Below are 71434 nucleotides of genomic sequence, written 5' to 3' on the forward strand. Positions count from 1 at the left end.
TTCTTGGCCCCTCTGCTGGGATTGCTAACAATGGAATCAATTAATGCCAATGGAAGTATTTTTTTGGATTAGCAGATCCTGCTAGTGGCTGATGGGCATTATGCCTCTTTGCTATGTGATGCAGTGTATTTGCATAGCATTCCATCAATTACAAAACCTACAACCAGAATGTGCTGCGTAGAAATTGCCACACTTGTAGTCCATCTAGTCCAGTACCCTGTCTCCAACAATGGTCAGTACCAGATGGTTTAGAGAAAGGTACAAGCCCCCATGATGCTAAACTATGCAGTAATATGCCCGCAGGAAAAGGTTCTTTCTAACCCCAGGCAGAAGTGGTTATCTTTATGCCCCAAAACATGGAGGGTTTATATCCTTTACAGATTTTTATTCTAGAAACAACTCTGTCCTCCTTGTGAATGCACTGAAGGACACTTACACCTTGGCTCCCAGTTACAGTAAATTCCACAACATTAACAATGGCCCCTTTCCCAAAAGGATGAAGTTATATTAAAGGCAAGACATGTGGACTAGAGAGGTGGTCCCCAAGTTTTCCAGATTAAGACCTTTGCTGTGTAAGCCAGTGTGTGCAACATCCCACGCTAATCAACAAGAAAGCTCTACAATCACAGGTCTGGGCCTTGAAGCATGCCAATTTTTAAGGCAAGTTGGAGCACATACAAGCGAATGAGAGACCACATCACTGTGACCCAGCACAATACAGTTATCAATACAGTTGGAAAGGAAGCTTTGATGAACAGACTGGTGGTCTAGTTTGCTTGTAGCTTTTACAAATCTCTGTCATTCCTGAAATGCTAGCTCATAGCTTCTCAGCAGGCACACTCCTTGGTGACTTGCAATAGCTCTCTATGAATACTGCAGCAGTAGTGCATTCGAACAGTGGTCTCCAAACTTTTTTGATCGCGCACCCCTATCAGTAAAAAATTTTGGAGCATGCACCCCCTGCCATGCCGCCCCAAGCAAAAAAAAAAAAAAAAAAAGGCCACCCGAACTGCCAAAGCGGCGCTGCTCTGGCGGTGCTCCTCCTGCTGCGCACCCCAAAGGATGCTCTTGCGCACCCCACTTTGGAGACCACTGCATTAGAAGACTAGTTTCACACACCATGGAAGAGACATCACTGTCACAAAGCAGTACTCCAACCAAGTCACCAGCCCATTTCACTCAGAGGGAATCTTTTAAATTAGATTGTTGACTTCTTGGGGCAGGGACTGTCTTCCTCTGCGTGAGAGAGCTTCAGGTATCATTACTTACCCTGCTTGGGCCATTGACTTTCGTCTTTTTCTTGGGGCTCTCTTCAAATGTCCTGCATGTTCTCTCCGATGCTGGGAAGAAACAAGATCTGTTTTATAGCACACCGTATTGCTCCTACGTCACGAACCAGCAGCTCTATCAGAAATAAGTTTACAAAAGGCCCACTTAAAAATAGACCTGTCAAAGGAATTGATTCATTAACCTTGTTGTACCAAAATTCAGTTCTTTTATCTGTTGAATAGGATCCTATGGTTATTAATTTATTGAGATTAAATACATTTAAGTGACAACTGTAGTTTAATGTATTCAGTCCTGTAGCTGGCACTCCATATATCCACACTTGTAAGGGGTTAGGATCTAATAGGTCTTTTCCATCTACAGTTACAATAATAATAAATTCTAGTAGTCAAGCAATCGTCTCCCTGCAGATTACAAGAGGATATAATACTGAAGCTGGAGCATGGAAATCTTGGACTTTGGCCATCAAGGGTCTATACATTGGGCCACGAAGACCGAAAGCTACTTTAGGAAATACATGGAACCAACATACAAAAATGCCACTTCACTGGGTACAGGAATATCAGTTAGTGAAAGAGAACAGTGAGGGAGCATGTGAGATGAATAGCCTCGACTTTCCTACCATTTAACCTAAGTGACTCAAGATCTCAATCTCATGCAACATCGAAATTCACCCCATGAGACAATAAGAGGACAGTCTCCCTGAGGAATCTTAGGCTGCCATAGACTGTCAGGTGGGAGAGCAGAGCAAAAGAATTCATACAGATCTCTTCCAAACGTTTTGCTTGCCAAGTCAGGCCTTGATCTTGAGGATCAGATGGATTTTTGTAAAACGCATGGCGACATTTGAGTAGCTCAGAGTGCATGCTACTGCCAGCCATATGTTACTTGAGATTTGTATGGGTACAAGTCTTCACATGCACTTCCCCTCTGACCAATTCTTAAGACAAGGAGGAGAAAAAGGGGGCATCATTTTTTACACTTGGTTCTTCCGCACAAGATCCTGCTGTCACTCTATTGCATAAAAATAATTTTGTATTTACACAGTGTCTTTCATCCAAGGAACTCAAAGCGCCTTACAGATTTGGAGGGGCGAGGAGAATTGAAACAGAGGTGAAGTGACTTGCCCAGAAGTCACATATTTAGGCTGTGGCAGAGTTGAGAATAGCCCTTACACCCCCCTGGATTCCTAGTTCCCTGCTTCAGAAACTAGACAATGCGGTTTCCTTTTGCTAATCTGCATAGACAATAGCTCCTTTGGATACATTTTTAAGTCCATAGTCTCCTGCACAATTGCTGAGCCCCACATTGCATTGCTCACCTTGAGACTTCTCTTGTGATAGGTCCACCTGATATTCATTCTCTGGTGTCTTTAACTGCTTGCTGATGGGCTGAGACTGAAAACCAATCCCTGTGAAAAACAGCCAAAAAGGTCTACAGAATACACTTATCAGGCATCCTAAGAAGTAGAGCACTAGTATCACTGAAACACAAGACACTAGAGAAAACTTAGCTGCATTCATTTCAGCACTGACATTCAAATAAAGAGATTAAAATGTAGAAAGACTATTTCAATGCAACATTGGGAAGGAGTTTAATTAACCCATAGAGCCAGTTTAAACTAACAACTTGGCCATATTGCACATGATACTATACATTAAGGCAAGGAGACAGAGTTGCAGATACGAGGGAACAAAATAACTTACTGCAATGTCATGGCTGAGTTGTCACATGCACAGAGTTGGTGAATGCAAAAGGCTTTGAATTTGGATATAAGCTCCATAGAGACAGTCAAGAACTTGCCATTATGGCTTTTAAAATATTTTACCTCCTCAGTTTATAAACCTTCAAAGGTATTCTTACTCTGAAATCTGTTTTCTTTTTAATTATGTTCCCTTACAACAATGCCATGTACTAGTTTGTTACTGACAGGTTTCAGAGTAGCAGCCGTGTTAGTCTGTATCCGCAAAAAGAACAGGAGTACTTGTGGCACCTTAGAGTTTGTTACTGTAAGACACTCAAGTGCTGCACACCCTGGTTAACAATATGGCCTGTCACAATACAGAAAGATTTCTTTTCTTGTCTCTTTTTTAATCCCAAAACGATGGGAAATTTGCTGTTGTGCAGAGCTTTAATACAAAACCAGGTGAAACTCAGTTGTGTCTTGGATCTGTTTGTGCCCAGAATGCTGAACTCATAGGCACAAAGCTGTGAAAAGGAAATCTGCAAAGTGTCACATGAACATCTGTGAAGCAAGTCTCCATAGTTTTGTGCAACTCTGAAAAATCCAGTAGTTTATACTCACATAACCTAATGCAGGGAAAAGGGAAAAAAGCGGTCACTGTTTACCATGGGTAGGTTCCAGATTCTTACTAGGAGAACTGGCAGGAAGACTCGTCTCTTGTTCTACTTCTTCTCCTGCCATTTTCGTCTCTGTTTTTTGTGTCCCGATGTTTGCTGCTTTGATTTTCTGCTCCTCATCTTCATCCTCTTCTTCCTCCTCCACTTCAGGCCCATCATCTTTCATTTTTAACAAGCTTTCAGGGATATCTGGACGCCTGACAGGCAACTTCTGTGGTGTAAAAGCAAACTGATGTAGCAGTGCTTAGGTAATCTGGTGATGAGTGCTATAAAAAACCCTAAGATATACAGACAGGTTGATACAGAATGGCCACAGACAGACAAGACAGGACAAAGCAGCATGCATGTTCCACTCAAAGGAAGAACTAGGAAAGTACCACCAAACGGAGGACGAGCTATTTTGTCCTAAGGAAAGGTGCAGGTGAAAATTAAGAGTGAAAAGAGATACAGTCATTGTCCCCAGGAGAGCAGGTCATAGTTTTTTGATAGTCATATTGGGAATTAAACCAATAATGCATTTGAATTTAACTAAAAAGCCAAGAAGAATAGAAAAGAAAGTGAAGGGGAAGCCAATGACCTAAGGAAACAAAAGCAAGGAATACCTTAAAACTGTTCTCTTTATCATACTTACCCCTAGGTTTCCAGTTTTCAGTTTGAATTTTCTTCCTCCCTTCATTGCACCAAAGAGAGGCAATGTTAGCTTTTTAGGCTTGCTCTCTAGTTCCAGACCATGACTCCCAGTCCTAACAAAATTAGATACAAAGAAAAGCGATTAGCACATACAAAGCCTACAGTAAATACCTAGGCATCAATCTCTTCTATTTAAGAACAGAAACATTTGCGGAACAAAGGTGATGTTATGGAACAAGAACTCAAACCTTTGCTGTGTGATCCTTCTACATGAAAGGTTATTAAGAAACACCACTGTGCACGCGCACAAATACACAAAGCAGGTGTTGATCTTATGCTTTAACTCCATTGTTGCTGCATCTCTCTGTAGCATTCCTCTAACATGGCAATGGGTCAATGGCACACTGACACGCCAAAGTGACATCTCAGACATAGCATAAGAGATGGTACCCACTGTATATTTTGCTCTTTCTACATTTTGGTAGCATTCCACTCACCAGGACAATTTCATATGGACAATATACAGTGATTATTGATGTTGACTCACTGGGGCTTCAGCTCTGGCAGTTCCGCAGGTTTAACAATCTTTATTAACCCTTTCAGTCTCTGCTGTTCTTTCCTCAATTCAAAGGTCCGCAAATGAAGCTTCTTCCTCATTACGCTGTCTAAGGAGCAGCCTGATTTTATTTCAGTCATGAATTCATCCAAGGAATCCTGAGAAGCCGGCTGGGGTTGGGCTGGGCAAGATGATTGCAAAATGCACATGGTAGAAGGGGGAAAAAAGGAAAATGATGAGTCTCATACCCACCAAATTTAACCTTAAAAGATTGCGAAGTGTGTGATGGGGCCATATAAGTACCTAAGACAGATAACTAGCTAATACACCACCCTCTGTGCAAAACCCTCACTATTCAGCTAAATAATGGGCCAAATTCGTCCCTGGGGAAGAATTCAATGGAGTTCCCTAAAGGATTAATTTGATTTAATACATTTTAGTCTGTGTAAACCCATTTCTGAATTTGTGAATGTTAACTCAAGTAATCACCCCCTTGAAGTCTGTAAGTATTTCCTATCTTACCTAAAAATTACTTCATCTGTGACTCCTGTTCAGACAACCTTACATACTGTTGTTACTTTGCCAATGTTTTCTAATTGGGAAGGCTGATTTATATTTGGGAAAATAAAGATATGGGGTTTTTTCCTTGGATTTTGACAATGCTATAGAATTTGCATCCTCTGAGTTATGTCAGAGGCAGACAATGAAGAGAACTAATTCTGTGTTGTCAGAATTTCTGAGCCCTTTGTTGTCCAGTAAGAACTTCTGCCTTTTTTTTTTAAACTATTATACGCTATGCTAAAATTCACGCAAATTTAAATCTTTGTAACTGTATGATTAAGTGTGCATGTAGATATGTACGTGTGTCTGTACACAATTATGTAATTTGCAAATTTTTAAATCCCAACCCTAATTATAAGCCAGCCCTAAGTATTTTAAATTCCAGCCCTAATTAACTCAGCCTTAATTATAAATCAGAATTGGTTGAATGTAATTAAAGATGATTTCTTTTTTTGGCTTTGTTTAATTTTTTTGTGATGAGTATATTTTTGAAAGTGATTGTAAGGAACTATTAAGCATTTTTTCTAGTTATGCAAACATTTATAAAAGGCCTCCGTTTATAAACTGGATATTTCTGATATAGAACAAAATACAGTTTCACGTTTAAACACACACACAAAAGCTGTAGCAGCATGTAACAGTAATTACTCAAAGATCACTTAGTTAATAGGATGCAAGGAATTATTATTACTTGGTATGCTATGTGCCCTAATGTCCCTTAGGAAGATGATATATCAGTATTAATAAAATTGTATTGTAAGTAGTCCAGCCAAAGGAGCTCTCATTAAGTCTATTTCTCTCATATATAATTAATAACTTTACACTGAGTGTGAATCAGGAAAAAGCTACCCACAAACTGACTGTTTGAACCTTTTAAAAGATAGAGATACCGTATGTCAATATTCTTCCTTATGATCACTATGCCTACAAAATAATCTTGAATTAAAGGTGTGTATATAGATACACACACAGAGAAAGCACTTTTACTACTAGACTTACACACATTCTGCAGTATATGATGGATTATCCATTCTTACAGAGATGTTTAGCATACCATCAGATTAAGTATCTGAACTTTAAAGTTAGCCAGCAAATAGGTATGCTCTAGACTCAAAAAGATCCTGACCTGGGAAAAACCTTGAAGAAGTCCATGGGAATTAGGTGCTCAGCACCTCACAGGATTGGGCCTGAAGTTGGGCACAATGGACCAGCCCAGAAAATGGATACATATAACCCTGCCCCAAAGTAGAATGGATTAGTTGTCTCTGCCTAAAGTGCTGCCACCATTTCAACATAGAGACTCAGTAATGTGTAAGTGGATTTGGCAGTTTCAGCATTGGGTGGCAATTACAGAGGGCAGCCATGTCCCAGGTAAATACAGCTTTGGACAAACCAGTCTCTCCTCTGGTGAGCAGATCCACAGTAGGATCTATTACCTCAGCATCACAAAGAGAATCTCTACCCCACTGCTGCTTGAGGGACTAGATTTTCCAAGCTCAGGCTACTGAATGCAGTTCACAGTCTTTTTCTTAGGATGTGATATCTGCAATAGCACAGAAAATTGCTGGGGAGACTAAAATTAGTCATCACTAGGAGCAGGATTAATCATGGATATTGTATTTTATGTTATAGGGACAAAAGCTCTAAGGTCATTTACTTCACTATTAGCTTGTCCATGAAGAACATTATTGCTAACAAAAAATAAAACTGAAAATCTCTGTGTATTTGATTTTCATTCAGCTGCACCGAAGTATGAGAGAGTTATCAAGCTTCCTCATCAGTAGTTAGTTCAAAATGAGTTTAGGAAGCAATCTGTAAATCTTTATTGATGTCTCTCTGACAACCACTTAATCTCTACAAGTGCTGGGTAAGAAATGCAGTAATTCAGCCTGTCACTCACTCGTCCATCCTTCTGGAGTGCTGCTCTTAGAGGCCAGGCATGTAATCACTTAGAGAAAGCCAAAGCTTGATAAGGTTTCACAACCTTACGTGCTGTAATAGTATTGACAGACTACCAATACAATGATAAAAAAAAAATCACCTATCATTAGTGTACATGCTCTAAGAAGCTGTAGGCCAGCACCTATGGTTAATGTGAGCTACCAATTTAAATTACAAAGAAAAAAAACAAGCAGCCAATATAAGGATTAAAATAGACTGGCAAGTGATATAAGATTAGTTATAGTCTATCCTGGCCCAATGTGGGGAAGGCATTGTTAAACTGAAGTACCAAAGTAGCCCCACTACTGTTTCAAAGTAAGGTCCGATACCTGGCAGTCTGACAGGTCTAGCAATAAATGCTGGCATTCCCAGTTTTCCAGGGCTATAAAGGATTCATATCCACCTCAGTGAGTCATGACATGCCAGAATTAACAGTACTAAATGCTTTCAGGTTCAGACAGATTTTCCAAGCAATGGTCCTGGACAAATGACCAGAAACAAAATTGTTGATCCAAACTAGCACTGGTATTGGGTTGGTTTACCGAAAGGAAATAGCTGACCATATCACGCAGACATAGAAGTACAGCTACCATAAGTTGAAATATATTACCACCTGGAAGACGCTACAATTTTCAGAGAAATCTTACTCACACAGGGACGCCCCATTCTTTGTTTATGCAAACTATTTCTGGTAGAAAATGTATAAACACACACCTAAGTACATTTCCCCCAGATATCACCTGGCCACACAACACAGCCTACAAGTACATTTTGTCTCAACTTTTTCTGGTGGACTTTTTACGTGCCCAATATTTGTTTTGTTTAAAGAGACAGTCAATTTGAATTTTTTGAAATTCAGCTTACAATTTAAAGGCTGTTCACTAAAGATATTTATTTTTAAATTCCTTTTTGATAAAAAAGAGGGGAGGAGAGTTTGCATTTCCTTGCTGCATTATCAGGGTCTTTGAATGGGCCCAAGAGCAATGCCACCAAATGTCCTTGGGAATGCACCTGCCTGCTGCCTCTTCACTTTAAGTTGTTGCTAACAATAAATACCTGCTTGCAGAGCCTGTGGAAGAGTATAATCTTCTCCCTCCCAGCTACAACATCTCATGAGAGCGATGCAACTGACCATTAGAAAGCAATGTGACTGACTACTCAACAAGTGCTGTCAAATGCATAAAGTAAATCTGAAAAAAAGACAAAAATATGCTTTCCCCTCTGATCTTTCATTCTAGTAACCATAGCAGTTACTATAACAAAAGGAGGTATAAAATTTGCAGATGGAAGTAGGATTTTTGAGTGACAGCATCCTTTTAACTACCTCTCTGAAATTCAAGAGCACATTATTGGCAGACAAATTTAACGTATTTACATACACCTATATTCAGGGGTCATTCCACAAGGAACCCTGAAGACAGAACCTTTTGTTTCTAAATATGTTTGCACGGGATGAGGGGATTGGTGAAAGCTCTCTAGGATCCCCTAACCTATTCCCCACAGAGTCTCAAAAGCTTTACCTGATAGTGCTCCTCTCTTTGAGGAAGGTTAGATCTGACTCAAGTTATGGAATATGACCATCTCACCTGACAGTAGCTTTCCCCTATACAATACACACCCAACCCAGAAGAGGCTCCCCACCCACTCCAGAAGAGCAAGTCTGGAACCCAAACTCTGACCTCACGTGGCAGCAAGTTGCAAATTCACCAAACAGACACAGGGTCCTAAACTTCAAGTATTTTCACTGTGTACTTTTCAGTTTTTCTTTCCTTTAAACTTTTACATCTGCAGTGACAAAGATGACCTGAATAGAGATCATCTACAATTGCAGAAGCCTTTGGTCTTTTGTTTCCTGCAAAAGGATTTGGAGGTTGTGGAAGAATTATCTTCAGACAGGGTTGGTCTCACAAACGTGGTTAACATCGATGAGCACTAGTTTACCTTGTTAAACTCACCTAGCTAGTACACCCTCCACCCCTTACCTTAGATGTTATGTACTGTTAAGATACTCATTAATAACAAATGCAGGGAAACTACACCAATATTGTATACTGTCGGATCCTGTGTACTGGATTAGGTACTCTCTTTGGGACTGGTGTGAAACAATAGCCAGCAAAATGACCTGCAGGTCTGCCTGCTTCTAGGCTCCACTCCTCCATTTTCATTTAGCAGCTATATGTTAAGACATGTATACGAACTCTGCCCTCTCCGGCACAGCGCTCTCTAAAGCTCTTCAATCAGGGATACTTGGTGCCTTACCTTTCCCTGAAACCTTCAGCTTCTCCGTTATCTCAGAAAGTTCTTTTTCAGCTGCATTTAACTTTGCAACCTACAAAGAGCCACATAATTAAAAAACATTTTCATTTTAAAGATGTTTTTAAAATAAGTTATTTTTAAAACCAATATTCTACCACATTATCCTGTCTTTACACTGCTGATCTTTGGAGGTTACTGGCTCAAAGGACTGACTCTGCTCCTAAACAATTTCTCATCTCATTTTCCTCCTGAAGCATCAAGATGTGCACATGCCTGGGTAACCATGTTATATTATTGTCACCCTTGTCTTTCCTTCTCACCCTCCTTGTCTGAGTATGACCCTAACTTGTCAAATCACGTTCAATCCAGTTTGTATGGTCTTTGAAACAGGGATCAGATCATGTTTTGGGAGGTACCACGTGCACTTTTGACACTTGGAAATTATTTTGTGATGGCCTGAAGCTGTTTCTGTGTCTTTGTTCTGATACTCAATTCACCCACCTCTCTGCCCTGTCTTGTCAAACATAAAAAAACTGCACAGGCAAGCACAATATAGTACATTTCCCTAGAATAGAGAGTGTGCACTACATTCTGGTAACTCATTAGATGAAAATTATTTTCACAGCTCTGATCAATGAAGTTGCAAATTCCTCTTGCCTCCCCTAGTTTGCATGTGTGAATTTAGGGCTCATGCTGGATGACTGATTGGCCTGGGGACTGAAGTCCTCTATCCACAGAGCAGGCACAGCAGAGCAAACTTCCGCAGTACTGCCTTCCCTACATGCCTCAACCTTAAGCAGGAACAGTTCTAGGATGAGAAGGCTTGTTCTCCATGCACAATCAATCCTGCTCCTTTTTGCTGAGGCTGCTAGTAGAAGTTAAGTTATACCAAAAGTGGTGGCAGTTTCTGTGTTCACTCAGTTAGACTGGGACCACCAACTAAGTGCACACATGCTACTGAAGTGCTGGTAGCAGCAGCTTTCTGACGCTTCCACCCTGTGCTGGAGTCAAAAGGTTCCATGCATACACCAACACCAATCTTCAACCCTCCAAGTCTCTTGTTCTATGGACACTGAGCCCTACTGACTCCACTCTAGGCTGATCAATTGGTAATTACAGGCCTGAGATGGTATCAGAGCACTGTCTAATACAGAGACATTTAAAATCCCTTTGATCTTTCTTTCCAGCAACTGTGTATGCAAGACTGATTATAGCCTGAAGCCAACAATGCCCTGTCTGGCTGTTAACCCGAGGTGGTTCTTACCAGTGAATCAAAAGTCTCCGGCTTCTCTTCTATTTTCCCAGCTTTTTTCATTCTGTTCAGTCGTTTCTTTTCAACAACCCCAGTTCGGTCAAGGAAGGTGTCATCATCACTGTCATAAAAGTCCTCCTCTTCCCAGTTCTTTGCTTTCCTTTTCCTGGACACTGAGAAGGGTGAGAGGGAAAGGCGAGGAAGCAAAAAAGAGTTAAAGCTCTTGAAAAAGAGAACGGTTTGAAGCTAGTCATTTACATCATTGATTTAAGCCTACCTAGTCTAGTTAGTATCACACAGTTGACCAAATATGTAACACACACACTGGAGAATGCAAGACTGTTTAAATTAACTCTAGGCTTATGCAGCAGGCTCAAGCTTTCTCAGCAACTAGAAGCCCTCCCTCAGAGAACATCTTCTAAATAGCTACAAAAGAACGTGACCAGTTACTAACCTGCCTCTTGCCGCAGCACACCTCTAGCATCCAGTATTCGGCAAGCTTCCAACGCGCACTGTATCATTGCTTCCTTTTTCTTTCCTGAATGGATAGCCTCTGCCACCAGCTGCTTCCCTGATGCATCATCCACAGGCAACCTGTTCAATTCCGAGTTACACAACAGCTCTGAGGCACTACTAGGCTCTTATGTTCTTTACGTTGGACATCACTCTTTCCATCCCACCCTATTCTCTTTTCCGGTAAATATTTTCATATTACATTTTTTTTTTTACAACATTAGTCAAACCAGTTAGTTTCCACAAAACATTCAGGCAAATCTTTAACTAGCCTGAGGAACAGGACTTCCTACATCCAATCCCAGGTAACGGCAAAACAGCACTGACAAGCCAAAAGGAACTAATTTAGGCTCCAAAGTACTTTTAAGCACCTGTATCTTGCGAATTACCAATGCTAGAAATTAACATTATGCCATACTGGAGTAGAGATTCTCAAAATGGTATAAGCCATTCCAAGCTGTTCTATTTGGTCATAAGATATCAGACCTTAAATGTCACGTCATTCCAATTACTATCTTGCTTTCCCCTCCCCAACACCAACATGATATTAGTGGCCTCTCTGAAGAACCCTTGAAGCTAGAAACCACTGTTTTATACCAACTGAAAGGCAGGAATCAGATTTCAAATAGTATAAAGCATGAATTTCTATCTCCATTGGTTTGTGAGATACTGCTAGCTAAATTCTTCCTCAGATAATATTTCAAATTGTTGTGTTTCTCACAGCAGGGACAATTGAAAGCATTGTCACAATTTGATGTTCCTGGAGGATGGAAAATAGCAAAGCAAGAAAGACTGGGGGAAAAGAGTACAGACACTAAACTGGGAAGTGATCCATCCATCATCCTTCTATTTCAATTTCAGTGCTTAAGCCTAATCTCATTTTGGTCTCAGCTGCAGATGTACCAATCAAGCAAATGACTTTCTCCGCTTCTGCTTGTGAAACTGAAAGGAAAGCCTCTAATTTCAGAAAGTCAATGCACAATATACCTACTTAACCCTGCAGAGCCAGGTATTGTGTCCATGGTCATCATATTCATACTCTAGTTCTTCTCCTGCACAGGAAATAGAGAAAAAAGTTGATGCAGCTGCCCACGTTGTAATAACCAGCAACCACTACTTGTGGTAGGGGACGACAGCGAGGGTTAAAAGGAAAATAACCTCTTTTCTGACTGATACTCCCCTGCTTATACATCAACAGATTGGATTTGCTCTTAGCCACCACATCATCCTGGGCAGTTGGTTATCCACTGTGACCTTAAGTTCTTTTCTGAGTCATGACTTTCCCAAACACAGTCCCCTCCTTCCCCTCGACCCCATCCTAAGAGCAACCTGTATTCTTGGTTCATCGTTTGTGACCTTGCATTTACTTGTATTAAAACATACGCTGTTAAAGTAAGCCAAGCTTACAATGAGATCCAGATCTCTCTTTAGAGCCAAGCTGTCATTATTTAACACTCCACCAATATTTGAGTCATCTACAAACTTTACCAGCAATGATTTTAAATTTATGTCAACTTGTCACTGTTGCTCTATAATACTTTCCCATAAAACCTCATATCACAACCACCATCCCCTAACCAGATGGGTCTGAACTATGATGCCTCTGGATCCCTTAAACTTTACTTTTGAGAGTTGGTTGTAGAAGGGGTGTCACTCAAGAATGATACAAGGTGCTTACACAATTCCTAACCTGGGAGCCAGAAACAAAGTTTGAACGCTGAACTAAGGCCCTGGATCCAGAGACAAGAGTTTCAATAATAACGTAAGAAAAGCCATACTGGGTCAGAACAAAGGTCCATCTAGCCCAGTAGCCTGTCTTCCAACAGTGGGCAATGCCAAGTGCTTCAGAGGAAATGAACAGAACAGGTAATCATCAAGTGATCCATCCCCTGTCACCCATTACCAGCTTCTGGCAAACAGAGGCTAGGGACACCATCCTTGCCCATCCTGGCTAATAGCCATTCATGGACCTATCCTCCATGAACTTATCTAGTTCTTATTAGAACCTTGTTATAGTCTTGGCCTTCACAACATCCTCTGGCAAAGAGTTCCACAGGTTGACTGTGCGTTGTGTGAAGAAATACTTCCTTTTGTTTGTTTTAAATCTGCTGCCTATTAATTTCATTTGGTGACTCCTAGTTCTTGTGTTATGAGAAGGAGTAAATAACACTCCCTTATTTACTTTCTCCACCCCAGTCATGATTTTAATAGACCTCTATCATATGCCCCCTACGTTGTCTCTTTTCCAAGCTGAAAAGTTCCAGTCTTATTAATCTCTCCTCATATGGATACAATACACTAAAAGAGAACAGAAAAGTTCACTTCCTACATTCCAAATACAAGGCAGAGTGTGACAAGTATGGCATCACCGCATGCACCACTATGGGGAAATCCTCAGCTGATAAAGGATAGACACAATACACATACCTTCCCTGTCAAAGAAACCCTGCAGCGCCTTCCTAGGGTCCTTCAAATAAAAGGCTTCTTGCTCCTCCTGAAACTCGATGGCAATAGGATTTTCTTCAACCTCATCTTCCTCGGCATCTTCCCCTGGAGGAAAGCATACACAGAAGTGCAGATGAAATAGGAAAGGAGGTTGGGAAGAGATGCAAGGAAAATTCAGCATTCATCAGTGTGAAAGATATGAGCCACAATTTAGAAAAATCCCTGTATAACAAGTTTTGCTTAACTTTTATATTCTTTTGATAAGTTACCCTCACAGATTCAACCTTACTAACAAAAGACAGGTAAGTATATAATAGTAGTTTATCATTTTAAAGACATACTTTAAAGTATTGGAACTTTAGCTATTTAAAACTATGGCCCACTTTGTCAGCTCTGATATGCTGACTTGAGGGGTTCGGTTTTCTTGAGAATTAAACCACAAAAATTAGAAAACCCAACCCTATGGCCAAACACACAGATGCAAAGAAATTCAGTTAGGACTAACTCCACTGTGTAGGGGTCTCAAGCAATTGTACACATTACAACTATTTGTTGAAATAATACGCACAACATAGCAAAAGTTAAGGACAGAGTGTAAACTTCAATTCTTAGTTTCTTGCCTCTTTGGTTTGAAGTCAGACCCTTAAAGTTGTGTGATTTGGGGGTCTTTTTGGGGCATAGATCTCCCTTTGTCTTTTCCACACACAAACTTACTTACACCAGCAACCTTTTTATAAAAAGAAAATGATTATTGTCTTCAAAAAAACCTCTCACTCATAATACACCACCGCAGCTGGAATTGAATGCTTAGTTTTCATCTATCTAGTTTTCGCTCAAAAGACTTTAAGCTCTTATTTTACCAACTTCATTCAGAGGTACAATATCTCTTACCCATTCCCCACGAGCAACTCATATCGTTACTCTGACTGCTCTCATTTCTTTTCTCTTCCTTTTCTTCTTCTTCATCTTCATCTGAGTCCTCGCCTAACATTGTCTTCTCTAACTTTTCCTGTTGCTGCTTGCGCAGAGCCTTCAGCTGAGTCACAGTTAGTTCCGACTCAGACTCCTGATCCTCCTCAGGTCCCTGCAGCACAAGACACAGATAATACCTTTAAAAGTGCATCTCGAAAAGATACCATTTTGTAACAGAAAAGCAAATTATTATATGATACCGTCAATCTCTCTTTATAGTTTTTTTAATAAAAAGTTCACTTTACCTATTGTATTCCACATCCCTAAATCCCCTGCTACTGGACACAGTAATTTGCACTTCCTGTCTACAGAAGAGCAACATACAGATGCAGCGTTCAATCCCAGATGTGGTTGTATTTTAATGGTAGGACAGGTGACCCCTATATATCCTTTAATTCACAAGGGTGTGGCGATGTATGAGTAACTAATGCTCATTAAGTGCTTTGAGGGCCTCGAAAGAGCCTGTTATCACAACTTTTAATAAAAATTTTCCTGGGCTGTTAGGCATTAGTATTTTAACTCCTAGAAATATGATATTGCTAAACTAGAATTCAAAATGAAACTGATTGTGTTTGCTCTTTTTTCCTTTAAAACAAAGAGCACAACCTCCCACCCCAACAAAAACAGATTTGAACTCTTAAATTTGATTCTTTAATTTAGATTACTTTCATAAACTCTGCATTTGCCAAAGCAGCACATGCAAGCTTTTCTGCAAAAATGATATGCATCCAATTCTTCCACTGCAAATTATGTTGCAAGAACTAAACATACAATGAAGACAAGAAAGGCATTCCTCATGTAATTTACACTACAGGACCATATAGCTAACTTGTCACTTTGGAAAAAACAAATACTAAAACAACAACAAAAATGTTCCATCTAGTTTGATGCTGTTTCCCAGCAGTGAGAGGTACATCATGCTTCAAAGAGTGATTTTTTTTCCAGTTAATAATCAACCAAGCCAATTATAGAGCATTTTTACGGGTGGTAAATCAAATTCCTGCCCATTTCCCACAACTCATGAACTTAGGCCTGGTCTACACTACGAGTTTAGGTCGACTTTAGCCGCGTTAAATCGAATTAAGCCTGGACACGTTCACACGATGAAGCCCTTTCTTACGACTTAAAGGGCCCTTTAAACCGGTTTCTTTACTCCACCTCCGACGAGGGGATTAGCGATAAAATCGGCCTTAGGGGGTCGGAATTGGGTTAGTGTGGACGGAATTCGACGTTATTGGCCTCTGGGAGCTATCCCACAGTGCTTCATTGTGACCGCTCTGGACAGCACTCTCAACTCAGATGCACTGGCCAGGTAGACAGGAAAAGCCCTGCGAACGTTTGAATTTCATTTCCTGTTTGCTGAGCGTGGAGAGCACAGGTGACCATGCAGAGCTCATCAGCACAGGTAACCGTGATGGAGTCCCAGGATCGCAAAAGAGCTCCAGCATGGACAGAACGGGAGGTACGGGATCTGCTCGCCATATGGGGAGATGAATCAGTGCTGGCTGAACTCCGAAGCAGTAAACGAAATGGCAAAATATTAGAAAAGGTCTCCAAGGCCATGAAGGACAGAGGCCATAACAGGGACGCATAGCAGTGCCGCGTGAAAATTAAGGAGCTAAGGCAAGCCTACCACAAAGCCAGAGAAGCAAACGGAAGGTCCGGGGCTGAGCCGGAAACATGCTGCTTCTACGCGGAGCTGCATGCCATTCTAGGGGGTGCAGCCACCACTACCCCAACCGTGTGCTATGAGTCCCTCACTGGAGAAACACACAGGGAAGCGGGTTCAGGGTACGAGGAAGATGAGGATGAAGATAATGTAAATAGCTCACAGCAGCAAGGAAGCGGAGAAACCGGTTTCCCCAACAGCCAGGATATGTTTATCACCCTGGACCTGGAACCAGTAACCCCCGAACTCACCCAAGACCTTGGGGGCACACAGGGGACCTCTGGTGAGTGTACCTTTGTAAATATTACACATGGTTTAAAAGCAAGCGTGTTTAATGATTAATGATTAATTTGCCCTGGCAATCGCGGCCAGTACAGCTACTGGAAAAGTCTGTTAACATGTATGGGGATGGAGCGGAAATCCTCCAGGGACATCTCCAGAAAGCTCTCCTTCATGTACTCCCAAAGCCTTTGCAAAAGGTTTCTGGGGAGGGCTGCCTTATCCCGTCCGCCATGGTAGGACACTTTACCACGCCAGGCCAGTAGCACGTAGTCTGGAATCATTGCATAACAAAGCATGGCAGCGTATGGTCCCGGTGTTTGCTGGCATGCAGACAACATCCATTCCTTATCGCTCTTTGTTATCCTCAGGAGAGTGATATCATTCACGGTCACCTGGTTGAAATGGGGCAATTTTATTAAGGGGACATTCAGAGATGCCCCTTCCTGCTCTGCTGAACAGAAATATTCCCCGCTGTTACCCACGCGGTGGGGGGGAGGGGTGAAGTGATCATCCCAGAGAATTGGGTGTGTGGAGGAGGGGAATTTGTTGGGTTTGTGCTGCATGTTAACCCTGAAACCGCAGCCCCTCCTTTTACATTGCAAACCCATTTTAAATGGCCAACCCAACGGGTGCTTGGTATGGTTAATGAGAGCAGTACTGTTTGAAACCATCCCCACATGTTAAGAAGGTTCAAAAAGCCAAAAGACTGTGTCTTACCATGGCTGCCTGCAAGCTGAAATCTGTGCCCTGGCACTGCGTGAGTTATCTCTCACACCAAACCGGCAGGCCCTCAATATAAGAGGAAAAATGCGACCTTGTAACGAAAGCACATGTGCTGTGTAATGTGAACAGCAAAATTTAACGTGAAAGAGTGTACCCATTGTTCTCTAAAATGTGTCTTTTTTAACCACCTCTCCCTTCTCCTCCACCAGCTGCAAATCTTTCTCCTTCACAGAGGCTAGTGAAGATTTGAAAGCGAAAGCGAAGGACGCGTGATGAAATGTTTACAGAACTACAGACTGCCTCCCACGCTGACAGAGCACAGCAGAATGCGTGGAGGCAGTCAATGACTGATTATAGAAAAGCCCAATATGAGCGAGAGGAGAGGTGGCGTGCTGAATCGCGGGCTGAAGATGATAGGTGGCGTCAGCTTGCACACAGAAGGCAAGAGTTGATGCTCCGGCTGCTGGAGCATCAAACTGATATGCTCCAGCGTATGGTTGAGCTGCAGGAAAGGCAGCAGGAGCAGAGACCGCCGCTACAGCCCCTTTGTAACCAACAGCCCTCCTCCCCAAGTCCCATTGCCTCCTCACCCAGACGCCCAAGAACACGGTGGGGGGGGCCTCCGGCCACCCAGTCACTCCACCCCAGATGATTTCCCGAGCAATAAGTGTTAAAGTTTTAAACTGCAGTGTGTCCTTTTCCTTCCCTCCTCCCCCACCCATCCCGGGCTACCTTGGCAATTATCCCCCTAGTTGTGTGATGAATTAATAAAGAATGCATGAATGTGAAGTAACAATGACTTTATTGCCTCTGCAAGCGGTGCTCGAAGGGGGGAGGGTAGGGGAGGGTGGGGTGGTTGGTTTACAGGGAAGTAGAGTTAACCGGGTGGGTGGGGGGGGGCGGAGATTTCATCAAGGAGAAACAAACAGAAGTTTCACACCGTAGCCTGACCACTCACAAAACTCGTTTTCAAAGCTTCTCTGATGCGCACCGCGCCATGCTGTGCTCCTCTAACCGCCCTGGTGTCTGGCTGTGCGTAATCAGCAGCCTGGCGATTTGCCTCAACCTCCCACCCCGCCATAAATGTCTCCCCCTTACTCTCACAGATATTGTGGAGCGCACAGCAAGCAGCAATAACAATGGGGATATTCTTTTCGCTAAGGTCTGAGCGAGTCAGTAAGCTGCACCAGCGCGCTTTTAAACGTCCAAATGCACATTCTACCACCATTCGGCACTTGCTCAGCCTGTAGTTGAACAGGTCCTGACTCCTGTCCAGGCTGCCTGTGTACGGCTTCATGAGCCATGGCATTAAGGGGTAGGCTGGGTCCCCAAGGATCACGATAGGCATTTCAACATCCCCAACGGTTATTTTCTGGTCCGGGAAGAAAGTCCCTTCCTCCAGCTTTCGAAACAGACCAGAGTGCCTGAAGACGCGAGCATCATGTACCCTTCCCGGCCAGCCCACGTTGATGTCGGTGAAACGTCCCTTGTGATCCACCAGGGCTTGCAGCAGCATTGAAAAGTACCCCTTGCGGTTTATGTACTCGGTGGCTTGGTGCTCCGGTGCCAAGATAGGGATATGGGTTCCGTCTATCGCCCCACCACAGTTTGGGAATTCCATTGCAGCAAAGCCATCCACTATGGCCTGCACGTTTCCCAGAGTCACTACCCTTGATATCACCAGGTCTCTCATTGCCCTGGCAACTTGGATCACAGCAACCCCCACAGTAGATTTGCCCACTCCAAATTGATTTCCGACTGACCGATAGCTGTCTGGCGTTGCAAGCTTCCACAGGGCTATCGCCACTCGCTTCTCAACTGTGAGGGCTGCTCTCATCCTGGTATTCTGGCGCTTCAGAGCAGGGGAAAGCAAGTCACAAAGTTCCATGAAAGTGCCCTTACGCATGCGAAAGTTTCGCAGCCACTGGGAATCGTCCCACACCTGCAGCACGATGCGGTCCCACCAGTCTGTGCTTGTTTCCCGGGCCCAGAATCGGCGTTCCACGGCATCAACCTGCCCCAGGAACACCATGATTTCCACATTGCTGGGGCCTGTGCCTTGTGAGAGGTCTATGTCCATGTCCATTTCCTCATCACTCTCGTGGCCGCGCTGCAATCGCCTCCTCGGCTGGTCCCGGTTTTGCTTTGGCATGTCCTGGCTCTGCATATACTCCAGGACAATGCGCGTGGTGTTCATAGTGCTCATAATTGCCGCGGTGATCTGAGCGGGCTCCATGATCCCAGTGCTAGCTATGGCGTCTGGTCTGAAAAAAGGCGCGAAACTAGTATCTGACGGACCAGGGGAAGGAGGGAGGGAGGGAGGGAGGGGCGAGTGACGACATGGCGTACAGGTACAGGGAATTAAAATCAAGAAAGGTGGCTGTGCATCAGGGAGAAACACAAACAACTGTAACACAGAATGGCCCCCCCCAAAGATTGAACTCAAAAGCCTGGGTTTAGCAGGCCATTGATTTGACGGAGGGAGGGGGGAAGGAAATGAATACAGAACAAATCTATTTTTTACATCTTAAGATGACGGTGCAGCATGACTGATAGCCCTCGGCATTTTCTGGGTGCTTGGCAGCAAATACTGGGCGCTTGGCAGTTAGCCTTCAGGCCTATTGCACGATCTGCTGCTCAGGGAAGACTCTGCTAACGTGCGATGAGCCAACAGGGCGCTTGGCAGAAAATGGCATACTACGACTGATAACCATCATCATCAAGACAGTTCCATAGGACTGAGCATGTCTGCCCAGGTGCCCATGATCGACAGCCACTGCTGTACGACGAGGACGGTTACCAGTCGTAATAAACCATCTACTGCCAAAAGGCAAGGGGCTGGTGCAATGCAGCCCCACGGCTGCCGGCACCCAGATCGCCAATGAAGGCTACCAGTCATGCTGCACCGTCTACCGCCAAAAGGCAGTTAGCTGCTGCTGCTGTGTAGCAATGCAGTCCGACGTCTGCCGGCACCCAGATGACATATGGTGATGGTGAGCTGAGCTGAGCGGGCTCCATGCTTGCCGTGGTATGTTGTCTGCACAGGTAACCCAGGTAAAAAGGCGCGAATCTATTGTCTGCCGTTGCTCTGACGGAGGGGGAGGGGCCTGACGACATGTACCCAGAACCCCCCGCGACACTGTTTTGCATCATTCGGGCATTGGGATCTCAACCCAGAATTCCAATGGGCGGCGGAGACTGCGGGAACTGTGGGATAGCTACCCATAGTGCAATGCTCCGGAAGTCGACGCTAGCCTCGGTACTGTGGACGCGGTCCGCCGACTAGAGCACTTAGAGCATTTTATGTGGGGACACACACAATCGGCTGTATACAACCGATTTCTATAAAACCGGCTTCTATTAATTCGATCTAATTTCGTAGTGTAGACATACCCTGAGTTTCTTAAGTTGCTGAATAAGTAAGTTAAGCTACATGAAATAGTGTCCTTAAAAGGATGCTGTCAGTTTGAAAGCTGGTCAATTTCAGGGTTGCTAACTCTTGCAACTTTATCATAGCTTTTACAAGGGTAAACAGTGAGGTGGCAAAATTTGCAGATGATACAAAACTACTCAAGATAGTTAAGTCCCAAGCAGACTGTGAAGAGCTACAAAAGGATCTCACAAAACTGGGTGGCTGGGCAACAAAATGGCAGATGAAACTGAATGTTGATAAATGCAAAGTAATGTACATTGGAAAACATAATCCCAACTATACATATAAAATGATGGGGTCTACATTAGCTGTTACCAGTCAAGAAAGAGATCTTGGAGTCATTGTGGATAGTTCTCTGAAAACATCCATTCAATGTGCAGCGGCAGTCAAAAAACCAAACAGAATGTTGGGAATCATTAAAAAAGGGACAGATAATAAGCAGAAAATATCATATTGCTGTATATAAATCCATGGTACACCCACATCTTGAATACTGCATGCATATGTGGTCACCCCATCTCAAAAAAGATATATTAGAATTGGAAAAGGTTCAGAAAAGGGCAACAAAAATGAACAGGGGTACAGACCAGTTACCACATGAGGTGCGATTAATAAGACTGGGATTTTTCAGCTTGGAAAAGAGATGACTAAGGGGGAATATGATAGAGGCCTATAAAATCATGACTTGTGTGGAGAAAGTAATTAAAGAAGTGTTAGTTACTCCTTCTCATAACACAAGAACTAGGGGTCACCAAATGAAATAATAGGCAGCAGATTTAAAACAAACAAAAGGAAGTATTTCTTCACATAACGCAGTCAACCTGTGGAACTCTTTGCCAGAGGATGTTGTGAAGGCCAAGACTATAACAAGATTCCAATAATAAGAACTAGTTAAGTTCATGGAGGATAGGTTCCATCAATGGCTATTAGCCAGGATGGGCAAGGATGGTGTCCCTAGCCTCTGTTGTCAGAAGCTGGGAATGGGCGACAGGGGATGGATCACTTGATGATTACCTGTTCTGTTCATTCCCTCTGAAGCACCTGGCATTGCCCACTGTCGGAAGACAGGACACTTAGCTAGATGGACCTTTGGTTTGACCCAGTATGGCTGTTCTTATGTTCTTACAATGTCTAGTGCATTTTTAATGCTCCAGCTCCTGGAATCACGTGACTGTGTGAGACTCTCAGCTCTTTTTAAAAGTGAGTTTCTTGCCATCACGATTGCAAAGCAATGCCTGAAAATGTGACCCAAGTGCACCCACAAAGGCTGAGAAGCCAGAAGACCAAGAGACTCCCAAATATTTTTGCCAAGTCATGAATTTCAAGGGCTTAACTTATGATTTTTGAACACATGGGTTTGACACAGCTGTGACTGCAAAGACAGAGTCAGCCTCTGTGTACACTTACGGAAGCATGTAGAGCACAGGAACCATATGAATAACTACCCACTACAGTGAAAGGCAGGCTGCATCCCAGGGTGGATAAAAATCAATGATTTAAAAAAAAACAGATTTTTTTGATAAAATGCTTTTTGAGGAAAAAAACCTATCTAAAGATAGTTTTTAATTAAAATACATTATAGCTCAAAGATATCTCATCATGGAACAGGGATTATAAATTCAAACTCTATAGTATGAAACAATATATTCATGTAATGTTTAAGAAAAGTTTTGTAAATGAGTTCCAATAGTTCATGGATTAGGGATCCAATTTTATGGGGTTCCAGGGGCTTCTATATAGATTTATTTAGGTTAATCTTTCTATCTATTCAATGGGACTCAGTACTCAGTCTAGAAAATACCTGTGGATTTGTGTCTCCAGAGATAACATGCTTGTTAACAGCAAAAATGTTTTATATATATATAAAGAGAGAGAGAGAGATGAAAAATAACAGACCTCAACCCTATTGTCCCTCACAAATTTGTGTACACAGAATCAATCCCTTACCTCTCTCTAAAAATGCAAAGTTTCAAAAAGTTCAACGAATAGAAGATTGTTAGGGCAGAATAGATCTGGACAAGAAGAAGTCTGGAGATAAACGTGAGTGCTCAACACCAGCTTAAGAGAAATCTTGAACACATGCTAAATACCCTGAAGCCTATTTCTGTAGCCTTGAACAAAATGCAGGGAAATAGCTGTTTTATTGCGTACGCTGTTGAAATTTGGAAGGAACTGAGTGAGATCTTAAAAGAGAAATATGCAATGACAGAGTTAATTTACAAGCAAAAAAAAAAAACCCAAATGGAACAAGCACTATTTCCAGCTCATTTTCTTGCAAATATTCTCAATACTCGGTATTAGGGTCAAACCTTAACTGCTGAAGAAGAGGAGTTGGCTATGACATGGACATCCAGCAAACATCCCTCCATAATGCCAACTATAATAAACTTCAGAGCTAAGGGAGAACAACTCAAGAAATATATGTTTGCTGATGATGTTTTAAAAAACAGTCACACCAGTGAACTGGTGGAAGTCACTTAAGCACTTGGATTCAGAGACTGTTGAATTGATAATCTCACTTTTAACAGCAGTAGCTTCTTCTGCCAGTGTAGAAAGAATATTTTCTTCCTTTGGACTAATTCATTCCAAACTGAGAAATCGTTTGGCACCCAAAAAAGCAGGAAAGCTTGTTTTTCTTTTCCAGATAATGAACAAACAGGAAAATGAAGACGACTGAGTTAGCTGCAGAAGCCAATATTTTAAGTTTCTCATGTTGACCTGGCTGATGTAGTCGATTTAATTTTTGCTTTGTTTTTTTAAATATTTCATTTAACTATTTTAGTTAAAAACAATTTTAACAAAAACAAACCTGATTTTAAAAAACTTGAATGTTAAACTAAATTCAAAAATTCATATGCTTGTTTTGTTAAAATATTATATGTTTGCTGTTGAAGAAAAAATCCAGAATACATAACATTGTTGTTTTAGTTAAATAAAACAATTTAAATGTCTGTCTGATGATGTTCTCCTCCTAATACAGCATGGCAAGAAAATCCTCAAAATATTAATGATTAACCTGTTGAATTGGAGATAGTTCACCTCCCATCGACTTCATAAATATCTGCTTCAATTACCTTTGGTAAATTAAATAACCAATCATTCATTTTCTGATATAGGTGTAAAACTAATCTGAAAAGTTTTCAAAATAACTCACTTTAAAAATGTATAGTGTGTACCTTCTAAAAATGAAACCTACATCTATCTCTGAATTGTGAAGAATATGTATTAAGATTATGACAACCAACAAGAATGCACTTTTCTGTAGAAATCCATGATTAAATCGAGTCTTCCTGACTAGGTGCTCGGACCCTGCTGCATCCATGTTTGTCAGATGGTGTGTAGCTACAAGGGTGGCAGTAGGATGCTACACAGCAATAATAGCAGCAAAGACCTGAGAGGCATGGTTTGGGTGGGTAGAGCCCTGCAGGCAACTTACCTAGGTTCAGGTTCATAGGGCACTTTGCTCTACTCCCTTAAGCAGTGCCTGCACTGCTGTTTATACCTGTGATAACTGGGCACACAAAGTCTGTACTCTGCACATCACTGAAAGTGCAGCCCCACTTTCAGAGGCATTTTCAGGTGCTGCCCCTGGACAGTTCTGGGGGTTTACAGTCACATTTCTCCGTTGGGAGACAGGTTGCCCCCACCTGCAGGCAGGGCGCCCCCCAGAACCCCGCCTCCCGGACCATAGGGGCCGGAACTAGGGGTGCACCGCACCCGCTGGCTTGAAGTGGTTTCCACCATATACAGGGTTGACAGTTTGGGTCAACGGCTCTCAGCGCCCCCGCTCCGCACCCACCTGCAGCAGGAAGAGGCGGGAGCTGCCCCCGAAACGCAGCGCGTGCCCCACGCGCACCCGGCAGTAGGTGCGGGGCGGGAGCCGGGCCTTGTTGAGGAAGGTGCCGTGGGTGCTGTCCAGGTCGTAGACGTAGAAGCCGGGCTGGGCCTGGCCGCGGTACTGCAGCACGGCGTGGTGCCGCGACACGGACGGGTGCTCCAGCGCCAGGGCGCAGCCCGGCAGCCGCCCCACCAGGAACCAGCTCCTGCCCTCCAAGCGCAGGGTGCCCACGATGACGCCGCCCTTCAGGGTCTCCAGGCCGTAGCCGGCCTCGGCTGGGGGAGCGCTGCCCCACGGCGGCTCCTGGTAGCGGGGCTGCGGGGCCGCGGCGGGGAGGGGGCCAGGGGCCGAGCTCGGGGCCCGGGGCTGGGGCGGGCTCTCCGCCGGCGGCTTCCCACCCGCTGCTTCCCCCTCGGGGTCCCGGGGAGCGGCGCCCACCTCCTTGCCGCGGAGCGGGACCGCCGGCGGCAGCGCCGGTCTCTTGAAGGCCCCGAACTCGGGTCCCTCGGCCACCGGCTCCATCCCTCTGGGCTCGGCCGCTACCAGCCTAGCGGGTCCCCCGAAACCAACCCCCCCCGAAACCTGCTCCACGGCAGCTCGGGTTCCGCCCACGTCTCAGCGCCGCAAGGGCTCCGAGCCCCGGAACCAAACAGCGAGGGAGAGGAAGAGCGCGGCGAACACCCCCACCCTCCAGGCAGCGCGGGACTCACGGGGACCATTTCCGCCAACGGAACATCGTTTACATCCGGGTCAGCGGCTCAAGGGGGATCGGAGTCAGTCGGTTGCGAGGTGTCAACAGCGGGAGGCTGCCGGCGTCTGTTGCGGGCCGGGGCTCGGTAAGGGCGGGGCGGGATCCTCTGCTCCGGTCCCTCCCCCTGTGCTCGCCGCAGGGCTCAGCGTGACCTACGGGCGCTTCCCCCCGAGCCGGTGGCGGCTCCGCTCCCGGACTCCCCTCCAGCCGGGCCGCAGCGCTCACAGCTCCGGGGTCTGCGCCCGGCTTCACCACTGACTCCTTGCGTGGTCCTGGTCCGTCCCCTCTCGGCAATTGGGGGCTGCTGTCCCCAGCACGGTGCAGCCGCAGGAGGGGCCCAGACTTCCCTAAGGTCTGGAAAGCCTGTGGGAGCCTGCGGGGGAAAGCACTGCACAAGTGCAAGGCGCTGCTGGGAATAATACTTTGTGCCTCTGCACCCAGGCTGGGGTTCCATCTCCTGGGAGTGTTATAGACCGTTCCGGCGGCTGAGTGGGGGAGTAAACTAAAGCAGTAAGTCATATGGTTTGTTCTGAGTTCTTACTGCTCTGATTTACTGAAGAAAGATCTATGTGGAGTGCTCAGATGACTGATCACTGAACACCCCCAGGAGCTAATTCCATACACACAGGGGACCCATTGGACTTGTAAACTTCTGAAATTTCTCCTAGACAAGGCAAATTGGGTTGTCAGTTCTCCCTCACCTAAAGAAAGAATTCACAGAAGAACTAAATTCTGCATTATAAATGTGAAACAACCTTACGGCTGTCTTTCTTTTTCTCTAGGGGCAGCAGCCATGTAATCTCTTAAGAACAGCACCCTCTTGCAAGTGTTCTGAAGATCATACTTCTTCTCAGCATGTCCTTGAATGAGAATTTTTTGCTGTTGATAACTGGAAGGGTGCTTGGAGTTTCCTAGCTCCTTTGTTTCTTCTATCAAAAGCCCACCGTCTTCTCAAAAGCCTTTCTCTGTTACTTTAGGTGCTATACCTTATTTGTGTCAAAATGCTGCGATATTGGGGTGAGATTCCAGTGTCGACCAGTCAGGCCAACCGTAGCTCCTTTGATTTGCTTCAGCGTGAGTTTCGCACCGTGGAAGTCCAAGATCCTCCATTACATCAGCCCTCTGCAAACAAGCCCAGGCCACCCACCATGCTGGACATCCCCTCGGAGCCCTGTAGCCTCACCATTCACACCATTCAGCTCATCCAGCACAACAGACGGCTGCGCAGCCTCATTGCCATGGCTCAGGCCCAGAACCAGCAGCAAGTGGAGGGCATAAAGACAGACGAGAGCGAGCCTCTGCCATCCTGTCCTGCCTCCCCACCCCTCCCTGATGACCTGCTTCCTCTGGATAGCAAAACCCCCAAAATGCCATTTCAGCTAAGGCACAGTGATCCAGAGAGCGACTTTTATAGGTGTGTTGATGTCACTTTGGATTAAGTCTCTGCTGCAATGAAGTCAGGCAACTTTATATGTACAGAGGCAGTCAGATGGATCCTTTTCGGGGGAGTGGCTGTCTCAGAGGATCATTAAGGAGGGAGGGAGACTAAGGTATAGTGATTAGAGAAGGAGACTAAAGTCGGAAATCTTGAATTCTACTCTTGCCTGTGTATTCATTTGCTATCTGTAAAAATGTGGTTAGCAATTCTGATTTGTGTCTCAGCAGGGTGAGGCTTAGTGTTTGTAAATGTGTTTTGACATCTGCTGGAAGGAGCTGTAGAAGTTCAATGATAGTTTTTGATCTTTAGATTCCTCATTTAAATCCAGTTGCTGATTCAAATCCAGTTTAGAGAATTGTATGGTTATGGACACTGAATTCCCTTCTCCCTAAAACTGGCTTTTCCAACTGAGGGCTAGTGGGACAGTTTGTAGGAAACTTGCATTGCTTCTGCCTCTGCTTCACCTGTTCTTTGGGTAAATAATAGGGGTCCAATCTCTGGGGTTTTCAAACAGCAATCTTTATTTTGCCAGCACTACATTAACAAGAGAGAGTGCGTTTTCTACAGGATGCCGAGGTGCTTTACCGACTGTATCGTTTTATTTACAGAGATCACTCTCTCACCATTATAATACAGTATGCTCTTAGATGGAATAAGGTAGCCACTCCATACGTGTTGTAGGAGAGAAGAATAACTTCTATTGAAATAGGGGGAATTTAGGTCAACATAAAGTGATTAACCAATTGAGTTTGGATAGGACCTTAGGGTTAACACCCTTTCTACTCCTGCTGTGGGATCTTTAATGACCACAAATGGCTAGGAATTCTACTTTCTGTCTCACTTGAAAGTAGAGCAGGGCGACATTTTTCAGCCAAAACCTTTTTCAGTGAGAAATGCAGATTTGGCAACACCAAAATGTTTTGCTAATTTGTATCAATTTTGCCAAATTGTTTGGTTTAAAAACAACAAAACACATACAAAAATGAGACAAAATCAAAATGTTTTGGCACCTTCAGAACAATATTGTGTTATTTGAAACAATTAAAACTAAGTCCAATGTTTAAAATGGTCTAAATCAAAACAAAATATTTTGATTTTGTTGAAACCAAACAATTTGAAATTTTATTTTGGTGTTTGGATTTGCTGAAAATTAAAAATAATATATATATATTTTTTTGGTTCAACCCAAAACAATTTTTTTAAATTGCCAGTGAACCATGTTGGGGCACTGTTTCAATAATCACTTTGAAAGAACAACATCATCTTGTAAAGAAGAAAAGGTCAGCAGTATAAAGATAAGATTGGGAATGCCAACTATGTCAGAAAATAGTTGTTTGTATCATCAAGTTAAAATAATAATAGTAATGTGTACTTCAGTATGTTGCCTTATACCTCAGGACCTCATAGTGTTTTGTAAATATCAGTGAATCAAGTCTTGTAGTACTCTTGCAAAAACAGGCATCATCCATGTTTTACAAATAGGGAACAGAGGCATATGGGTGAAGTAGCTTTTCCAAGGTCACTCAAAAACTCATGTTCCCTGCTATGTCATAGAGCCTAGATCAGGGATTGGCAACCTTTGGCATGCGGCCCGCCAGAGTAAGCCCCCTGGCGGGCTGGCCGGTTTGTTTACCTGCTGCATCCGCAGGTTCAGCCAATCGCGGCTCCCTCTGGCCGCGGTTTGCCGCTCCAGGCCAATGGGGGCTGTGGGAAGCGGCTTGGGCTGAGGGATGTGCTGGCCGCTGCTTCCCGTAGCCCCCATTGGCCTGGAGTGGCGAACTGCGGCCAGTGGGTTCCGCGATCGACCGAACCTGTGGATGCAGCTGGTAAACAAACTGGCCTGGCTTACAGTGTGCCAAAGGCTGCCGATCACCGGCCTAGATCATAACTTGTAGTCATGTAATTTAACCATTAGATGCAATTAATGCATTTGCCCTACTGACTTCCTTTTTCAGACCTCCTCAGGTACCTAAGATGAGAAGTCAAGTGAGGCTTACTTGGATCTTGTTTAACTTTGCATGCAGTTTGCATAGCTAACTCATTCTAACTTGTTTCATTTCATGGATGTGTTAAGCTTTTTTTTTTTTTTTTAAGTTGAACTTTCATTGTAAAGGTTCAAAATGTTTTTGATCAGATTTCACTTTGGTTTAGACAAATGTTGTAAATCCCTTTCATGTTTAGAGGGAATGAGTAATTAAGATAGTTATTGATAAAACCAGAACCCCAGCCCTCTCCTTGTCTGCTACAGTCATTGAAGATGGTCTAGGGCAGGAGTTCTCAAACTGGGGTCGGGACCCCTCGGGGTTGCAAGGCTATTACGGGGGGGGGAAATGTGTGGGTCGCGAACTGTCAGCCTCCACCCCAAACCCTGCTTTGCCTCCAGCATTTATAATTGTGTTAAATATATTAAAAAGTGTTTTTAATTTATAAGAGGGATCACACTTAGAGGCTTGCTATGTGAAAGGGGTCCCCAGTACAAAAGTTTGAGAACCACTGGTCTAGGGAAACAATATTTATAACAGTTAGCCACCTAGGAAAGCTTAAGGTCAGAAATGTGAAAAATTGGTGCAGTGCAACTTTGGAGTGACATGTTTTGTGGGTTACAAAGAGGGAGTTTTTAATGGGCTGTGGTGAATTTGGAGTTTAATGCAAAACATGGTTTAATTGTGTGCCTCACAGATTAAACTGTTTTAAACTCTTGCAGGACAGGAACTGGAAGGTCCATGTAGTCTATGCTTTTATTCAGTTCTAGGATAGAATAGAGAAAATCTCTGTGTTGAATTGACATTTTATGTGAATAAAAATAGCAGCTGCAGTTACACTAGCTAGAATAAAAGTACAAAGGTTGTCAGCCCTCGTTCTTCAGTGTGTAAGATCATAAACAGAGATAGGGAAGACATTTCCTCTTTATGATACGGTTGGCTTTTATATTTTCCTCTGAAGCATCCATTGTGTTCCACTGCCAGAGACATAATATCAGACTAATTGGATGACTGAACTATTCCAGTTCCTTTATTCACTGTAATAACTCCCATTCTAGAGGAAACAGAGTGTGTATATACTTACAAAAAGAAAGACTAGCAGGTTTTCACTGGTGTAGGAACTGAAAACAGAGGGTTAAGTTCTCAGCATTGAAAGTTTAATGTACAGCAGATTTATAATTACCGTCTGAGCTGGAGACTTCTACCATAACATGACTGCTAGTTTTCTCTCTGTCTGCCTCCAACGGCCATGGAATCATCTTCAAAAGAGAGACAACCTACTCCCTCACTCTTTTCCCCCCCAAAGCATCTCAAATGCTTTTTCTCACTTGCCAATAGAGGTTTCTTAGCTGGCCTCCATTGCTGTTCTCTCTGACTCTGTTAGTTGCCTCCCTGACCTTCTGGTTCAGGTGCAGGTGCCACACCCCTCCCAGGTTGGGGAGTGGCAGCAGGCAGGAAGTACCCACTAATGGTTAGGGATTGATTTTTTTCCAATGGGGTTGCAACTTGCATGGGGAGAATGTGCTGAGGATCAGGATTTCTGATAGTAGAGACTGGGGGATGCAGAGCAGATCAGCCCTCTTTCTCTGGACTAGTACAGCATCTTATCCTCAAATCCCAGCCAGTTTAGGTATAATCCATCTGGGAACTTTTTCCAAGGGTGAAATCAGCACTAATTATACCAGTTCCTGGCTATCCCTGGACAACCGGGCGCAGGCAGATGAAAGACAATGGAGACACTTAAAAAGAGGTGTATTCAGAAAGGAAAAAGAGTATTGGCCTTCACAACACCCTCTGGCAAAGAGTGTTGTGAAGGCGAATACTATAACGGGGTTCAAAAGGGAGCTAGATAGATTCATGGAAGATAGGTCCATCAATGGCTATTAGCCAGGATGGGCAGGAATGGTGTCTCTAACCTCTGTTTGCCAGAAGCTGGGATTGGGTGACAGGGAATGGATCACTTGATGATAACCTGTCTGTTCATTCCCTTTGGGGCACGTGGCATTGGCCACTGTCAGAGGACAGGATACTGGGCTTGATGGACCTTTGGTCTGACCCAGTATGGCCGTTCTTACGTTCTTAAAAGTCCCCTTGCCCAGCAAAGCTCTCCTTATTGTAATCATTGTGTTCTCCAGCTCTGTGGCTCTCAACCTTTCCAGACTACTATACCCTTTTCAGGTGTCTGATTTGTTTTGTGTACCCCCAAGTTTCACCTCATTTAAAAACTACTTGCTTACAAAATCAGACATAAAAAATACAAAAGTGTCGCAGCACACTATTACTGAAAATTGCTTACTTTTTCATTTTTACCATAAAATTATAAAATAAATCAATTGGAATATAAATATTGTACTCACATTTCAGTGTATAGTATATAGAGCAGTATAAACAAGTCATTGTATGAAATTTTAGTTTATACTGACTTCGCTAGTGCTTTTTATGTAGCCTGTTGTAAAATTAGGCAAATATCTAGCGGAGTTGATACACCCCCCTGGAAAACCTCTGGTTGTGAACCACTGCTCCAGCACACTTTGTAACTAATTTAACCTTATTTTTCCAGCATCATCCTTTGCTCTTTTGCATGGGGGGAAAATGGTTCTCAAGTGATGGGAATTTTTGCACCTCATTTGGTAAAAATCAGCTCAGCGGTGTAATGTTTCATAAAATTGAAGTGCTCATGAGAAAGTAATCTTTTCTTTCCCTAGACCTGCTGCTAGCTCACCTTTGGCAGCCTATGACTTCCTTCCATTATTTTACATGAGCGAACCTCAGTTGTTGCTCCACATATTGAATTGGCCCAATTATCTTCACTCTAACATGCTAGTTAAACAGGAAATGGCCCACCAGATTTTCCTTCCTTTAAAGGAAATGGTCTTGCTAGAGAGCGGCTTGGACACAAGAATGCTTCTGATTGCTTCATATGGGGGCAGTAGATAGATGGCATGCTGTCATGTTAAGAGACTGCCACAGAAAATGTGCCATTTTATGAGGCTGGCAACCTCATTTACTCTGAAGGCTAAGTTTGATTGATCTGAGTTGGCAGATTTGTCAATTTGCTGTAAAGTGATATTCTGTACATTACGGGCCCATTGACGGGGATGGGGAAAAACCAGCATTTCAGTTTATATATTCTTAGGTTGGGTAGATGGTTTTTCCTCCATATCGTCTACCGCAGTGGTGGTCCATAAAAATGTAGAGGTGTTCATAGATCTTTATGAGATCTATGATGTAAATGAGGATCTATTATTGTCAAATGGGCCAGTATCTCATAGTATTTATGGTAACTGAAAATAGCCTAGATACTCTTCTGCAGAGATGATCGAAATCTAAGCCACCAAATTACACACTTGCAAGTCTGGGACTTGCCAACCCATGGTGACTAAATCTTAGGGGTAAAGATTCTTCTGTTTATTCATAGCTGCATGACACTGATTAAGTGTTAAGCAGGCTCAGGTTTGGTTGGTAGCTGGATGGGAGACTTCTTGGAACGCATTAGAAGCTGTAGGAAGAGGCATTCTGCAGTCAAAGTCAGTAGGGATAAGTGTTTAGGAGTGCTGTGTTTCTGGAGATGCCAAACTTTGAATGAGGTGTAAAGCCAAGGTTCTTACTAGTTATGGTCATTTAAAAAAAAAATCTTATGGCCTTTTTTGCAAAGGTTTGTTGCTACAAGAACACCTTCAATGTAAAATTCGCTCTTCTGTCTGAAAATGTTTTCCTGTTGATAGAAGCACTGGCAAATATGAGGCTAGCTCAAAGGAGTTGAGTGGGGGAATGTTCTCTCTCTCTTCCCCTCCCTCCCCCCCAAGTCTGTTTACACAGGGCATTTGACAGCACTTTGTGTATAGGAAGTTTCACTGTTTCCCCTGTATAACTAATTCATTAATTACCTTCTCCTGTTGTTCCTGTGAGGAAAAAACACCAAAAACAAACAAAAAACCCAACCAGGAAACTGTGTTCACGAAACTACAAAAATTGGGATGGAGACACAGAGAGAGGCACAGTACCTGGGAAACTGTCTGTTTCTGTCTCTCTCTCTCTCTCTCTCTCTCTCTCTAAATGGATTAGATTTTATATTGACTATATTCCTTTGACCTCAGTGTCCTGGTCACATGGTAATTAGGTTCTTTTCCAGCATTCTTCTTTGCTGCTAAATGTTGCTGTGCATTGTTAATCAGTAGCTGGAGGTGGTGGTGTATCCCAAATGAGCTAACTGAATTATGTCTCTAGTGTTTAAGCTTGCAAAGTGCCTCATTTGACAGCTACTAACTATATTTAACCATGCCTCTCTACCCACCTAAAAAGAAAGGACCAGTCCCTGGCTTTGACAGTGGTTCTCTTCCGCTGTGGAAGAAAGTAGAGAACGAGTCCCCCTGTGCTGATGGTGTAAGAGGCATAGGGCTCTCCGTGAGCTACTGAAGAGTATGGCAATACAAAAAGGGTACAAAACAGCATGGATGATGCTTGGGCTACAGAGAAACTAGATGATCTTTCAATTGGTGTATCAGAGCACCTGCTTTCTCCATTCTAAGGCAGATGGCATAATTAAATAAAAATCCAGATGAGTCACTTCATAGAGAGTAATAACTAGGAGGAGTTAATGACCTGGGGTCCACACAGCTACTCTTATTCCCCCAGGTAATACCCTGATCTGAGGCTTTTCCTGTACTATTAATTGTTTACTTTAACTTTATTATTTAAAAGAATTTCATACTAGTGAAAAATGTGGAGTTGAGAGCCTGGCAAATGAAGCCCTCTACTAGGTATCCACAGAAGGGTTTTGGTACTGATAGCAATAGTGCATGCTTCCCTCTCACTATGTGTCACACACATACCATGGCTCAGCCCTGTTTTGCGGGGGCCCTCTTTAAGGATCAGAGGGGAGTTGAAGCTCTGAGGTCCATGCATTTTTTCTGAGACTGAAAGGTGCCAGTTGTGATGGTATGTTCTATGGTGTAGACATCTGCATTCTAGGCATTGCAGTGAGACCAACCTCTCATCTTAAGCAAGCCACTAAGCAGTTAGCAGATGATATCTGTAAGGTATCAAGTGGTGGCAAGTTATTGGAAACATTTGGTGGTGCAAGTGTTTGTGGAGGAGGTGAGGAATTAGGAAGTTGGGTTTGTAAGGAGATCAGAAAAGGAAACTGATCAGAAATTGAAGGTGAAATTAACTCATCTAGTTTAACTGCTGGAACTGAGTGAAGTATTAAAAAGCAAACAAAAACCATACCAAGTGAACAGAAACTATGAATTTTAAAGTCTGTTGGGCCAGGCATATGCTCTTTTGTCTTTCAAATTCCTCAAAACTTTTCTTTCCCCTGTGAAACTCTCAAATACTAACCCACCTCAGTAAAAAATTATCACCCACTCATTACAAGAATATTGTAAATGTTGTAAGCCAGTGGATCTCAGCCTCTCCTACCCTCTGCTTCCCATCCAGCTGGGATGTAGCCAGGACCCCCTCACCCTCAATATGAGGAAGGGCAGTGTGGTCACAACCCCTAAGCTATGAATCCCTGTTCTAAGACAGCGCCTTTCTCTGGATCTCCCAGCATGCTTTGTGTTACATTGCAAATTGTACTGTCTCTCTCTTCCTGCTTCTTTTATAGCACCAAGTGCATTGCTTAGAGGTGACCTGGAAAAAATGGGCTTGTACCTTTTTGTGTATACTTTATGATTTAACAAAGTGTGTGTGCTCTGCTTGTTTTTTTTAACATTACAGATTTACATCTTGTCTGTCTTGGAAGCCTCTGTGGATGACTGGAGAGCTAATAGGCCTGTGACATTAGAGATAACAAGGAAGTGAAACCTGATTAACTGAGAGGGGAAGAGGTTTGCATTCAGGTTGTTAAAACTCCTTTTGTGTGTGTGTGTTTAGCACCTGTTTAATTCAGACCTCTGGGAGAAACGCTCTTGGTTTAATTAAGGGCTGAGAAAGCTCAGTCCACATTTGAGTCACTCAAGGAGTCTTCCAGCATAAAAAAGAAAGATGAGAGTCTACATTTCTGATATTTGTCAGGAAAAAAAATAAGCAGCCAATAAACCTTCTAGGCCTCCTCCATACATAACAGAGATGCCATAAAGGACCCAAACCCAACTGCTTTTCCTTTGCAGGTCACCTCTGCTAAATTAATGGCACAGATCTTTTAACAGTCAACAGTTTTTTCCTCTTCCCTATTTTCCTGAGGTGGGCGAAGGCCTGCTCATGTTGTCCTCTCTGCTTTTAGAGGGAAAGGGGAACCAGTAACTGAGCTGAGTTGGACCTCCTGCCGGCAGCTTCTCTACCAGTCCATGGCCACCATCCTGGCCCACGCGGGGTTCGAGTGTGCCAGTGAGAGCGTCCTGGAGACCCTGACAGACATTGCTCATGAGTACTGCTTGAAGTTCACCAAGCTCCTGCGCTTCACTGTGGATCGAGAAGCTCGGCTTGGGCAGACGCCTTTCCCAGACGTAATGGAACAGGTGTTCCACGAAGTGGGCATTGGCAGCGTGCTCTCTCTGCAAAAGTTCTGGCAGCACCGCATTAAGGATTATCACAGCTACATGCTTCAGGTAAGGATAGAGATGTAAAAAATGCTGCTTAATGAAAGACACTCCCAGTGCAATCTCTTGTTGCTATATAGAGAACTGTCTGGATCAGCGAGTTAATGTCCAACTAGATCTCTTATTTTGGGGGGTCAGGGAGGGTTTTAGTAAAAATGACCAGAAGGTGAGGCTAGGAGTGTTGTGGTAGTAGCATGCCTGGCCTCTAAGGGAGGAAACCCCTTAGCTGTCTGCCCCTTTGCCGATCTAGAAATATGTGGGTGGTTGGCCCAGGAGGAAGCTGTGTTTCTGTCCAGAAAAGTGGGTCAGCCCAATAAAGGAGGTAAGAAAGGAAAATTGTTTGGACCTTCCCCATCTTCTTTTCTCCACCAGAAGCTTCCACAACTTGTTTAATATTGAAGAGTTCTATTGTTTGAAAATAGATGATCAAACAAGTAAATTCTTCTACAGAGAGAGCCTATTCAACCAGAGAATTTGTGATTAAATTACATCAAATACTGGATCCATAATTTATCTGATCTTCCATGGATTTGTGTAAACCACCCAACAACAGAAACAGGATACTTTGATTTCCTAATGTTCTCTAGAGTCTAGTTGAATAGAATGGTAATCATGCAGTGAGTGAGGAGATATGCATAGTACTAGAAAGCCCTTGGCATTTGTCAGAATGACTGAGTGAGTTAAAGTGTTCAGCTTGACATACAAGTGAAACAATTTCCATGTAAGAAAAACAAAATTCAGAAGAAGGAAAAAGTCAGTACTGATTTATCAACTTGATTTCTATTTCTGTGGGTCATTGGGATGTTTAGATGTATTTTAGTAAAGTAAAGCAGTGAGCGCACAAACCAACCTAATTGTAACATATAGTTCGTGAAATGAGGTGGTTTGTTGAAACTGTACAGAAAGTTCAGTCTGAGAATACACTGCCGTGTAGTCTTTCTGTGAGCTGTTAAACAGCTGCTGCCTCCTATTCCCAGAAGTGGCTGCATTTTTCAGTGAATGCTGAAACAACTCCTGGTTCAGGGTGAAACAACTCTGGATTTGATAAAGCTCTTTGGAGTGAAAAATGCAATATAAATTTCTGTTATCACTGCAGGGAACTGGTTTCTTTTGAACTAGTTTTTCCACAGAGTTAAATGCTGGCATATTGTTCTAGTGACATAGACATAAAGATATTCTCCCCTTCATGGACTCATGTAAATGCTATGAATGTGAAGGAGAATAATATTGATGCTCATTGAGAAGAGAATTGTACCCCCTGTAGAGTCCATGACCTGAGGCAAAAATCTGCCTCATCTGATCTTCCTAGGGATTTATTCTGTGCTCCCTACCTTGGTATTTGAGAGACTTTTGGGGCAGCTCAGTTGCACTTCCACACTCTTCCTGCATGGCAGGATTTGCACAGTTTGCATAAATCAGAGACCTGCAAATGTCAGTGGCATATAAATTGTGAGTGGTTCTGATCTTTTTAAAAAAAAAAAAAAAAAAAAAGCTACATCATCTGGATTCCTCTTCACTAAAAGATTTTTTTGTTCAAAAATGAAGATTGTATGGGTTAAAATAGACTCTTTTTGCATTATGAATACTTTTTGTTCAATTTGAATGTTTAGAAAACAGACAGATTCTAGCTAGTAATCTCAGTCCCCACCTACAGCACCCGTTGCTGTTTTGAGGTCTGGGTTTCCCGCATAGCTGTACCACTACAGCTCACTCTTGACTTGCAGTAACCTCTGCTATTTTGGGGTGTGTCTAGATGAGGAAGTAGGTTTTGTTTTAAAACAGCTGTGCCACTGCACCTCAGTCTAGACCTGTAACAGTCACGGTAATTCTAACCTGGGTCAATCCAGAGCAAAAGGCTACTGAACATTACAGAAATGTGCAATACAGACAAGCACTAGTAGTAGCTAGACTTAGACTGCAAAATTCACTTCATTGATGATGTATGGTTGATAAGAACCTAAGTTTCTAGAGGTGAAGGGTTGCTGCTGAATTTCATCCCTATATTCATTTCACTCAAATGGTTGGAGAAAATGTTCACTGTATTTCTGTTGTTTATTGAACAGAAGATAGCCAGGTTCTGTAGGTTGTGATTAAAAATGGTGACAGATAGCTCAGAAGTTAAGTAGTTAAAGTTTAGGAGTGGGACTCGGGACACACATGGGTTCTATTTCTTGTTGTGCCCCAGACTTGCTATGTGATCTTGGGTGGGTGAGTTGGGCCCCCGTTTCCCCATCTATGAAACAGGGCTGCTGATACTTATTCACCAGACAGGGGTGCGTTAACCTTATTGAAGCCTTAATGAATTAACTCTGTTGAAGTCATCAGAAGTTGTGAAAGGATAAATCATCATCATTATTATTAATGTGAATAATTTATATCTGCCTGAGTACCTGTTTCCTTTGATTAGAAACCAGTGATCTGTTGAGGAGAGGGAACACTGCAACGCAGTTGTTTTGTCTGAAAATTCCATCCTTTTTGTCTCCAATGATCACTGGCAGGTTAGCAAGCAGCTCTCCGAAGAGTACGAGAAGATTGTCAACCCTGAAAAGGCAGCAGAAGACACAAAACCTGTGAAGATTAAGGAGGAGCCAGTCAGTGATATCACCTTTCCCATAAGTGAGGAGCTGGAGGGAGATCTGGCATCTGGTGACCAGTCTTTGCCTGTGGGAGTCCTTGGAGCTCAGAGTGAGCGTTTTTCTGCCAATCTGGAAGTAGAGGCGTCCCCACAGGCTACAGGTAAGGGGCAGCCTTCTGTTGTAAACACTCCCTCAGCTTTTCCAAATGGCCTCATGTATTTTACTTTAGCAAAGCTACAGCTGATGGGGGTTGTTTTTGGTCATGTGGGAGGAGGGTTCTGTTTTAAATTAAAAAGCAGCAGTGAAGTTTATTTAAAACCTTGCACAAATACAAGATACAAAACAGGGAGCAAAATGTAATGTAGTTAATGAAGTGCTAGAGATTTACCCCATACAAATAGATTGGAGTATTCGGCAGTAATACTGCAAGATGCAGAGTTTGCACTAATGTTACTCTAATGATAGCAGCCATTGTGTTAGCATAAAAAGTATACAGTAGAAAATATTCTACAGCAATGGCTGCAGTCACTGGAAGCATTAAGCCCTTATGGTGTTCCATTCTACAGTAATGGTTCAAGCACTGCAGTTTACAATAATATTACTCAAGTGTTTGCTGCTATTAGCATAGAATTATGGTAGTATATGTTTGAATAAGGGTAACCTTCTGCCAATCCAGTATAACAAAGGCAAAAGACTTTTGAACACTTGTAAAATGTGTATAAGAGGAGGGCCAACAGACTTTCCTTTTGCATATGAAGCAACAACACACAAAAAAGCTGCTTTTTATTCTGATTCCTAATGAATAAACAGTTACAAAAAGAATCCAGTTGATTTTCTGTTTTTGAGGTGGTGCCAGGAGTTTCCCACTTCCTGAAACGATCAGCACAGAAATAGTTTCACTTGCAATGAGGAGCTTGTCTGAGGATGCCAGTTGCTGGATTAGTTTGGGCTTGTTTAGTTCTGGCTGCTGGGGGAGTGTCTAGTTTGTTAGTTTTCTGTGAAGTTTTACAGTGCTGAACACACTAGCCAGGTAGCCCATGATTCAAGGCCAGAACTTTCATGTAATCGAAAAATTGTGGTCCACATTCTTTGACCTGGGTATAAGAGCAAGAACCAAATAACGAGGGAAGGGGGAACTGGTTGATGGGTCTTAGAGCTCACCTCCAGGATTGAATTTGGCCCAAGCTGGTAGTGATTGATTGTCATCACCTTCTGATTGCTATTTGATCAATTATGTGAAATGGGCTGGCAGCTCTCTGTCCCATTCTAGTAGATAAGTGTTCACATCACAAACCCACTACTAAATTAGCAGCTTCAGCAAGGACTGATTGGGCCATGGAGACTGAACTCCCCTCTTGCTCCTAGAAGTCATCACTCCAGGTCAGAATTGAGGCATGTTGGTTGACGGTGTGGGAGAATCTTGTACCACTACCGTCTGTGTTTGTACCTGTTCTGTATCTACATACAAGTTTCAGTCTCTATGGCTATCAAGTCAGCACCAGGCACCGACTCTGAGTTCTCTGGAAAATTATGAAGAACTCCCACTTTCAAAGAATGTGTGTTTTGATTCATATATACAACCACCTGAACTCAGCCATTCCCCGCAGAAATAAGTGTTTCACTCAGAAACCCAGTTAAAAGTGATGAGGTCTCTTCTATTAACCTTAATCCAAGTTACATGTGCACTGAGGGGAGACTAGATGTCAGAGTCTACTAGTTGTTTAAAGAATAACACACTGTTGAGTTTTAAAAAACACAAATCGCTCAGATGTTTTGCTGGGAGCTTGTATTGTTTTCTGCAGTGCCTCTGAAATGTGAAGTGCTCTTATTTTGTGTGGGAGGGAATGGTGAACTACTCCTGGGCCATAAGGGATTATGACTGATTCATCTGAAAAGCTTGCTATTAGCATCTACCACTTGAGAGACCCAGAGGATAACATACTAGCTGTATATTAAATGCCCCGTGCTTCTCTGATATCAGACTGATGTTTTTTAATTATGAATAGACGTGTTCTGTTCCTCTCTTGAAGATCCCTGTTCACTGCACAAGGGCCTGTGTGTGCTGGAAACCACATCTCTCTCTAAAGGAGTCCCACTGTGGAGCTGGGCAATGTTGAGTGCATAACATCAGATGAAGGGAGAGGAAGCTACTGGAATTAGAATATGGGCATCTTCAAAATGGGAATGAGCCTATTAGGGAGACAGCAATTAGGGAGACAGTCCAGTGGTTTGAGCACAAAACTAGGAGCCAGGGGTTCCTGAGTTCTAATCCTGCCTCTGAGTATGTCCTTTGTTATGGTCATGGACAAATCACTTCATCTCTTTGCAGATGGGGGAACTGAGACAAACATTGGGATACTATTTCGTTGTCATGTCATGAGAGTGTTGTGAGGATTAATACGTTAATTTGTTATGTGCTTTGATGTTAAAGTGCTCTGAAGATGAAATGTCCTGTGTAAACGTTAAGTAGTTTTACTCATTGGTGACAACACTCAATGACAAAGGGAGCTAAAGGGAATAGGTCTTAATGGTGAAGAGAAATTGGTGAAAGAAGGAAACCCTCCAATTATTGTTTAGACTGGGACTGTAGCCTTAAGCCTGATAGCATGTTAATGATGTATCCTCATGGTTGAGAAGAGGATAGATTCACTTGTAATGCACATAATGGGGATTTTTAGTGAGGCTTCTGGACACCAATAGGCCCTGTAGTTCTTCCTGGCTGTCTAGCTCCTAGACCAACACAGCCTGTGCTGCCTGCTGCCCACCACATAGGGTCTCCCTAAGCCCTGGTTTGGGCTAAGCAGTTGTGGAAGGTTTACAATGCAAACACCGTTGTGATGTTAATGGAAAGATTCTCTTTGTATAATTACTAGTAACAGGGGAAGTACAAAATGTTTGGCTCAGCACCCAGAAGCTTAGATGCTTATTCAAACTTGAGGTAAGCCTCTTGAGTCTGCAGACTAGGTTTGGAAATCTCCCAGGCTGGCTTCTTAATTTGTATCTGCATTTTATTTTTCATGTGAATTTAACCCTGACCTCCAGGGATCAAATTTCAGGTGCGAGAGAAGATTTCAGTCTCCCTTCAGTCCTTGGTTGTTATGCTAAGACTCTCAACAAGGGGCCCAATTAGTATCAGTTGTGGTAGTGGGTTTTTTCTTTTTTTCTTTCAAAATAAATTTGCAGAAATAACAAAATCTATAATTATCCCTCTTAAGGACAAAATTAAAACAAAACAAAATCCACCCATCACTGTGTTTGGAAAAACAACAACAACAACTTGGATATAATCTTACACAAAAGGCACATCGATCCTAGGATAGAAATAAAATAACTAACTTCTTGATAGTGTTGGGCTTTGTGATGTGGACATTTAGCCACTATGAACTGAACTAAGAACCACCCAGTTCCTTTCATATGGGCCACTGAACAGATATCAGATGACTGATGGCTTATTCACTATTTACCTGAATAGGGTTTGAACCAAGTGACCAAGAAGTGAAAGGTTCCGTATCTCATGGCCAATCTTCTGAGCCTCTGAGAAGAGACTTGCTTGTAATCTGATGCTTTTTTGCTTCTGGTCAAGTCAGGGATGTGGTGTGAATGGTCCTCTTCTACTTGATTTCAGACAGGACCAGAAGAGTTGGCATAAAAATGAAAAATGGGCAAAGGTTTGGTGGTCCATTATCCCAGCTTTCATTGACCTCCTAAAGGAGTTCTTGGTTTAAGTTTTGGGAAGAAATTATTACCCTTTTTTTTTTCGCATTGTGGTAGCACCCAAGAATCCCAAATAGACTCTGGACCCCATTGTGCTAGGTGCTATACAGACACTTAGGACATCACAGTCCCTAACCTGAAGCACTCAGTGTAACTGAAGAGAAGATGCAAGAAATGAGTGTAACAAACAATAAGAGGGAAGGGTGGGAGAGAAGATGAAGGTGACTTTAAGAACATCACACAGTGGCATGGGTGAACAATGTGCATAACCAATAATAATGAAGAATGTTTATAACTTTTTTTAACCAATCACTTTTAAAATTCCTTATGAACTTCTGGGCTCCTTAACAACTGCCCTTCCTCCTCCCTGAAAACATGACCTAGGTTTTGCTGCCTAGTTTGTTTTTTTTTCTTTCTATACAGACTATCCCCAGTTGGCACCTACCTAGAATTATCAGTTCCTTTAAAATAAATACAAACTATACCCACAGCTCCCTCAAACAGTGCCTCCCACCATAGAGCATCTGCTGGGAAGCCACTGTGGTGATGAGGATTTCTCTGCGCCCTGTGGAGAGAAGGGATGGGTCCCTGCAGGTGTCAAGTACTGGAGGGCAGGAAGTCCAGTGATCACTTGTGGAGCTCTGATGTCCCTGCGTTCTGAGACTGTGAGGGTACTATCTGGGGAAAAAAGCATCTTCACTGGGAAGTAAGAACTCAGCAGCATCAGCTAGTGCCAAGAGCATCATGGGTTTAGGCAAGATGTCCTGGTCCTGCATGGAGCTAGGACTTGGGGGGCACAGCAGTATCTCCATGGGGTACTGCCTTTACGGCCTCAGGGAGTCACTGACGAGAGGATTCTCCCATTTCCCATCTCTTCACAGAACAGCTTGGACCAGAACACTATAGGGCCTACGGAGGCCATAAAGGCATCACCCCATGGTGATACTGCAGTGTCCTCCAAGTCCTGACTCCATGCAGGGCCTGGGCATCTTGGCCTGACCCTTGTGCTCTTGGCACTAGCTGATGCTATTGAGTTCTTGGAGGATGCCTGGCCCTTCTAAAACTGACTCATTCTCTTGGGAAATTCCGCAGAGGGCTGCAGTGAAAAGAGGCGAGGGGCAGTGCGGGCTTAGTCAGCCCCTGCCCTAGGAGGGAGGTGATCAAAGGAAATACTGCTTTTATATGCTTTGTCTTTTTGTTTCACAGCTGTTCTGTCTCCAACCTCGTGAGCCCAGCCTTAGGGGTTAGCCTGCTCTTGCTCTTTCTCCACTGATCCTGATGTTCTTTGCACCTGTACATCTGTTCCCATGCACTCTTTACTTGGTGCTTAATGAGTACTCTGTCTCTCTCCAGGTGCCGAGGTCAATGCTTCCCCTCTCTGGAACTTGGCTCAGGTGAAAATGGAGCCTCAGGAAAGTGAGGAGGGCAATGTTCATGGGCACGGGGTCCTAGGCAGCGATGTCTTCGAGGAGCCCATGTCGGGCATGAGCGAAGCTGGGATGCCGCAGAGCCCCAATGGCTCTGAGAGTAGTTATGGTTCTCATTCTCCTGACAGCCTGATGGGCTCCTCGCCTGTCTTCAACCAACGCTGCAAGAAGAAGATGAAGAAGATGTAAAAGGGAAGAGGGCTTTTTTTCTTTCGAATCCTGCTAATGTGTGACAGTGACTTGAAATGAGCCAATAGGGCCCTTGGTACCTCGGGGACTATAATAACCAGTGCTGGCCCTGGGTTTTGGGGAACAGTCTGTGAAATTATCATGTGAGGTTCGATCTGCAGTGCACATCAACCCACCCATCTTCATTCTGCCCATGACTCCTCTTCCCATTGGGCTCTGCTTTGCATCCCCATCCATGAGATTGCAGGAGAATTCAAAATGGGACCCGTCCCCATCCTACAAACATGGCAGTGTCACCAGATCTCTGGTGGGGTTGGAGTGCGGGAGAGAAAGCAGGCTAGTAGTCTTGTTGACAGTGGCTGTTTATACTCACTGAGCCAGGGGAGTCAAGGCTGCATCTTGACAGTGAGCTTCTCAAAGTGGAACCAGAAGCAATTAGCCTTACCTAGCGCTGGCCCTGGTAATAAATGGTTTCCTTTATTTTGTTGGATTGTATGTGGCAATTTCAACCCAACTGAGTTGCCCTGGTTGAAGCTGCTATCTTGACATTTGAAATAGCTTCTGTTTTGGTTCCTGTTTTCTTTTAATGGTGCAGCTGATTGATAGCAATAATTATTTTTGTTCTGTGGATCCACAGCTAATGTTCAGCTCAGAGCTTTTAATTTGATTCATTGAGTGTCTCTCTTAACAAAAGCTGGAATGATCATGAGTCAAGTAGGAACACTGGCTTAAACCGGCTCTATACCTATAACCCATTGGAAGGTTAAAGGGAGGTTTACTGAGCCTCATATTTGTCCTTACAATTGCACATTAATCTTCTGAAAGAACAAGCTCTAGGCACAGTGTTTTTGTTTGTTCATATAACATTCATGGCCCTAATTCTCTTTCTTGATTGTATTTCATGTTCATTGTACAGAAATAGAAGCCAAACAAATAAAACTCTCCTGTGTGTCTAATAAGACTCAGTGGCCATAGGGTTTCATGGACATCAGTGTTAAAAACTGTTGTCTCAATGTTAAAGGTACTGTCTAGTGGTTAAAGAACTATCCAAATATTTAAAGCATGGTTGGTTAAACAGAGGATTTGGGAAATCTTTGTTCTGTTCCCAGCTCTGTCAGTGACTCCTGTAACCTAGAGAAGATGCAACCCCCCTGATTTTGTTTCCCCACTTGTAAAAAGGGAAAAGTAATGTGATGGGTTTGGTCACAGAGACCCCCTTGGGACTGTCACCTGATATGCTGAAATTCCCTCTGAGCTCGTTTCCCCTGCCAGCTTGGGACTTCCAGAACCCTGCCTTGTTGAGCCAGACACACTAGCCTGCTGCAACACAGACCCAGGATCTGGTCCATGCTCCCAAAGCTGCAGACTTAACTGAAAACATCTCAGCAAGTTACCTGTCTCCAGCACCCAGCTCCCAATGGAATCCAAACCCCAAATAAATACGCTTTACTCTGTATAAAGCTTATGCAGAGTAAACTCATGAATTGTCTGCCTTTTATAACACTGATAGAGAGATATGCACAGCTGTTTGCTCCCCCAGGTATTAATCACTTACTCTGCGTTTATTAATAAACAAAAGTGATTTTATTAAGTATAAAAAGTAGGATTTAAGTGGTTTCAAGTAATAACAGAACAAAGTAAGTCATAAAGCAAAATAAAACAAAACGTGCAAGTCTAAGCCTAATACATTAAGAAACTGATTACAGATAACATCTCACCCTCAGAGATGTTCCAATAAGCTTCTTTCACAGACTAGACTCCTTCCTAGTCTGGGCCCAATCCTTTCCCCTGGTACAGTTCTTGTTAGTTCGAGCAGACATCTCAGTTGGTAAGCAGGGTCTTTCTCATGACTGGCAGCCCTCTTAGTCCTGTTCCACCCCCTTTTATAGCTTTGGTACAAGGCAGGAATCTTTTGTCTCTCTGGGTCCCCACCCCTCCTTCTAAATGGAAAAGTACCAGTTTTAAGATGGATTCCAGTATAGGTGACATGGTCACATGTCACTGTAAGACCCCTAGTCTCAATTTTTCTTGGGTTGGCCCACAGGTACACAGGAAGGCTTGCAGGTAAATAAACCATTTACAACCAATTGTCCTAGTCAGTGGGAGCCATCACGATTCTAAACCACCATTAATGGCCCACACTTTGCATAATTACAATAGGACCTCAGAGTTATACTTCATCTTTCTAGCTTCAGATAGAAGAATGATACATGCATACAAATAGGAGGAATGTATTCAGTAGGTTATAACCTTTGTTATAATACCTTACAAGAGACCTTTTGCATAAAGCATATCCCAGTTACATCATTCATAAGCATATTTCCATAAACAATATGGAGTGCACAAGTAATCACAAGTAATACCTGCCTTCCAGTGGTGGTGTGAGGCTTAATTAATATCCATAGAGCACATCGAGATACTCTGGTGAAACGTATTATGGGAACTATTATAACTAGGTGCGATTGTTGCTGGATGGAATGGGGAAGGAGAGCCCCAGCCACTGAATGTTTTCAGGACTTTTAACTGGCTAAGGATGAAAGAATAGTGTATCTGCCACTCTCTGGAGCTTTAGAAGAATCTCTTAAACCTCAGTCATAAGTGCTTTTTTTAGATTGCCCAAGTACATGTACTTCTCTCATTTTTAATCATATTTTTGTATTTTGCTTCCCTTCCACACCCATTTCCCCCATAATACACACTTTGTAACAAGTCAGGCCTGCATGCTTCAAATGTATATTTAAATACAGTGGAAATTCACCCTGTATTGATTCTGCAGTGGCAGAGATGTGCTATTGATTCTCTTTTTTGAGGGTTGTTTATGCAGAGATTAGAAATGCACCAGCGTAGTTTGTATATTTTAAAATGATGGCAAAGTATATTCATAGAATATCAGGGTTGGAAGGGACCTCAGGAGGTCATCTAGTCTAACCCCCTGCTCAAAGCAGGACCAATCCCCAGACAGATTTTTGCCCCGGATCCCTAAATGGCCCTCTCAAGGATTGAACTCTCAACCCTGGGTTTAGCAGGCCAGTGCTCAAACCACTGAGCTATTAAAATCTTTATCTTCTCCCTGTTCTCCCCCGCCCCCTTATACTAAGTGTCGCTTCTGACATTTGTCTGCTTGGTGCTTCTTTCTCTTTTACAGATGGAAGCTTTAAATTCTGGGCAAGTAATTCCCCTAGAACAGTCCATAGATTTACAAAGACATTTATCATGCACAAAATAGTGACATTTCAAGCCTCACTTGGCAAATCAAATATGGACAATGTGCTCTTTTGAGGAATCAAACAAGATTTCACTATGCATTAATGCATGCTGGGGCTCATAGCAGCTAGTGCTGTGTCTGAGGAGTCCATACTCCCATGGGTATAGCGAGATTATGGTAGGAGTTAGAATTGGTGCATTAACAACTTGATCATGAAAAGGAGCTCTCCCACTGTTTATTTTTGTTGATTCTTGGGAAGGGGCTGTGCTGAATTAACCTTTTCAGAATCCTCCAGTTTCACTCGCTGCCTGTTCTTCCTCGCCTCTGTTTTTGGCTGCGAGTGATAGTGTGGATGGCCAGTCAAAGTGCAGAATATTGACAAAGCTCTGGTCTCGGCAGGGATCTGCTCTGCTGTCTAAGTCAACAGTGAATATTGCTATTGACTGGGTGAGCCTGCTCCATACTATATTTGTAGGATGTTTTGATTAGGGATGGAGGAAGGGCAGTTCAGATAGGGTCCCTTTATATATATATATATATATATATATATATGCATATGCTGAGGTCTCAAATCTTTTCTCTCTTGAAAGCTCTCCCTATCCTCCCATCTGGATACCAATGTCAGACAAGGGTTTGCCTGAGGCAATATAAGGTTCCCTACAAACACCTACACAGGAGCCTTTGTATGTAGCTCAGAATCCTGCTGTAGCTTGAACCATAACTTCAAGACCAGCCTTGCTGCCTTAGATGTGCCTGATGCTTTACAGAAAGATCGAGATTTCCCCACCTGGAAGAACTTAAAAGTTGCAAAGAGAATGGGTAACAAAACTGAGAGGGAGGAGGCTCACTGCTGAGGCTAAGGCATGTGTCTAGTGGGTGATGAAGGGTAAATTAGTTAAAATGTTATTTTTTTAAAATGTATAAAAGTGAAATATGCAATTTGGGCTGTGTTACAGGGGAGCAAAAGGTGGCTTGAACTGCAAATCCTTTTCTTTTTACTTTATTGAAGGGAGTTCCCAAGAAAATAAAAATTCCATCTCTGGAATTTTCAGTCCGGTGTGTGTGTGTGTGGGGGGGGGGGAGGCGTGAAATGGGGATTGGGTTAAAATGAAAGCTTCCCTGTAAACATCCCTCCAGCTTTTGAACTTGGGTAAGCTGTAATAATAGTGCTGTAGCACAGAGAGTGCCCCAGTGGTTTGTAGCACTTGTCTGTTTGAGAGCTGAGTAGGCATGTGGGCATTAGAAACACCATAGAAAAAGGGAGTGAGGACTGGGAATATGACTCCAGTGCATTTCCATGGGGTACCACCCACTTTACATTAGTGCCAGAAGAATTAGCCCCTGTGAGCCTAAGATGATGTACTGGGGCTCTGTTGCTTCTGCAGCATAAGCAATTCAGTGCCTCAGAAGCATTATTATTCTTTATTGTATTAGCACCAAGGAGCCTTAGTCAGGCATGGCTGCCACCTGTCTCACATGCTAGCCTGCTAGTGCTGCCGGTTGAGAGAGAGAAGAGAGCACGTTCCTGTCCCATCGTGGAGTAAGTAGTGCTTGGATTGCAGTGACTGATGGGGAGGATGATCCCTCAGTAATTGAGGGATGGAAGAGTTATTGCTCAGACTAGGTGACCTCATCAGACAGTTAAAAATAGAATGTGGAGTAAAGCAGGGAGGTTACAAAAGTGAAGGGCTCTGTCACTTGGCCTAAAGAAGATCTCCTTTAGCCAACAGTAGTAATAAGTCCCATATCTGCTCTTTGGACCAACCACAAGGGGGGCAACATTGCTCAGACACAAAACAAGTCAATCATGCTAAACCTGCAGTCAGCACAAGCCTAAACTTGGGACTGTAGCACTGTATTGACTCAGCAACTCATGGGCCAGCCTCGCAATCTTCTCACTCTGTCCCAGGAAGAAAAAAATAATCACCAGACCAGATCAAGGCCCCAGCTTGAGCAGTGGCACCGAAGCAGGAGCTAACTCATGTCCTGATTTAACACCCTTCTACTCCAGTAGCTGGGCTATTTATAGCAATTTACCCTCAGGTTAAACCTAATACCCTCTCACTTAATGGGGAAAAATGGATGAAAACAATGAGCCCAGTTATGCTCCCTTTGAAGTCAATAGGAGTTTTGCTTTTGACTTTGAGCATCATGTCTGTGGGATGCTTGACTGGGAATGGTGGAGTGTGAGCAAAGAGACATTCCCATTATGTACATGCTGAGATCTCCGTTTCCCCCACGCTGCCCTCGGGGATACCAGTGGCTGAACTGGGGCCAGCCTTGGGTTGTAATAGGGAGCCAAAGGTAAATGAAGTTCCCGGCTAACATCAAGATAGCGGCCTTTACATGCAACTCTAAGTCAGAATCCTAGAGGCAAGTGCTTTAATCCTAACACTGGCATCGGATCTGTGGCTGGGATCCTTGCAATACAGGATTCTGCTGCCTTTTAGAATATGTGATGGCCTCAACTATTCAACCTGCTAGAAACGAGAGCATTTAATATCTGATGAGAACTCTGTGGTGGGGCTATGCTCTGCCATGCAGGAGTGTGGACTCAATGCTCCCCTAAGTCTTCTCCATCTCTTTACATGATCCTAAAACCTGATGTTAGAGGCACTTGAGTTTTACATTTTTGGGGCTGGGGTGAAATTTTCCCCTTTGGTCACACGGTGGCACTGGCTGCACATGTGTGAATTAGGACAAGCCTATAGACAGGAGGCAAATTTCAGTGCAGGAATTTGTTTAAAAAAAACAAAACTCTGTCATTTTCAGTGGGGGTTTTAAACTGGAGATTAGAATCGCCTCCATTTGTTGCTATGGAAACACCCGAAAGAAAGAAAACTACCTTATTATTATTCACACTGATGAAATCTCCTCTGGGGTCTGCTCGGTGCTGTGTTCCTGTTGCTGCTGTTGGTGGGGTAGGGGTGGAGGGGATGACTCTCTGCTGGAAAGTCACCCCTTTGAGTGTTGATCGTCTCTGGGCCCAGCGATGTGTGCGGTATGAAGTGCAATAGGATCCCTTGGTGCAAGCGCTTTGTTCTCGTTTGTCTCAGTCCTCTCCTTTTTGGAGGACACAGATTCACTGGACCGCAGACAGCCTCTGTTCACAGAGTCACCCTTCTGATGCAAGATCATCCGCGGGAGCAGCCTGGCTTTGAGTCACTTCTATGCCAAGGCTGATGATTGATTGTTTTTGCAGAGTTGCAGTGTTGGTGAAATAAGCAAGATGCCTGGTATCTGGGGCTAGAACCTGCCCAGTTTTGGGGAGGGGAAGCGAGGAGGAGGATTTGATGTTCTAAAGGGTCTTCCCCTTTTGTTGATGTCCTTTAGGTTTCCAGCCTGTCCATTTCTCCCTCAACTTTTTCTTCCTTTGCTACGACCTCCATGCCAATGATTCTCCAATCTATCTTTCCACCCTTGACCTCTCTTATATCCCCAGCTCTTTCTGACCTCTCCTTCTGAATGACTGACCCCCTTGAGCTCAACATCTCCAACCCTGAACTACCCATTCTTTCCTGTAGTCCTCCTCTGCTTGTTCTTCTTTTCGTCACGGTTGAGAAGTCCATTCCCTCCTCACCTCAGCTTTGGGGTCCTATTTGACTCTTCTCTTTCCGCCATATCCAGCTTCTCACTAAACCCTGCTGCCTTTTTTCTCTCTCAGATAAATAAAATAGACCTGGCTGGGAAGCAATTTTTTTTCTGACAATTTTTTTAAAAATGTCATTTTAAAAAAACTTTTCTTAAATATCAAACTGAAATTAGGAGGTGCTGTGAAACCCTTGAATGAAAGATGCCATATAGAAGGGCTGAGGTTTATGATGATGGTAGTGTTGCCCCACTTCATTTAGGGGAATTTGATCAGTGCCATTGGGTCAATTTGTCCCTTCTTTACACGGGACTCCTCTTATAAGAGGGCTTTGGGTGGCACACTGGCTGGTGGGGGGAACTCATGGAGTTTCCAGTTCCCAGTGTGGGGTTTTTCCACCCAGGGGATGCTCTAGCTGTTCCCTATAATTCACTAGTCTGTGTAGATCAAATGCTGATGACTTATGTTCAGCTAAGGGGCGTGTGGAGATTGCATCTCAGGTGAGTTTTGAACTTCTACCATTCATCTGCCAACTTCCCTCCTGATCTGTTCTGCAGATTGCATCCCATCAGGCATACAGCTGGGCAGGCTCATGTCCCAGGAGAAATAGACCATGAAATCCTGGCTTATACATGAAGCTTATTCATCTGTAGTGCAGCCCCCAGAGGAGGACAGAGCTGAAAAAGGGCCTGATGCAGATCTCGCTCGTCAGAGATTGAACACCAGGCAGGATTCTGTGCCTTTGTGCGCGTAGAGCATGGAGCCTGTTGCTAGAATTGTGAGGAAGATGGCGGTCACCACTGTAGCCCTTGGGCTGGGCCTAAGGACTATGGTTTTGCTGTAATGAATGAAAATAAACAATTCTCCTCTCAGTTGGATGCGCAGGTTACCATGCAGTGTGAAACTGGACGACAGCTGGAATCCCAGAGGGAGCAGGGTCTGGGGATAGTCAACTTTACTGCTCTGAGTGAAGGCACATCCTCTTGTGGAGGAAATGCAGCAAAACAAATCCTTCCTGGTGTCCTCTGCCTACTGCTATTTTAATCAGGAGCAGGCATGGGAAAATTCTTCCTTTTGCAAGCCCTGCATACAAGCACCATTCAGCCTTGAGCTGGCATTCAGACTGCCATCAAAGAGAAGGAGTGCAAGGAGCCAGTGATCTTACGGCACCACTGGCCCGCCCTCTGTTGTCTGGTCCTGAGGGTTTGGGAAGGAAGGGTTAAAGTTTGCCAAACAACTTGGCTATGTTACTGTGGACTTAATGAGTGAGACCTTGTTTTCACTTCTAAAAAAGTTGCATGTTTTACCTCCTGGAAACTAATGTGCATGAGCTATCCTGAGGTAAAATGCCATGAAGACAAGACACTTGAGTTTTACCATGAAGTCAGCCCCAGGCAGGTGTATAGGGCTGACCTCAGTGAGTTTGCCTCATGATAAAATGGAAGTGTCTTGCTTTTACCTCAGGATAGCTCGTGTGTGTTTGCCTGAGGTAAAAAAAACATACAATTTTAGCAGTGAAGACAAGGTCTGAGAGTCCTTTTCCACCCCATTTTCTTTCCAAATGCCATTCAAGGAAGTATCTTAATTTGCAAACAGCTCCATTAGTATCCCCTCAAATGCCTTAGGGGTGTTCCACTACTTGAGCCTGGTCCTGCTTTTATTGCATCAAAGAAAATGTTGCCATTCAGTGGGAGCAGGACCATACTGTGTGTGGGCGGAGAGTGAATTTGTGTGTGTATTAGCCAAAATTTGCAAAGCTGGGTACATATTAGAGGTGACCAGGAAAGGACTCCTTAAAAAGTCAGGTTTGTCCTTTTTCTGCCTTTTTTTTATGGTGGATAAGGAAGGCCATAAAAGTAATTGTTTTTTAAAACAATAAATCCTGCTTTTGTTTTGTTTTTGGTCTTATGTTTTTAACCTTGGAAACAACAGGAATGTCAAGTTTGGTATTCTCTGGCTTTGCTAAAAGAAATCTTGAGGTGATCAGAGCGTGCGTAGTGCGAACTCTTTCCCCTCCACTGAAGGGAGAGTGATGTTGGACTCCACTCACTAATGATTAAGAGAGAGGATGTTTCTGTTAAAGGTCCAATGGGTGTTAACAAAACAGACAGCAGAATTTTAAATGGCCTCTTTTGATATCATTTCACTAATTCTCCAGTAACTATAGAATCTTCCCCTAAGACCTGAAGTAAAAAAGAAATCTATGTACTTGTAACTCTGGACTCTTTATGTAAAACATCTCACCCATATTGATTTTGTTAATCTTTAATAAAAGGTTCGTGACTTAAAACAAAGCAAAAAACAACTTTCAGGACTTTCTTATGCACCATAAAGAACCAAACAAAGGTATGTGCCCTTTGATGCCCCCATTGAGGGTTACATTGAAAGTACAGCATCTCAATCTTTGTTTTGGCCTGATTTTCAGAGGGGCTGAGTATCTACAACACCCACTAACCATAGGTACGCAGCATCTGCAAACCAGACTACTGGCTTAGGTTCCTAAATATGGATTTAGGTGCCTAGCTTTCAGCAGCAAAAGTGTAGAACCAAGGAAGCCTGGACCCCAGTTCTGACCATTCAGCTGTCATCTCTCAGGTTCATACAGTGTCATTTCAGACAATAATTCGAGATAATACAACTGTGGCTGTCTAGCCATTGACTGAATTTTCTGATGGAAAAGACTGACAAAACCAGTTCACCTCAACGAACCCTAGTCTCCAACAAAGGATGAGACTCATAGAAACTGGAGAAGAAATTAAAATCCTGAATAAAAAAGATCCCCTGCTTTAAATGTTTAGAACAAAATTGCTCTTCTAGCCTCAGCGACTTTTGTGCACTGGCTTCAAGTGTCTTTTAAAAAATGAGCTTTATGAAACAGATCAGCAGGGTCTCTTTAGCTCCTTCAGTGCTGTAACTACAGCTCATTCCAGTGTAATTCCTTTGCCTCTCCCTTCAGTACCTTGCCATTCATTTTAATTTTGCAGGACTGGTGAGCTGCATTTCTCCTGTGTGGATGCAGCATGTGTTTCCAAGACACATCCCCCATGAGGGTTCCACTCGTACAGAATTCCTAGTGTGAAGGATACTGGCTGAGGGCCTGAGCATGCCAGGTGCTGTGGCTGCCTGAAATGAATGGGAGGTGAGGATGCTCAGATGCAGGTCAGAAGGATATTTGTTTTGTAACTTGGTACTCGGCCCGTAGGCATGGATCTGCCATCTGTCTGGATTCATGAATCCTTCATTATCTTGATATTGTCTATGCTCCATCGCAAGTTTGCAGCCTAGATCCAAAAGTGTTCACACATCTCTAACAGGGGGGTAAGTACTAGGGCCATGCATCTGGATGTGGAGGTATTTTTGCTGACTCATGCGGAGGTTAGATGAGATATGTCCAATTAGCTCTACTCTAGGAATTTAGAAAGGCTGAATTCCCCCTCTCTTAATAGCAGAAGGAATGAGAGGCAAAGACAGTGAGGTCCTGTAAGGAAATTCTAAAACAGCAACACTTAAGGAAGGTTAGGTTATGAGTTATGTTATTTCAGTTACCAATAAGACCAAACCCCAGGAAGAGGGTAAATATGGACTTTATAAAATGGGGCTGTACTCTTTGGAGCAGGGTGGGAACTGTACCTGTTCAGAGTTGCCTTAAAGCAAGACCTACTCTTATGAAGTCAGGGAATATTTTACATAGCAACAATCTGAAGAAATGGGGATAGATCAGTGATTAAGGCTTACACATATCAAAGAGGTGGGTGATAGTAGCCGATGAAGTGACAGAGCTAGTACTAAGCCAAATGTGAATACTGGCATGATAAAACCCTTACTGCCAATTTTCCTCCCAGAATGCTTAAGATTTGATGACTCAGGGCATTGGCAGAGCAGCAAGCTGGGAATAGTTTGGGGGTGTTGAGTATCAGGATTGATAGGCACTGGGACTGCTATTGGGGTAGCTCAAGTATGACATAGGAAAGTCTCCTGCTGCAGGTTGGGTTTGAAGAATCCCATGCACTGCTACAAGCTGGAGACCAACTGGCTAAGCAGCAGTTCTTCAGAAAAGGCCCTGGGGATTACAGTGAACAAGAAGCTGGTTATGAGTCAACAGTGTGCTCTTGTTGCCAAGAAGGCTAATGGCATATTGGGCTGTATTAGTAGGAACGTTGCCAGCAGATCAAGGGAAGTGATTATTCCCCTCTATTCGGCACTGATAAGGCCACATCTGGAGTATTGCGTCCAGTTTTGGGCCTCCCACTACAGAAAGGATGTGGACAAATTGGAGAGAGTCCAGTGGAGGGCAACGAAAATGATTAGGGGGCTGGGGCACATCACTTACAAGGAGAGGCTGAGGGAACTGGGATTATTTAGTCTGCAGAAGAGAAGAGTGAGGGGGATTTGATAGCAGCCTTCAACTACCTGAAGGGGCGTTCCAAAGAGGATGGAGCTCGGCTGTTCTCAGTGGTGGCAGATGACAGAAAAAGGAGCAATGGTCTCAAGTTGCAATGGGGGAGGTTGAGGTTGGATATTAGGAAAAACTTTTTCACTAGGAAGGTGGTGAAGCACTGGAATGGGTTACCTAGGGAGGTGGTAACTATCCTTAGAGGTTTTTAAGGCCCGGCTTGACAAAGCCCTGGCTGGGACGATTTAGTTGGGGTTGGTCCTGCTTTCAGCAGGGGGTTGGACTAGATGACCTCCTGAGGTCTCTTCCAACCCTAATCTCCTATAATTCTATGAAGGGTACTGACAGAAGTGTGAGCGTATCCAAAGCTGGAATAACAAGGGACGGCAGAGGTCAGGAATGTGGTACATTGTGTATGGTGAAAATGTATATAGCACTTGCCAGCACTATAACTGTACCAACTCTTCTTATCCCATTTCACTGTCACAAGTAGTGAATTCAGCCACAAACTCTAGGAATAATAATGGTGGCAAAGATGGTCTTTGATGAGCTATTTACTGGTCACTAGCACTGAGGGGAATGGAGGTGCCCAAGTGATGGCTCTGGTTTTGGCATGCTTTGCCAATGGAAACTTACTGCCAAGTGGATCTCATAAATAAGACAGCTGCAGAAGTGGCTGTTCAAGAACCTAAAAGTGCACGATACTTTCATTGCCAGGGTACCCATCAGAAGAAAAGACACTTCAAGAGCAGTGATTAAGTGCCACTCCCTCCCCTGGGGTAACTGAGTCAGCACCGATAAGTCCAACAGTAAGTCTCTAATTCCATCAAGGTGTTTTGGGGCTCTCATAAATGTTAATGGAGAATTTGGGCTTGGTCTACACTAGGAACTTATGTTGGTAGAAGTACGTCACTCAGGGGTGTGGAAAATCCACACCTCTGAGTGATGTCGTTATATCGAGCTGACCCTTGGGAGAGCTTCTCTTGTCAATATAGCTACCGCTCCTTGGGCAGGAGTACCACCTACGCTAATGGGAGAAGCTCTCCCTTTAGGGTAGGTAGCATCTTCACTAAGCACTACAGTGGTGCAGCTGGACCAGTGCAGCACAGTAAGTGTAGACAAGCCCTAAGCGTGTGTCTTCAGAAACCTGCAAGGAAACGTCTTGTGTTGCTGTTGTGCATAACAGTGTCTGCTAAAAAATGCAGCTTTTTTCTTCCCCCCTAGATCCTGATGCATCAATGAAAGGCTGTTAGGAAGGCACGACAATTAGAATCCAATATCTCTGTCTGTCATCATCATATCCTGGTGCCAAATATTGATGCAAATATCATTTGCAGCAGCCAGAGGAACTCAGGCCTTTTCTTATATTTCGAGTGATTGACAATATGTCTGCTACATGGGGTGCCTGGCTAGGAGAATTGTCAGGAAGTGGCGTATCCATTGCACTTAAAGATACCACAGTGGAAAGGTTAGCGCTGAGCACTCATAAGGTTTGATCCTGCAGAACAGCTAAGTACATGCTTGACTATAAGCATGTGAGCAGTCTTATTTACTTCAATGAGATTCTGCACATGCTTTGAGTTAAGCATATAGTTAAGGGCATTGCTGGATCAGCACAATATAACCCAGTGATAGGTACATTAGAAATACTTATTGTGACTGATTAGATAGCAGGAATTTCAATACTTGTCTTTGGACACCAGAATGCCTCTAACTAGCTGGCAGGATTTCACTGCTATGTGAATGATTTTATATGTCGCTGCTCTGACAGTATCCATCATTTCTTCATACACAAATGTCCACGTCACTGAACCCTCATTGCCATCATTAACATTAATTGGCTCCCTTGCAGGCAGCCTCCTAGAGTAGCCAAGGAATGAATGGAGACTGAATGGCCCTCTCCCCTCAGAGCAGCATTGAGAGACACTGTTGAGGCAGCCAGCGTGTGTAGGTTAGCTTACATTGTTCATATGAACCTGTTTTCTCTGGATACAGAGAAGGTTTCAATAATCAGAGCTATCAGTCTGGCTAGTTTTCACCAGCACAGACTCCGCGCACACAAACATCAAAAGAAAAAAGTGTTAAGCATTTGTAATATTTACTTGCAGTGATATTATTCAGCCACTACATGGGTCTGTGCACTGTATAGCATAGCAGGCAAACTGTGGTCCCTGGCAAACAAGACAGACAAAGCTGGAATGTGAGCTGAGTGGAAGCCTGTTTGACGGTCTGTATGTAGTAACTGTTTATTGAAGAAAACACTTCACATTTAAGATGTCCTGTGATTTTTATGCATCATGTTAGGGAGTGGAAAGGAAAAAGTTATCAACTTCTTGCCACAGTGAAATAAGTTAATTTTTAGGAGAGTTTTTATTTTTTTCAAACTCACTTCAGAGTCCCTAGTGAGAAATCTCTGATTGCCATTTCCCATAGGCATTCTCCCTCTTTAGCATTTCACCAGGTGATCTTTAAACACAATTTCAGTGAGTGTCAATGCTACTTTCAGAAATTAAATAAAAGAGTTGCCCTCTGTCTCGTGGAAAGATTATTCTATTTGCTAACAGGAAATGCCCGTTCCTGAACTTAATGAGAGAGATAGGAAGGGAGAAAGGAAGACACATGGTTATCGCCAATAATCTTTCATCCAGCAAAATTGGATTCCACTATGTTAGCTTACTGGTTAGTATTTTTATATATATATATAAAATATGAGAGAGAGAGCGTGAGAGAGAGTGCACGTGCATGCCTTGAAGTGCATCTTTAAAGAGTGTGAAAATGAGATTGTAGAGGAGGGAGTGGCAGTGTCTTGATTTCATTCCAAGGATGCTGTGGAGGGAAAAGCACAAAGAAAACTCTCGACAAAAAGGTATTGCTGTTTCCCTGGTTCTCTCCAACCATAGTGGGATTACTCAAGAAAATAAAAATGCCCGAGAAGCAGAGAAATTATTTCACATATTTTCAGAGTCAGTTCCCATGCACTGGCTTCTATATTTCCTTTTGATCTTGTCAGTTTCAGGCCTTTTTCCTTTCTGCGTGGGGTGTATGTGAATTGTGACATCCTCTTTGCTCTCTTCCATCCTATTTAAGGTCTCCGTTTGGTTTCCAAGCAAGGTGCATACAGATTTATTATTTAGCACAAAGCAATATCAATATTCCATACTGAACTCTACAGCTTATACTGCAGTCTCCTTCCAGCTTTGTTTTCATAAGTGAATGGAATGCTACTGAAAGGTGCTGCAGGGGGAGCTCTGACAATTGAAATCCTCTGTTCATCTCCAGAGCAGGTACTGCACAGACAGCAGCAGGTAAGTGGGATGGATGCCATCTTGGCCAATGGTGTGGCTTGAACTGGGGACACACCAGAGCTAAAACCATGAATGGCTCTACAACCTGGACCGAAGAGCCAGCTTCTGTAACAGGTCCATATTCTCTGTGTATGAAGCACATAAGGAGGGGTGGGGGTCCACACACAACACAGAATGGCCCATGGGTAACATTTTACCCGGACAGAGGAAGCTAATTCCAAGAATCTGAGTTCCATAGCATTTGAAATCCCAGATGGGCCCCCACTTAAGTGATGGCTGTTGTCTTAGCCAACATGCTAGGCACTATGATTCAGTTGTAACCTAGAGGGAAGATAAGTCACAGTCACGTTCAGTCCTTGGCTTCTCTGCAGAGCCTGCTGAACAGGGGTCCACAGGGAGACTTGTGCTTTAGCGATGTTAATGCTGTTACAGTTACCAAGCTAACTGCACCTCTGACTCCTCCTGGTCTCATTGAGCAGATTCCTCTCCCACCCGCCCACCCATATACACGTCTCAGGCCTTGAACCATTACCTCTATCTGGGTGACAGGCCCCTGTGTATCAGCTGTGATTACCTCAGCAGATCTGACTGCCCCTGCGATTCTTTCCTCTCCGGGACCAGTGACAGTGGTACCCAGTGACCAGACAGCCTTCCTAAAGCAAACTGTTATTTATTACAACAAAAGACATATAGAGAAAAACAGTCTGTTTTATTATTTTAAGAGCTATCTGCTTGTCTGGCTTACCGGCTATCTAACCATCTTCCCAGGGGAGACCCTGGTTTTATAACTTCCTATGGACTCCTCTGCAAAGTCACATTCTGCCTGAGTGACAATCTCTTCCCAGAACACTCAAACCAGTACACTTCCTCCCTGCTTTGAGGGAGGAGGGAAGCATGTCTTTATATCTTGGCCAGTCCTCTTATAACCCCCCTTTCACAGGAATCAAGTCACTTTTTAACTGTTTATAGCCATTTGATTTGGTAACTCCCAGCTCTGGCAAGACAAGGCTGGTGACTTGTTGGAGAGAAGGTAGGATCCTTAAAGCTAGTAGCTTTTACTATGGTCTTCCAGTGTGTATCTGGATGTTCATCGCTGGGGAGCCACTGTGTCACCATTCTGCACAGTCCCCACTGAATTAAAGGATCATAGGCACATAAAAACCATGTCACTACCTCCAATAGGAGTTATACAGTCTATCTTAATAGCAAGGTTACATATCAAGACTTAGATTTTCACATAGAAGCCCAGTGATCATGTCAGATGCTTACCCGCTAGGAAAGGGGTTGAGAAGAAGATTGGATTTAGAACTTAGTTGAGCCCCCAATGAAGTAATTTTTCTGGCACAGTGACCCCATTCATTCAGTCTCTAGTAGCTAGTAAAAACTAGACTGGCCAAACACAGAGAATACTGCAAGGGACTAGCCAGCTTGCTTCTAGAGAGGGGCTAACAGGCAGCCAGTGTGCTCCAGTAGGGCAGGCTGGGAGTTAAAAGCACTGCATTATTTTTCCAGCTCTGCCACTGACTTACTGTGTGACTCTGGGCAAGTCACTTAAGTGCTCTATGTCTCAGTGTCCTCAGCTGTAAAATGGGGGCTAAAGATACTTCCCTTTGTCTGTGAAGTGCTTTAAGAAATACAGATGACAAGGTTAAAGTATAATTAACAGAACCTTTCCATTGCTCATTTCTAGGATTCCTCTTTCCCCCACCAATAAATCCTCATTCTCTACACTCCCTCCTTCTTCTTGTCTCTGTTCTGCTGTGTGTCTTATACTATGCTCCAGCACCATTGTATCTGAGCACCTCTACTTACTGTCTCCTTCCCTGTGGTCAGGAGGAGATAGTGGATAGTCTTTTTTCTCTCTTGTCCCCTCCCCCACATGATGTGATCAGGCCTTTATTCCAAGTGGCCCAGCAGGGAATCCATATATTTACACTCTATTAGCTCTGCTTAAGCAGCCCTCACAGTCCCATGCAGAATCCAGGACCATGCTGAGAGCTAGACATACCCTACAAACCAGGCCCTGTAATCTACCTGTGCCCATGGGTTTTGTGGGTCCTAAAAGCCAGAGCTGGCAGGAAGACTCCCCTGGCTGGAAAGAGGAAAAGATAGCTGGGCTGGGATGCATTGCACTGGAATGTGTGAGTTGTAATACTTATTACAATTGTTCATTTGCTGCAAAGCAGGTGTTAGCTTGAAAAAAAAACCCGCTGCATTCTGCATTGTTTGTTCCTCGCTAAAATGATCTGGGCCCCTGTGGGCATGTGTTGCCTTAATATTCTGGGGCTGAGAAGTGCCACATTTTCATAATGAAAACTGTTGTCGGAAAGCAATTCCAACCTCAGATAAAAAGAGAAGATTACACTTGCCACTTGAGTTACGGTATTAGAACAACTGATTTTATTTGTTTTCATTTAATTTTCCCCGTCAGCTGCTGCTGAACCTCTGTACGACGTTCTTTGGAGACGTTAATTGTATTCTGCATGTCTGGATCCCCCTAAGAAATGACAAACGCTTTCGCTCACAAATTAGATGTCTCTTTTCATTTAAACACCAAAAAGGGAAGCTAATTTAGAAATGTTGGGGCCAGCAAGGGCCCTGGCTTATGATGGAAACTGACAGATAGATGTGGAGCAGTGAACTCCATGCTGGGAATGCAGATCTGGGAGATATTCATTTAATTTTGCCCCCAGCTGGCACGCCAATGGAAAAAAAGACTCAGTTCATTCCTGCCTGCATAGCAATATAACATAATCATAGGGATAACTACCCTTAAGTTAATTTTAAAAGGACACAATCAAGTAATGTAAGCCCAGCATTTAAGGCGCCAAGTACTGCAGCCTGCTGAAGAAGCTCCTTGGAACTCCAATGGGTGCTTTGCCAGAGTAAAGATTACAGGGTTTGGTCTATGTTTTGGCAAATAAATAAATGAAAGGGAGGAGGAGGGGGAGCAGGCTTTGTATAAACCTAACACAAATAGAAATATTTTCTTGAGAAGGGAAGATCTATCACTACAGATTGAGCAGAATGGGGTGGGGTGGATTGTGAACTGCTGCATAGAAACCAGAAAGTGACAGTGGTTTGAAAGTGAAACTGACCGGTCTAGTTTCACTAGGTCCATGCTGAGTAAAAGGCTAATTAAAACTTGCAGAAAGGGGAAAGAACAGAAGGTCTTTTAACCCATGTCAGAGGGCTACTTTTGTAACCTACAGAATGTCCAGACTACCGAGGAGGACTTTAGAACAACCAAAGAAGAGATTGTATCAGAGGGGTAGCCGTGTTTGTCGCTTTTTACAGATCCAGACTAAGAGTCCTGTGGCACCTTATAGACTAACAGATGTCTTGGAGCATAAGCTTTCATGGGTGAATACTCACTTCGTCAGATGCATGACGAAGTGGGCATTCACCCACGAAAGCTTATGCTCCAAGACGTCTGTTAGTCTATAAAGTGCCACAGGACTCTGTCGCTTTTTACAAAGAAGAGATTGTAGCTCACAATCACTCCTAACTTTTACATTGATCCCAGTGCAGGTTGGGACAGAGCTGTGGGCCGATGGTCAGTGCTACATGGATATCTATGCAATGCAGACATGGTCAGTAAAACTCATTTATGCATCTTGCGGATGAATCTCAGTTCCTTAACTCAAAGACCAAGACGCAACCACCAATTCTCCACAACAAAGAAATTTCTAGTGTAAATAGGGCTTTATTTACTATTGTTCCAAACACTATTATCAATGTTGATAAAAGGCGGTCGTTTCTGTAAAGTGCTGGGACTTTTAGTCAGTCATCATGGGGATTCTTATGGACAGCAGCATCTTCATTAATAGAATTACCTTCTCATGTGTAAATAAGTCTTCACCTCACCCAGTTCTTGTTTCATGTATCTAATATTTCTGTGGATGAGACGTTGACAGGTACATTACAGCAGGGTGTGTGCAGGGAAAACCAATGCAGAATAGCAGCCATATCATCATGTCTCTGACCGCAGGTTACCCATGCCCTTGGGCAGATGCGAAAGTCTGTCCACCTGCATCCCTGAGTGTAGTATGGCTTATTTTATACTGGAAAGGTCTCATGTATTCAAGGTTTTGCTAAAGAATATCTAAGAGATATGTCTAAACAAAAGTCAATTGTCTCGAAACCAACAGCTCCTCTATTGTGAGCGGAAGCCGTGCACACTCTGATAAATGTGAGCATTAATATGGAGATGAGGTCTGACATCTGATCTAACCTACCTATATGGAACCCACAGCATAGGGTGTGGTATGTCCCCTTCTAGCGGCTGGTCCATTAGTGGATAACGCCTCCTATTGCTACCACCTACTGGAATTACTCCTTTAGTTCAAATAGTAGACATCTGCCCTGCAGATCTGAAGGGCTTGGATTCAAACCCTGCTGCCAAACCAAGTGGGGGATTATAAAATATGCATTTCTAGTGCACCCATCACTGTGGTTTCTAGGCACCAAGTACAGTAACTCCTCACTTAACGTTGTAGTTATGTTCCTGAAAAATGCAACTTTAAGTGAAACAATATTAAGCGAATCCAAATTCCCCATAAGATTTAACGTAAATGTGGAGGGGTTAAGTTCCAAGGAAATTTTTTGGGGGCAGACAAAAGGCATTATATACTGTACAGTACTGTACTGTGGTTGGGAGGTGCCCCTGGCTTACCCCACACAGGCACAGCCCGCTGCAGGCAAGGATGCTAGGAAGCACCTTGTGCAGCAGCAGCAGCTTCCCCCCAGAAGAACAGGCGCTGACTTTGCCAGGGTATGCTCCAGGCCCACCTCTTCCCACCCTCACTCCACTGCCTCTCCAGAGCACACCACATCCCTGCTCCTCCCCTCCCTCCCAGAAAGTCCTAAGCGCTGGGAGGGAGGGGGAGGTCGCAGAGAAGAGGAAGTTGTGCAATGCTCCCTTGTAAAGTCGCTGCTCTTCCACAGAATCTTACAAGCAGAGGACAGAGCAGGCAGCCAAACGACGTTATAAGGGAGCATTGCACAACTTTAAACGAGCATGTTCCCTAATGGAGCAGCGACGTAACTTTGAAACAACGTTAAGCGGGAGGACATTAAGTGAGGAGTTACTGTAACTCAAAACCCACTGCTTTATGTGGCAGAAATGCAGTGATGACTTAATTGCAAGAGGTTGATTTGATAGCCAAAGTCATAGGTGAATCTAAGCAAATCTCAGAGGAGTGCAAAATGTCCTGATTATCGGTCCCTTTCCCCAGCAAAGCTTACATTTTTCTGAGCAGGTTTCTACACAAAATGCTTTCGGACTCTCACAGTCAAAAATCTCTCTCTTCTCACCCACTAAAATATGTTTGTTAAAATCAACTCAAGATTACAAATTCATTTCCAAGAAGAAACATTTATTACCAAAGCCACTTGCAGGATGTGTTGTGTTCCAAGCACAGTGAATGTAAATGAAACAAGATTGAGAGAAAACAACCAGATGAAAGACAGCTGTTTACTCTCAGTATGCACTTGGTACCTGATTGTCACATAGACCTTTGAGAGACATGAGCGCTACCTCCATATCAGCTGCACAGTTGTGACTGAGCCAGAGTTTGTGCATGTGCAGAAACTCAGCAGGAGTCCTGAGTTAAGGAAAAGAAAATCTCTGGCCAGGCTCTTCAGAGGTGCTGTTAACTTTGTGTGTGGCATTAGTGAGACCATTACTGAAACACTGTGTCCAGCTCTGAGGCCCACACTTCAAAAAGGATTTTGAAAAATTAGAAAGGGTTCAGAAAATAGCTACAAGAAAGATTTGAGGTCTGGAAAACCTGCTGTATAGCGAGACTAAAGAAGCTCAATCTATTTAGTTTATCCAAAAGAAGGTTAAAAGGTGACTTGTAAGGCACCGTTTTTTAACAGCAAAGGTAATTAACCACTGGAACAAGTTGGCTAGAGACATGATTTGAAGATTTCAAATGATGGAGAATCCACCAAGACTGGAGAACTTTTCTAAGATACCAGACAGCTCAAAGAGAAGCTATGGGCTCAGGGCAGAAATTATTGGGTGAGATTTTGTGGCTTCTGTTGTGCAGGAGGTCCCTTCTGGCCTTACAATGGATACATCATTTGCGTGTGTTCATTTGCACATTGCCTAGCACAGGGGTCGGCAACGTTTGGCACGCGGCTCGCCAGGGTAAGCACCCTAGCAGGCCGAGCCACTTTATTTACCTGCTGACGTGGCAGGTTCGGCCGATCGCGGCCCCCACTGGCCCCGGTTCGCCGTCCCGGGCCAATGGGGGCAGCGGGAAGTCGCGGCCAGCACATCCCTCGCCCGCGCCACTTCCCGCCTCCCTCATTGGCCCGGGACGGCGAACCGTGGCGAGTGGGGGCCACGATCGGCCGAACCTGCCGCGTCAGCAGGTAAATAAACTGGCCCGGCCCGCTAGGGTGCTTACCCTGGCGAGCCGCGTGCCAAACGTTGCTGACCCCTGGCCTAGCACAATGGTGCCCTAATTTTCTTTTCTTTTTCTGTGCGTGGGGTCGTTAGGTGTTGCATCACTCGAAGTTATGCAGTTTCACAGTCCTTAAATACAAAACAAAAGCATATAAATGGGTCCACTCATATCTAGAGTGATGCCTTGTGTCTTGACCCCTGGCTTGTTCTGTCCCCCTGAAAGGAACTTAGCTCCTTTTTAAGGTGCTGAGCCTAACTAGCTACATCTCCAATTACTTCCAGCTCAGAAAGCCACTCTTTTTAAAGGAGATAGTCTAGTTCAATCACAGGTTGTTGGCCTTGATGCATGAATCGCTGGGTGAAATTCTATGGCCAGCCTATATGATCATAAGGGTTCCTTGTGGCCTTAAAATCATGCCACTGTGTGGTATGGCAGAGCCTACCCTGAAGGGCAATACTAGAGCTAGGTACAACATGGTTGTGGGTCCCCTCCACCAAAAGACCTATGCGTAACATCAGGCCCTTGAGTGGGTCAGTGGCTGTGGGGTTTGAAACTGGGACCTTTGGATCTTAAAGCAAGAGACTCTATTCTGTTATCCAAGGCTATAGCAGGCACATCAACCTCTGTATGTGCCCCAGCCATTGCTAGAGGGGGACAGAGAGCACTCTGAGTGGGTTATATATGCATCCTGTCACAATGCCCCCCAATGGAACCTGGCCACTTAGAGGACTTTGAGTTGCATGAAGTGGTTACAGATGTTGGTCCCTATGATTACCCCTGCTGTGTGGTATGGAGCCTTACCAATTCACATAGAGGTGCTGAAAGCCACTGAACAAAACTAAAGGATTCAGTTGCTATTTTTACTGCAAGTCAGGGGGTGCTGCTGCTGCACCCACAGCACTCCTCCTTCCAGTGTCCCTGAATTCAGAGAAATCCCACTGAAGTGGGTCTGGTGGTGGGGGCACACAAAATAGAAATGATGAGGTTGCACAGAACGTTTCCTCCCTCAAGGTAGCTACCACTTTCCAGCCCTCAAATGCTAGATGGCTGAAGTGCACATGAAAAAGGGGGAGTGGCCCTGTCAGAACGGGAGGAATCTCTCTCTAAATGGCATGATACCCTCTGACAGCTCGGCTTCCTGCACAGGTTTCACAGTAGGTGGTCAGGATCCATTGCTTTTCATTCTCGTTTTCTCATGTCTGTATAGCTGTGCTCCTAACAGAGACAGCTTTGCAGTGTTTAGTCAGCAGACACCTTCCTCCAACCCTCACATTGCTTGTGAGAGTGCAACAATCCATGACCAGAAACAGACAAATGCTGGGTTCCTCAGCCAGCTGCACACTGGCAGCTCCACGACACAGTTCTGAGCCAAGCTCTGCTTGCTTCAGTGCTTGTGAAATAATTCCACCCTGTAGTTGTGGGATTGCTAGTTACAACAAACCCCATTAGGATGGAGACTCAATCCGGCCACTTAGAGAACAGAGTTTTTCTTAGCTGTAAGTGGGCCAGTGCAAGAGGCATCAGCCTTCACTCACTCTAGGGATGCAGTAGGCTCAGGATTGGGGGAGTGCAAAGGTGATTTCAAGCTACCTTCGCTCCCTTTTTTTGACTTGGGCTGACAATAGCCTGAGCTCCACTGGAGAATCTGGCCCCTAATACAGAAACTAAAATTAATTAACTCTTAAATGCTGAGCTGATGAAGTCAGAGTTTCATGAAAAATTCCACTTCAGATTTCTAATGGCCCCATGGGATGGCTGAGTGCGCTAGAGAGCTGGTATTCTGGGGAGATCAGTGGTGGCATGGTGCATTGTTTATAGTGTATTTTTTGAGCCGTTGAACACATGCGTTATCTTCCATTGTAGGCTATATGTTTTATGGGCCAGATCCTGCCAAGCTGAGTAGTACATTACTTCATGTGTGGTCTTATTAAATCAGTGGAGTAAGATACTACTCAGTGCGAGTAAGGCGAGCAGAATCAGGTCCTAAATAGTTGGAAGTTAAAAGTCTGGCAAACAAGCTAATTAGAGCTCATTTGCATACAAATGGCAATAAGTCAGAGAGGGAAGTACCATATATGAGCGCAAATGCAAGCAATTAGCACAGCACCATTACTATAATGGCTGTGATGATTTTTTATTATTATTATTGAAATGCATTAGCCATATCTTTAAAAAAAATATGTAAATACACAGTGCAATCTTGGGTCTCTGCCAGAGCATAAAGTAACCCCATTTCAATGCTATATGCAAATAGCTTTGTGGAGGAAATGTTAGGCTCTTCACCACTAAATGCAGTGGATATTAATATAGGCAATACTGGGGAGCACTGGAGGAAGGCAGCAGTCCTTATTTACTGACAAAGATTTACTGAGGCAGCTATACCAAAAGTCAAACTTTCCAAACACTGTCTAGAAATCCCCACCACTCTTTCCCTAGCTCCATGGCTAGGAAGGGCGTTTCCAGAGCTGCCATTTCTCTCGTTTCCCCAACAGGAAGTTCACTCTGATTGTGTGGATTAGGACTCGGGGAATTTCGTTCCTGTTTGAACATGAGACTGTCAGAATTTTATTTATTTGGGGATGGATCCAAAGCCTGCTGAAAGACTCCCATCAATTTCAGTGGGATCTTGCTGAGGCTTGGTTTTTAAGTTCTATCTAGCCAATTAGCATTTCTAAAATGCTTGCTACTGTACTGAGAAGATTTGTGATAGGGTTGGTCAAAAAGGAGGAACTCTTCTCTGTGAAAAACGTTGAATGAAATGAAGCATTTTAGTTTTGTTTGATTTTTTTTGGGTGGAATTTTCCCTATTTTTGATTAAATGAACAGAATAAAAAATGGTGTTTTGTCTTTTTTAACCCTTTCCCCCCCATTTTTCCCCCTGGAAAAGGCAGAGAAAGGAGGGGAACCACCCCAAAACTGGAAAAAAATGGTTTCAGTTTGATTCTAATGGAATCAAAAATAAATTTTGTTGTATTCTTATTAGCAGCAGCATTACCCTAGCCCCTAGGAGCCCCAATCATGGACCTGGACCTCGTTGTACTACATGCTGTACAAACACAGAACAAAAAAGTTGGAAGTTTTTGAACTATGAGAGTTTTTATGAGATTTTCAAGCAGCTCAGCCTACTGAAGCTTTGTGAGTCTGAGAACGCCTTTTTCCATTTACCAAAAATGGTGCCACCCCAATACTTTGTGGCTCTCCCAAAAGTCTTCATGAATTAATTTGAGGGCAGCACTGGCCATAACTCGAGAACTGCTGGCGTAGTAGTTCTCTATCAAAGCAGCCTTAGAGAGACACAAGACATTCTAAGGCCCGTCTATATTAGAGATGCTCCCACCAGTGTAAGTTTCAGCTGTTCAAATGCCTAAGGAAAATACGCTGCACCGATATCAATCAAGGCTAAAGCCTGTGCAACTTAATCCACTAAGTAAGTGTGGTTACACCAGTGCAAATTTCTCTGATGTAGACTGGGACTAAGACCGAGGGAAATGTTCCTTGGCACACCCGGGGAAGTCTCCGTCCTCTTCGAGTGCTGAGCAGCACTTCCTTGATTATAAATTAGGGACCAAACCTTGCTTGCTTGCCTTAGGCTATGGCCACACTAGAAGGCTTGCGCTGGCGTAGCTATGTTAGTTAGGGGAGTGTGGCTTTTATTGACATAACTCTGCTGGCAAAAAGGCCCTATCAGAAGCAGTTGCACTGGCAAAAAGCACAGTTTTGCAGTATAGCTGTGTCCCCATTAGAAACGGTTTGCTGGATAGCTACACTGGCTAAGCCTTCTAGACACAGCTTCTTGATGCTAGTAGCTCTCCAGCGTTCAGTGCATACAGTGGGGCTGTTGGTGTGAGCAGAGGATACTTCCGTAGGGCCTGACTTCAGTTAAGTTATTTAAGATGAGCTGGATTTGGCCTGATGTCAGCAGACCAGCAAAAGATGGTTGCTTTTAAGCCAAATTCTGTCCTTGGATACATGTGCATGGCTCTCAGTGAAGTCAATGGAGCTAAAGGTGCCCCGCAGACATGAGGGAAGGGGGTGAGAAGACTTATTTACTCTTCTGGATGTAAGCAGAGTCAGGATGAGCTCTACCCTGACATCTGGTGGTGAATTATGGCGAGTGTGGAAAAGAACTCCAGGGGCTGATCTTGTTTGCATAGGCACACCCACTCGCCTGGCATGAAACACAGCAACTGAAAGTGGTTACTTTGGCTGGTGTGGGATCCCCAGTTTCTCTATTATTGGGGCAGGAAGAATAAAGTTTTGTTACCCTGATTCTGTGAATCAAGGCCAGTGGAACTGTTGTATGACAGAAGGACTGAGTGAGTCCTTCACCATTACCTAAGTAGCATTTGCTTGACAAGGGGCATGGGTTACAAAACCCAGTGAATTGAGAGAGGATGGGGACAGGTATTTGTACCTGATGGTATGGGCCCCCTCTGAGGGTTTGATACACCAATTGCACCGCCTCCTCTCTCCACTGTTGAATATCAGAGTGAACTTTGATTCCCTTAGGAGTCTAGTTACAGGCTGCTGAGCTGAATTCACTTTGGGCCAATGGTGCACCAGCACTGGGGCTCCCCTACTATACTATGAGCTGAAATCGCTAAGAGCTGAAATCACAAAAGAGCTGATGTTATTAAGAGCTGAGATCACTGAGGCTGTGTTAACTAGTGGGGGAGCCTGAAGCTATATTGCTCAGCAGCTGGTGGAGCAATTTGTGGGGGCGACTGGAGGAGCAGCGAGCGGCGTGGAGCCTTGCGGGGCCGGTTGGAGTGGCCCAAGGAACGGCGAGCGGAGCTGTTTGCGGGGACGGCTGGAACGGCTCACAGGTCGGTGAGCGGAGCAGCTTGTAGAGCAGAGCAGTTCGTGGGATGGCAGAAAAGTGGACTGGCTGCGGCGGAACCCCCACGGAGAAACAGACGGCTGGCCAGCCTCGGATCACGTAAGGTGCCCCTTAACACCCTGCGTGCCCCCCCCTTTTACTCTGGGGCTGCACTGACCAGGGACAGAGACTTTGGAGGTTGTTGGACTTTGGGGACTCTGGGTGATTTTTGGGTTGCTGGATTCAAGAACCAAAGGGAAAGGACACAGCCCAATTTGCTGGGGTGGGTTTTGCTCATGGTTTGTGTTATGAATCCTGTTTGTGGTGTTTTTCCAATTTTATGCTGATGTCGTTTACCTCATGTTATTAAACATTTTCTGCTACACTCAGACTCCGTGCTTGCGAGAGGGGAAGTATTGCCTCTTAGAGGTACCCAGGGGAGTGGTATGTAATTGTCCCAGGTCACTGGGTGGGGGCTCGAGCCGGTTTTGCATTGTGTTATTGAAACGGAACCCCTAGATACAGAACCCGGCCCTTGTTGCTGCCAACTTAGATGGGCAGAAGGGTTACATGTATAATTAGATGAAGTGATTCCATAGTCCTTTGCATCTGCTCTCACCCCTGGGTGAACCCCTCCCCACCAGTCTCCACTGCTCATACGGGGGCATGTGTAATTTATAGCTCCCTGGACAGGTTTCAGTGAATCTGAATCTGGCCCATAGCTGGTCTGAGAGATGCTGGCCAGAATAAAGATGTATCATATTTTCAAGCTGCTGTTTGGGATTCAGCGATATGACAAATAAAAGCCTTTTATTGTATTCTTACAACTGCTTATCAGGGGCTATCTGACAAAGACCAGAGGAGAAGCCCTGGATGGTGCACTGCTGTTATTTATATCCATGGCCATTTCCAGTAAATGTTAATAAGAACGGAGTGAAGTCCTAGACCCCACCAAGCCAGCCTTCCAGAGATTTCGCTTCCCTAGGAGCTCACGTAACTCAGTGCAGTTTCTGGGGCATCTGCAACTTCCATGGATTTCAGCTGGAGTTGTGGATATCCAGCACCTCAAAAATCAAACCCTACATTTCTCTTTCCCATGCCATTCAGAACTGTTGCACTCAGGATGCGAATGTCTGCCTGCAATTATTAGAGCCTTGGTTCAGCAAAGCACTTTAGCACATGCTTAATTTTAGGCAAGTGGATAATCCCATTCCTATTCACCAAAACACTTGAATTTGTGCTTAAGTTTATGCACATGAGTAAACCCACTGAGGTCAATGAAGTCCCATTGCAGGTAAACATAGGGAGCTGACGTGCTTCAGGGCTTCAGTTTGCTGCATCTGCTTTTACAGATTCTCTTTTGGCTACTGTGGTTTATTTCACATAATCTGTGCAATGTAAAGGTAGTTCTATTATGTACATACATACAGGCATAACTTTGTTAAAGATTTAGGTCTCAATTCTCAACTGAATCCAAGCAGAGTTCTGATGCAGGAGACAGGGGCCACAAGGAGCTGGTTGCAGCTCCCTGATCCTGCACCCCCTGGTGAGGAACAAGCTTTTACCAGTGAAGGTTAGGTATAGCAGAGTTCCACTCTACCCCATCTTCTTCCTGCCACTAGTCTACCCCCAGGGACCCTCTCCCAACAGGTTTTCTATACTGGAGTTGTGGGGTGGCTGATGGAGGAGGTGACTAAGTCATCTCCACCTGCTTCATGCCAGCAGAGAGTTCCTGTGTGCAAGGGGAATTTTCTGGTGACCACCTTTGGTTAGAATACGGCCATTATGCATTGCCTGAATGGCACAAAGTGTACTTAGCAGACCAAAGAATGCAGCTCTTAACGTCCAATGCACCATAGCTACTAAGAATAAGACAATGCTCAGCTTTTATAATAGCCCCTGGCACAGATAGCCAAGCATTTTACAAAGGTGGTGTTAGTATTGTTATCCCCATCATGTCTTCCTGGCTGAGCAGTGTGGAACCCAATGAGACAAACACAGAAGGCTTACTCCAAGCTGCCTCTTCTGGCAGGGGTTTCCTAGTGCAGCAGGCAGTGCTTTCAAATCCCTCCTCAAAACTCCCTACTTCTGCATGCCCACAATTCACAGCTATAAACGTTCTCCCTTCCGTTCATTACATTTAAAATAAAGCTCTAGGACAGAACCTCCTATCCTGGCAAAATAACCCCAAATGCATGATGCAAAGACCATGAATGGAACAGGCAAGAGTGTTCTTTACTAGCCACAATCTTTGCATTAAACCTTGAATAATCGTTTCCCACACAACCAACTGTGACTCTGTACAGACACCACAGGGATCAAACCTGAGCTCTCAGCCACCTCCCCCTGCCGCACAAGCCCCAATG

At 43.9% G+C, this 71434-nt stretch overlaps 2 protein-coding genes across 3 annotated transcripts; one reads left to right on the top strand and one right to left on the bottom strand.

The window, feature by feature from the left end:
* Positions 1-1107: 1107 nt before the first annotated feature.
* SLC4A1AP (solute carrier family 4 member 1 adaptor protein) lies at positions 1108-25359 on the bottom strand. Of its 2 annotated transcripts, none has more exons than XM_029911069.1 (12): positions 24681-25359; positions 14694-14886; positions 13785-13907; positions 12349-12409; positions 11299-11438; positions 10857-11017; positions 9596-9665; positions 4826-5015; positions 4280-4391; positions 3661-3859; positions 2609-2698; positions 1108-1340 (listed from the first exon to the last, which is right to left on the bottom strand). In XM_029911069.1, the coding sequence occupies exons 1-12, from the start codon at positions 25239-25241 to the stop codon at positions 1252-1254; spliced, it is 1989 nt and encodes a 662-aa protein (XP_029766929.1). In that variant the 5' UTR covers positions 25242-25359; the 3' UTR covers positions 1108-1251. The 2 variants fall into 2 exon arrangements, with proteins under 2 accessions (XP_029766929.1, XP_029766928.1); XM_029911068.1 differs by having other exon boundaries at positions 1110-1340; positions 3637-3859.
* A 130-nt stretch (positions 25360-25489) lies between these two features.
* SUPT7L (SPT7 like, STAGA complex gamma subunit) lies at positions 25490-43773 on the top strand. Its single transcript, XM_024198169.2, has 5 exons — positions 25490-25555; positions 26253-26884; positions 35117-35441; positions 37931-38168; positions 43076-43773. Exons 2-5 carry the CDS (start codon positions 26472-26474, stop codon positions 43336-43338), a joined length of 1239 nt encoding a protein of 412 aa, XP_024053937.1. The 5' UTR covers positions 25490-25555; positions 26253-26471; the 3' UTR covers positions 43339-43773.
* Positions 43774-71434: the final 27661 nt, after the last annotated feature.

This window comes from Terrapene carolina, unplaced genomic scaffold (genome assembly GCF_002925995.2).
Source record: "Terrapene carolina triunguis isolate 2854851 unplaced genomic scaffold, T_m_triunguis-2.0 Scaffold85, whole genome shotgun sequence".
In the NCBI taxonomy this organism is placed as follows: domain Eukaryota; kingdom Metazoa; phylum Chordata; order Testudines; family Emydidae; genus Terrapene; species Terrapene triunguis.

Excerpts from the sequence above, each read along its gene's own strand:
- SLC4A1AP (XM_029911068.1), bottom strand. The coding sequence starts at position 25,241 with ATGGAGCCGGTGGCCGAGGGACCCGAGTTCGGGGCCTTCAAGAGACCG. Across the intron at positions 5,016-9,595 it reads GCTGAAGGTTTCAGGGAAAG|CCCAACCCCAGCCGGCTTCT; the intron begins GTAAGGCACCAA and ends CATCTTGCCCAG. Across the intron at positions 1,341-2,608 it reads ATCACAAGAGAAGTCTCAAG|CATCGGAGAGAACATGCAGG; the intron begins GTGAGCAATGCA and ends GTTTCTTCCCAG.
- SUPT7L (XM_024198169.2), top strand. The coding sequence starts at position 26,472 with ATGCTGCGATATTGGGGTGAGATTCCAGTGTCGACCAGTCAGGCCAAC. Across the intron at positions 26,885-35,116 it reads CCAGAGAGCGACTTTTATAG|AGGGAAAGGGGAACCAGTAA; the intron begins GTGTGTTGATGT and ends CTCTGCTTTTAG. Across the intron at positions 35,442-37,930 it reads ATCACAGCTACATGCTTCAG|GTTAGCAAGCAGCTCTCCGA; the intron begins GTAAGGATAGAG and ends GATCACTGGCAG.